We start from the raw sequence: 72,089 nt of genomic DNA, 5'->3' as shown, positions 1-72,089 counted from the left end.
TTAAATATTAGTGAATCATTTAAAGTCCAAATATTTTCTAAATTTAATTGGATTAAAATCAAGACGTTTAGCATGCATCATATTATGTATTTGAATAAAATGAAAACCCTAATTATGAATGATTAAAAAATTGAGTGGGAGCGGGGATTTTTATACATTGCCCCATGGCCTTCGTTATTAATATCATTGTAATTAGATCTTCAAAAATAAGGCCCCACGCATGATTTGAAGAGTCTTAATATTATAAGAATGGTTGTCTCATGAAAATAAAAATATTAAATGTTCATTGTAATTAGATCTTTAAAAATAAGGCCCTACGCATGATTTAAAGAGTTTAGATTTTAATAACAAGATATTTAATGTTTTATTTTTCATTAGAGATTTAATAACGTTATACACTCAATCCAAAATCAATAGTGTTAGCTCCCCAACGGAGTAGTCTATACTAGGTGATTTTAGAAAGACTAAACATAATCGGGAATCATTTCATATAGATAAACAAGGCATTGTCTTAAGAAATATGGAGATGATGGGATTTGCCCGCCAATAGCAATAATGAACTTCGCCAACCGAATAAGTTATTGGCGTATTGGTTATCCGATTTTTCATGCATTGGTTAAATGACCCACATACTATTTTAATGGAAGTGCTCGCCTAATAGTAAATGAATCTTAACAATAGTAATAATGAACTCCTCCAACAGGATAAGTTGTTGACATATTGATTGGTTGATTTATTATGCTAAAGAGTTGAGGGACCCGTATTAATTAAAAAGGATTGTTCACCAATAATGATAATGATCTCTTATTCAATTGAGATTTATTATATGTGGTTAACAAACTCATTTTAATTTTAAATATGCATGATAATATTAATAATTCACATTACATATTGTATGAATACATTTATATTCAGATTAATTATGTCTAATCCATTTTATCTGCTTGCTAACATATTCAATGTAACTGGACCTCATTAATATTGACTGAGAAAGGAACTTAGATATTTTATTCACAACGTAAGGGTACAAATGTATTCACTACTCCTAAACCTAATTCTTTTACTTTAAGATACCCAAGAGAACATTAATACTTTGAATAAGTGAAATAAGGCAAATGAGATGACTTGGTGTAATATTCTAGAGTCTACCTCGAATACGCTCCAAAGCTAACACTTACATTATTTTATTTTCTTCAAACACCATGTTAAATTTCAATAAGATGTTTTGGTGAGATTAGATAGAGAGTATGCCAAAGTACTATGTCAGACTTGAATACCATCAAGATAGCCTGAAGAACTCCAGTATGAAATTGTATTTTGAAAATGATTGTTTATTATTTAAAAATTAGCTGGAGATCAATAGGGCCGACTTGGGTGGTAAGTTTCAAGTTGACAATATTATTGCCTTGTTACCAAACTCGTTCGATTCTTTTAGAGTGAACTAAATAAGGAATCAGTTTGAGTTCATACTTGCTGATATTCTTATAGAATTGGTAACAAATGAAAGAATAATCAAATAGTATAAGTATTCCTATCAATCTAATCTAGTCTATACCATCTTCTTCTAGGCCCAAGTGGAAGGGCAAAGTAAAGAAGAAGGATGATAATAGGACTAGGCTAGCACAAAACATGGGTATCGAAAAGGTTAAAGGGAATAAGGCAGTGTATGTTGAGGGCAAAGAAAACTGTTTCTTTTGTCGCTAACTAAGACACTAAAGGACAAACTGTCTAAGCAATGACGTGGCATAGGAAAATATATATTTAATCATTGAGCCATGTTATGTGGTTGTATCTATTAATTCCTGATGAATAGATTCTGGTGCCACTAAACATGTTTGCAATTCATTGCAAGGATTTCAGGAATCCAGAAGCCTCGATGATATGGAATATATTTGTACTTGACCTGATGTCAAGGTTGTAGCTAAATCAGTGGGAGTATTACATCTGAAATTAGAGAGTATGAGGATATTAGTATTAGAGAATTATCTTTATGCACAGAGGTTAGACGCTATCTAATTTTTGTTTCACTTGTGGTTTATAAAAACTGGATCGTTATTTTGTAAAACTGGTTTTATAAAATTGAATAGATATGCGGTTGCTTCTGGTACATTGAAAGATGGTTAATATACTATAATCACAAACTCTTAAGATTTGCAGGATGTAGAAACTAATGTTGCATCTCTAGATTGAATGTTAAGAGAAAATTTGTTATTCCTGACTCATTGTATTTTTTTGGTGTCTATTTTTGGGTTGTAATCAATCAAAATGAGATTCAAAGATTACTCAAAGAAGGTTTATTACCTAGTGAGGCAGAGGAGCCTAAACCAAACTTATGAATCCTGTTTTGAAGGATAGATAACTCTAAGGGCTTAATCAGCCAAATGAAATAAACATAAAGAACAATTGGAGTCAGTACACACGGACACGTGTGGTCTTATGAACATCCAATCAAGATTACTCACGTTTTGGATAAATTTACCTGTTGCGACACAAGTCTTATACTTTTGGTATATTCCGAGAGGGTCAAGACTGATGTGGAACACAGATTAGGTAAACTTATCAAGACACTTCGATCTGATCGAGGATATGAGTATTTCTTGGGATAGTGCAAAGACTATATAGTCAATGAGGGTGTTGTGTACCAGTTTTCCGTAATTGACGCTAAATTAATTTAGGTGTCAAATAAGAATAACAGAATTCCACTTAACATGATTAGATCTATGATCAGTTATGCCACATTATCTTTTTCATTTAAGAGTTTAGCGTTAATGACATCGATGCGCATTATGAACTGCATTCCATCTTAGTCTGTCTCAAGGATACCGTTGAGCTGTGTTTTTGACTAAATCTTAGTTTGAATCACATGCACACATGGGGTAGTCTTGCACATGTGCGCTTGATATGGACAAGTAAGTTGAAAAAAAATCATACGCATGATAGATTTGATAGCTACTCTAAAATGTCACTAGGAAGGATTATTTTATGATCTCAATGATAAAAGTTGATTGTTTACACTCACTGTTTATCCATAGGAGAATCATATTATGAATCACATACTTAGTAGCATAGTGTTAGAGAATATGGTAAGAGTACCAGATGTACCACATATGAACACACTTATTATAGAGATTGAGAATAATATATGAATTCCCTATTGATGCGTTAGCATTATCTAGTACACAGATTCCTGCATCGGTACATTGAGGTAGTGGGAGGATTATCATCCAATCCGACAGAATCATGTTTTTAGGTGAGACCATTATGGACATCCCTGTTAAACATGAGTTGGACCCAGTAAGCTACACGGAAGCGTGAACCGATATGGATACAGATCGTTTTGGCGAGTTACTATGAAATCAGAGTTGGAATCTATGTATTCTAATTAAATCTGGGATCTTGTAGAACTTTCTAGTAGGGTGATACCTATGGAAGGCAAGTTAATCTACAAAAGGATATCAGAAGATTTCTTAGTGAATAAATCACAAGTGTACAAGGGAATGTCATTATTTTTCTAATTCTGTATATATATTGTTGACATCCTACTCATTTAGAATGATGTGGAAGTTTTGTCATCAATAAAGATGTAGTTATTCAATTACTTTTAAATGAAGGATTTTCAAGATGTAAGCTATATTCCTAGGATCAAGCTTTTGCAAGATCAGGTTAAAAGGAAATTAGGCTTATCTTAATAATCCTACATTGATAAAGTTTTGACCAGGTTTGGTATGCATTACTCAAAGAATGAGTTCTTACTTTATTGATATGGATGGCTCTCTCTAGTAAATAGTTTTTCAAGACTATCAAAGGAGATTGAGCAAATGAGACTGGAACAATATGCTTCGGCATATGAGAGTCTCATATATGCCATAGTCTATACCAAACAGGACATCCACTACATAGTAGGGATAGTCAGTAGAGATCAGTCCAATACTGGACTTGATAACTGGTCTGTTGTGAAAAATATCATTAAGTACCTAAGGAGGACCAAGGATATCATACTCATTTATGGATGTGATGATATGGTCCTAGTCAGGTATGCTAGTTCTGATTTTCAATCAGAAGTAGATACTATGAGGTTCATGACTTAGTGTATGTTCACTTAATGGAATGGAAATCAGTTGGTAGATTGTTAAGCAAATTTCAACTGCTGACTCAAACCTGCAGGTGGAATACATTGCAGCCTTAAAGGCGGCAAAGGAAGCCTATTGGTTTGATATCACTGATTTAGAGGTTGTGGAGTATACTAGCCTGCCTATTGAGCTATGTTGCGACAATAGTGCAGAAGTAGTCCAAAATAATGACCCAAAGTTCTATAGAGGAACAAGATACACTGAGAGGAAGTATCATGTTCTACATGATATTGTCCGGCAAGAAAATGTACTTGTAGCTAGAACATTGCATTGGAATACAACTTTGTTGATTCATTATCAAAGGTGTCATTGATCAATAATTTTGATGAACATCTGGATAACATTGGAGTTAGGTGCAATTTGAATTGGCTATGAGGGCAAGTGGGAGCTGTTAGGATTTATATGCCCTGGCATAGCAAATTCCTGTTTGGATTAAAGTGACATATGTTCCTTACGTTTCTGAAATATTTATGTTTTATACAATTGGTGAATTCAATGTATTATATTTCGATTCATTATAGAATTGATAGTGTCCACTTGATTACAAGAGATATTTACATATATATGTGATGGCGATCAATACATGAATATAAATAGTAATCATAAATGGTTCATAGTCGGTAATTATGGATGGACTCATAATTAATTAAGACTTGAACTGGATCCGCGTTAGGTTGAGATATATTGCGAAAGCCGTCGTATGCAATTGCTCCTTATCATCGTCATGGCATTTGACTCTTAAACATGAGAAAATTATAGACTCTTTTATTAATTAATAATTACTTTGATTTGTTCGGCGAATTTTTCGGGATCCTTAGACCGACACTTTGGGTAGTTATGTGATTAATAGTTAGAGGGTTATATTTTCAATATTTATATCATTGCTACTTGTATTTATTTTGTATTGATTATGGTTGATCACAAAGTAAATTCGAAGGTTTTCGTGTGGTTTTAGACAAAATGATTTATTATATATTTATTTATTAAATTATTATTTTTGTTAAACAAATATTTTATTGTGATCGAGCCAGAAATAATTAATGGTACCAAAATAAATTTATTAATTAAGTAGTCGGATTGATGGCTTTATTTATCTAAAAACTAATTATGCATAGAGGAGTCAAAGTGCAATATTGACTTAGAGGTTATTTATTATTTAATTGGAGTTCAATTAATTTCTTTTAGTGGAGTATAGATTAATTTATGAATTAATTGAATTGGGTCCATGGACCGGGCCAATTATTAATTCATTGTAGCCAATAAAATAATAGGCCCAATGGATTCTCACTCATAGCCCAACTTGATATTGGAATCATATTAGATTTGAGACATATGAATTAGAGATTGAGAAGGATTTGTTGCTTCCTTTTCTTATTTTTATGTTGCCTATTGTAATACCCCGATAATTTAAAGGATTTATTAATTGGGATTAATGAATTTTATTTTATTTTTAAATGATTTATTTTATTTAATTGAATGTTTAGATTAATTGTCTCATTTTAGTTAGATTTTATTTTGTGATTATACATTTATTGAATTGATATGATGATTGATGTGTGTGTATTTAATTATTGATTGAATTGTGGCGTATTGAGATGATGTGACTTAGTTGTAAATTCTTATTTGTTTATGTAATTAGTATTTTAGTTTAAGTATTTATTTAATTATTTTATTTATTTAGATTAATTGGTTTGGGCTTAAGGAATGTTGGACCAAAGGATATGGTCTTGGGCTTGGATGAAGCCTTGATGGGTTAATTAATAAAGGCCAATGGGTATTTGATTATTTAAATAATCATTTTTATTGATTTAATTATATATAAATATAATTAATTGATAAGGTTTACAGAAGGATATAGGTTTATGGATATATATATATAGGATTTAGGATTTAATTAACCGATGGTTAATTATGGGAGATATATATATGCATAAGTAATATAATATATGTTTATATATATATATATATTATATTATTTAAATAAGATTAGTTTATTATTTTATTTTGTAATCCTACTAGGAATAGGATTTAGGGTTTAATGTGTATAAATATACACATAAGGTTTAGGGTTAAGAAGTTTTCACGTTAGAAAAATAAAAGAGACAAAGAGGGAAGAAGAAAAGAGAACGGACAAGGAATAGGCTGGATCTGAGAAAGCGGATACCGAAATTGGAAGAGACAATCAAAGGTTAAAGCTTCGATTTCGTTTCGAAATCTTCAGGCAAGTTGTCTTCGTTTCGAAATCTTCAGGCAAGTTGTCTCTAACTCTCCTCTTAGGACCCATAAATTTATCACCTTGGGTGCCAAAATTTAGTTTAAAATCATTAATTAAATCATGTTAGATCGAAAAAATATATATATATAAATTATTATATTTAATTTGTGTATTCATTGGATTTTAATTATGTATATAGTTGTGGTATATATGTTTTTAAAATCAATGTATAGGTAAATTTATGACCCAAAAGGGTTAATTATTTTTCTGGAATTTTTCTAGAATTTTCGGAATTTTTCTATATTTTTCTGGATTTGTTTTATATTTTTATGATATTTTTAGAATTATTTATGTGTATAAAAAAAATAATATATATGCATACTGGGTACACGAATTAGAGGTCTCTGTGCATAAAAACAATTCTGATTCGGTGCGGTCAGGTACATTACACTACGGTGCGCCTCAAATCAAGACCATGGGATGGTCCTGATGACCAGCGAAGGTTCTGGTGTGATACGGTGCATAGGAATTTGGTACACAAGCTGATCTTGGCCATTGGATTATTTAAAGTTAACTAGATTGATTCAGTGTAATGCGGGTGCATGGAGGTTCAATGTACCATAAATTTGAACCTTAGATGTGGCTGATTGAAAGGAGAGTTGATGTGATGTGGTGCTAGTGCATGGAGGTGTATAGAGATGCGGTGAACTGATCCTATGTGACACGCGCATAAGGACCAGTTTACATCCAGCAAATGAGAGAGCGCCACGTCAGCCAGAGGAAGAATCAGGTGCATGGGCGGCGCGTGAGAGCGCGTGGGGGCGCGTGAAGCCACGTGGCTTCTTGTGGAGGCGCGTTCCAAAGTTTTAGGCGCGTTTGGCGGCGCGTGGGGGCGCGTGAGGAGGTGTTCGGAGTCCCGGAAAGGTCCTGTGGGGTCCGGTGAATTTTTAGAATTGATTTTAAGCCTGTGAGGGTTGAAAATAACCACTTGAGGAGGTGTTCTTGGTATTCTAAGAACCATAGAGTGTTACTACGAGGATTAGTAGTAATTGTTTGGAGTAAATATAATAATATATTATATTGTTATGGAGGGTGGTGTATATATGTGTATATATATTTATATATATGTATATATGTGTACACATGGAGTTTTGATTTAATTATGATTAGTATGGAAGAAAGTATTTATATATATATATATATATATATATATATATATATATATATAAATGGAAGGTATTATACATATATATTATATAATATATGTGTATAGGTATATATTATTTAAGATAATTAATATTAGTTATTCTTATATATTTGGATAGACTGATTATTAAATGGTAATATGCTTATAATGTGCATGAGATGTTTATGTATGAATTAGACATGGTTTAATTGTCAAAGGTATAAATAAATATACTTAGAGGGGCATGGTTGATTTGCCAAAGTTATACATGAATATACTTAAAGGAGGCATGGTTGAGTTGCCAGTATATAAATAAATATATTTATAAGGGCATGCTTGATTTGCCAAAGTGTATTATTGTTATGTGTTAGATGATTAAAGTATATCATCTATAAGTATTGCATGTATAGGTTGGATTAGGATTAATTAGATATTCTTAAATTAGAATAGTCTAATACTTTCAGGATAGTGTATTACTTTATACATATTAACAAAATAATACTAGTGGTGACATGGATGATTTGTCAAAGCCTAACGGTGTGATGTAAATACTTATAATCATTATTGGTTTTGGAAAATAAATATAAATGATGGATTTGGTCTAGGTATGATTGATAATTAATCGTTGGTGATTGGTTTCAACAAATTTAGTGAACCTATTAATGGGTAGGATTATTGTATTTATATATAATTATTTATATAAATTTGTATCATCTTATATTAAAGGTTAAAATTTTAATTAGGATGATTTTGGTTAGAGATGCTTTATTTATTGGTTTTCAGAGGCTTGGTAGAGGGAACTTGCTCGTGGGTCTAACCCACGATTTATTTTTCAGGTTGTTAGAAGTTCCAGTCTCGAGGTTGAGGATCCGCAGCTGGGAGACTGTCATTCATCTACTCATCTTGTTTACCTTTAATTAGTATAGTTAATTATTGTTAAATGTTTTGTATAAACTGGTGGTTTATAAGATTTTGGTTTAGGGGTCCTTAACTTATGGGATTCCCGAGTTGTATAATATTTTCATAATTTGAAACTCATGGAAATATTTTTGTAAAAGAGATTTAATTTTATTAATAGAATTCCATTCAGCGATTTAATCATTTTTTATATTCTGTGTTCGTTTAAGTACTATATTGTTTTGATATTCCCATGTTTTCGGGTGTGGGCCTAGCCAGCCTACACGTGGAAATGTGGGGTATTACAGTTGGTATCAGAGCACTCCAGATTCAAGTGTCCCTAGGGTGTCTTTCGTTGTGTGACTTCCGCGTTGTGTACTCTTTTACGTAGAGCTTAAGTTTAGGATTCATTGTATTCTATATTCGGTCCGTTAGTGAATCCTAAAGATAAATCGTTTAGTCTTGTCAATAAATGGTAGGACATCGATTTGGAAGGTATTTGAGGAGGCAAGAGCGTAGGTGCCCGGATTGTATGCTAAATTAGTACGTAGGGAGACAATCGTTTATTGTAAAAACTGAGCAATGACATAGACTACGAATGTCGATAGTTTACGTTCACATAGTAAACATAAATGTGAGATGGAGTAGATAATTGAATATTGTGGGAAGTTATTACTTTTACAATCAGGATTGTTCAGGGAGGATGCATGTCATTGCACAATTGGTTTTTAAGTTCTGTTTTGAGGATTGGAGTGTTCCAAGGTTATTTAAATCAAATTAGGTAATTTAAATGGTTGAAATAGACTGATTAAAATCTCAGAATGCATAATATACATTAATATGCTAAGGACTTGAACAATATGGAATTTTAATTAACTTACATGTTGTGAATGAATGATTTAGTTGCTTAATATTATTCTAGCAATTTCATTGTATATTTATGTGATTTTAATCATGTATTAGCAGATAATATAATTATATATTTATCGGATTGTTATTATAATTACTTCTGGATTATTTGAAGTATAAATATATATATTGCATGAATTATGGGTTTTATGTATTATGCACCATTAAAATAATATGAAGGTATTTTAGGGATGGATTAACGGAAAAGTTAAGTCCTACCTATTTATTTATGGATTGTATGGTTTAATGCACCGGTATGGGACGGTGGCATTCTAGGGACGGATTAACCAAAGAAGTTAAGTCCTACCTATATATTTATAAGGGAACGGATTAACCATAGAGTTAATTCCTACTTATTCGTGTCAGGTCAACGGAATAGTTGGATGGCACTAGGGACGGATTAACCAAAGAAGTTAAGACCTACCTATATATTTATAAGGGAACGGATTAACCATAGAGTTAAGTCCTACTTATTCGTGTCAGGTCAACGGAATAGTTGGATGGCATGCCATTGAAATAATATGGTTGGATAGTTTACTTTTATACTTGGATATAATAGATTTTATATATGTATAGATATGTGTCACGATATGAGTTTGAGACTCAGGATCAGTGGATAGGATGGAGGCATATATTGCCGATTGAGACAGGTAGCTGGATTTATGGATGTGTGGGCCCTGGTAGGAGGAGGACTCGTGACCACCTTTGGGTGCGTTTTGAATGAGATACCCACTATCCAGATGAGACTGTTTTGGTCCAGTGAGAGTCTCTAGTGTGTACTTATATTTATCAATTATATAAATATATATGGAATCAACTAATTAGAGATATACAAATATTAAGGTATGTAGAATACAAGGTAAGGCGTATCATAATATAGAATGTTCAGATCGAAGACAAGAATGATAGTGGCAATAGCCATCATTACTTCTAAAGTATCTGGTATGTTCGTTATTAGGTGTGATCAATAGAGATCATTAGTGTTGTGCAGTCACTTTCCATATTAATGTGGCGGAGGGGAGATATTTCTGCAAATAATATTGTGGGAATATCCATGTTGTGAGGGAAGTTTAATTCCATTGGGGTCGTCACTAGTTAGATGACAAGGTGGTCTATTCGTTGTAGCAAGTACATGCAAAAAAAAAAAGAAAAAAGAAAAAGAAAAAAGGGGAGTCCTAGATAATATGGACACTTGGGTCTTTACTCAAATTGTATCCCATAGGGGAAGCAATGTTGATTAGAAAGGAAAGGAGATTATCACATCACTATGTAACGAGTTATGTTTTAAATTGTTAGGCAATAGCCTATAGTTAGCAAAGATATAACTATGTAATTTGCACCATCTGTGTAAAGGAGTTTTTATGTATTTTACTGCAAGAAAATACAGTAATAGGGATAATTCCAGTGCATGTCAGTTGGTGAGGTCACGTTGCACATACATGCAACAAGTATGGATTAGTTTAGCATAGTCTTGATAAATTACAGGATATGTCTGCTAAGTATGAGTGGGTATGGATGGATAAATTTCACACGAATAAAGGAAGAATGAAAATTTGGATTTAATAACTAGAGTTTCATGTCATGGGTTCGTGAATTCCGAGGACGGAATTCCTTTTATTAGGGGGGAAGAATGTAATACCCCGATAATTTAAAGGATTTATTAATTGGGATTAATGAATTTTATTTTATTTTTAAATGATTTATTTTATTTAATTGAATGTTTAGATTAATTGTCTCATTTTAGTTAGATTTTATTTTGTGATTATACATTTATTGAATTGATATGATGATTGATGTGTGTGTATTTAATTATTGATTGAATTGTGGCGTATTGAGATGATGTGACTTAGTTGTAAATTCTTATTTGTTTATGTAATTAGTATTTTAGTTTAAGTATTTATTTAATTATTTTATTTATTTAGATTAATTGGTTTGGGCTTAAGGAATGTTGGACCAAAGGATATAGTCTTGGGCTTGGATGAAGCCTTGATGGGTTAATTAATAAAGGCCAATGGGTATTTGATTATTTAAATAATCATTTTTATTGATTTAATTATATATAAATATAATTAATTGATAAGGTTTACAGAAGGATATAGGTTTATGGATATATATATATATAGGATTTAGGATTTAATTAACCGATGGTTAATTATGGGAGATATATAGATGCATAAGTAATATAATATATGTTTATATATATATATTATATTATTTAAATAAGATTAGTTTATTATTTTATTTTGTAATCCTACTAGGAATAGGATTTAGGGTTTAATGTGTATAAATATACACATAAGGTTTAGGGTTAAGAAGTTTTCACGTTAGAAAAATAAAAGAGACAAAGAGGGAAGAAGAAAAGAGAACGGACAAGGAATAGGCTGGATCTGAGAAAGCGGATACCGAAATTGGAAGAGACAATCAAAGGTTAAAGCTTCGATTTCGTTTCGAAATCTTCAGGCAAGTTGTCTCTAACTCTCCTCTTAGGACCCATAAATTTATCACCTTGGGTGCCAAAATTTAGTTTAAAATCATTAATTAAATCATGTTAGATCGAAAATATATATATATATATATAAATTATTATATTTAATTTGTGTATTCATTGGATTTTAATTATGTATATAGTTGTGGTATATATGTTTTTAAAATCAATGTATAGGTAAATTTGTGACCCAAAAGGGTTAATTATTTTTCTGGAATTTTTCTAGAATTTTCGGAATTTTTCTACATTTTTCTGAATTTGTTTTATATTTTTATGATATTTTTAGAATTATTTATGTGTATAAAAAAAATAATATATATGCATACTGGGTACACGAATTAGAGGTCTCTGTGCATAAAAACAATTCTGATTCGGTGCGGTCAGGTACATTACACTACGGTGCGCCTCAAATCAAGACCATGGGATGGTCCTGATGACCAGCGAAGGTTCTGGTGTGATACGGTGCATAGGAATTTGGTACACAAGCTGATCTTGGCCATTGGATTATTTAAAGTTAACTAGATTGATTCAGTGTAATGCGGGTGCATGGAGGTTCAATGTACCATAAATTTGAACCTTAGATGTGGCTGATTGAAAGGAGAGTTGATGTGATGTGGTGCTAGTGCATGGAGGTGTATAGAGATGCGGTGAACTGATCCTATGTGACACGCGCATAAGGACCAGTTTACATCCAGCAAATGAGAGAGCGCCACGTCAGCCAGAGGAAGAATCAGGTGCATGGGCGGCGCGTGAGAGCGCGTGGGGGCGCGTGAAGCCACGTGGCTTCTTGTGGAGGCGCGTTCCAAAGTTTTAGGCGCGTTTGGCGGCGCGTGGGGGCGCGTGAGGAGGTGTTCGGAGTCCCGGAAAGGTCCTGTGGGGTCCGGTGAATTTTTAGAATTGATTTTAAGCCTGTGAGGGTTGAAAATAACCACTTGAGGAGGTGTTCTTGGTATTCTAAGAACCATAGAGTGTTACTACGAGGATTAGTAGTAATTGTTTGGAGTAAATATAATAATATATTATATTGTTATGGAGGGTGGTGTATATATGTGTATATATATTTATATATATGTATATATGTGTACACATGGAGTTTTGATTTAATTATGATTAGTATGGAAGAAAGTATTTATATATATATATATATATATATATATATATATATAAATGGAAGGTATTATACATATATATTATATAATATATGTGTATAGGTATATATTATTTAAGATAATTAATATTAGTTATTCTTATATATTTGGATAGACTGATTATTAAATGGTAATATGCTTATAATGTGCATGAGATGTTTATGTATGAATTAGACATGGTTTAATTGTCAAAGGTATAAATAAATATACTTAGAGGGGCATGGTTGATTTGCCAAAGTTATACATGAATATACTTAAAGGAGGCATGGTTGAGTTGCCAGTATATAAATAAATATATTTATAAGGGCATGCTTGATTTGCCAAAGTGTATTATTGTTATGTGTTAGATGATTAAAGTATATCATCTATAAGTATTGCATGTATAGGTTGGATTAGGATTAATTAGATATTCTTAAATTAGAATAGTCTAATACTTTCAGGATAGTGTATTACTTTATACATATTAACAAAATAATACTAGTGGTGACATGGATGATTTGTCAAAGCCTAACGGTGTGATGTAAATACTTATAATCATTATTGGTTTTGGAAAATAAATATAAATGATGGATTTGGTCTAGGTATGATTGATAATTAATCGTTGGTGATTGGTTTCAACAAATTTAGTGAACCTATTAATGGGTAGGATTATTGTATTTATATATAATTATTTATATAAATTTGTATCATCTTATATTAAAGGTTAAAATTTTAATTAGGATGATTTTGGTTAGAGATGCTTTATTTATTGGTTTTCAGAGGCTTGGTAGAGGGAACTTGCTCGTGGGTCTAACCCACGATTTATTTTTCAGGTTGTTAGAAGTTCCAGTCTCGAGGTTGAGGATCCGCAGCTGGGAGACTGTCATTCATCTACTCATCTTGTTTACCTTTAATTAGTATAGTTAATTATTGTTAAATGTTTTGTATAAACTGGTGGTTTATAAGATTTTGGTTTAGGGGTCCTTAACTTATGGGATTCCCGAGTTGTATAATATTTTCAGAATTTGAAACTCATGGAAATATTTTTGTAAAAGAGATTTAATTTTATTAATAGAATTCCATTCAGCGATTTAATCACTTTTTATATTCTGTGTTCGTTTAAGTACTATATTGTTTTGATATTCCCATGTTTTCGGGTGTGGGCCTGGCCAGCCTACACGTGGAAATGTGGGGTATTACACCTATAAATATACATGGCCTATGTATATTTTAGGGGTGATTTTTATGAGAAAGAAAAATGAATAAATTTTCTCTCTCTAGAAAATTAGGGTTAGCGTTCTCATCTAATGGAGGCTCCCACAAGCCTAGTTTTTCAAGGTCATTCATGGAGGCTTATGAGTGATTCCTAAAGGCAAGACCATTACCAAGAAGATGGAGATCCATGGAAAAGGTGTCTAGCAAAAGGGATCTATAATAAGTGAGAACATTCACTTTAGAGGAGAGATTTAAGGTTTACTCAAATCATGATGTAAGTATTCAATCTTTTAATTGGATGATACATCATATTTTATTTTTGCATAAAACTTGTCTCTATGTATTGAATCAAGATTTATGAATTAAAATCTCTCGAAAAGTTTTTAAAACTAGCACGTTTCCCAACACTTATAACATTTGACTCATATCTTTATAACATTATATAAAAGGGTTGTGATAATAATTTAGGTGTTATCATTTTTTTTCTTTTCTCTCCTCCATCTTTTCCAAACAATAATACTATCATTTTTTTTTCTTTTTTTCCTTCATAATTTATCCAAACATTAAAAAAAGGGTATATTTCTATCATTTTATTTCTTTGCTTTTATAACTAATGTTATTATTTCATTTTTTTCTATTATGTTTACCAGTAGATAAAGGATCTCTTGGAGTCTCGTCTCTCAAACCAGCAAAAAACAAAAAAAAAAAAAAAGTAGTCCATTCCATTTTTCTGATACTAAATTTCATGTCTTCATGCTTTTTTTCATTTATTTTTTATTTTTTTCTGTACCTTATCTTTTTCTAAACTTGACAAAACCTTCTCTTCTTCCTTTTTTCTTCTAGAATTATATCTTCATTTTTCAATCACAAATCATTATTCATCTTTATCCAGTAACTATTTTCTTAGCTATTTCAAAAGCTCCTAACTTCAGCTTGACATACATATTTTAGCTCTGAAACAACCCCAAACTGCCCATTAACGATCAATTGGCCCATGTTTTTGTTATACTTTATATTCATCAATCAGCTTATGAAATTATTTCTTTTTGGAAAGTCAATCAACCTCTAAAATTGTTGTGTTCATGTACTACTTAAAAACCCTGTTTCATGAAAAGTTTTATGATAGACCCACCAGCATTTTTCGACCAAAATGTTGGGCTAACTACATTCCATGGCCGGGATGCATTTAGCCCAACATTTCGGTTGACATGTTAGACTAATAATTATTTTTCTTATCGAGTTATGATCGACAGGCCAGGCCTACATTTCAAGTTGATAACATCCAAGCTATGGGATGCTCAATACCGTCAAGTGAGACTCATATTTCAGCCCAGTATTTCAAATGAATGTTGAACCTAACAATCATTTTTCTCACCCGGTTATGATAGATATACCCAACATTTCAACCGAAATGCTAGGTCAATAGCATCCCAACTATCAAATATGACTCATGTGAGTCCCACTTGACAAGCATCCCGTGCTGGGGATACCGTCGGCACAACAGTTTGATTGAGATGCTGGGCGTAATAATCATTTTCCTCATCGATATGACCTATTTTGAAGGAGGATGCTTGTAGTTGTTACGGTGTAAACTTAGTCTTTTTTTAGCGACTCTCATATTTGAGCTTACTTTTTCATATTTAGAGAGTTCAAATTTTATCACTGCACTGCCATCAAAATTGCCTATGCCTCATAAGTCGTAATTAGGTGTGTGAAACTTTGCGAATCAATCATAACTTGTTCAATCGAAGAAAGAAAAAAAAAATCCAAGCTTAGATTAAGCTAATCAATAATTGAGATTGGATTAATTTGAGCCATAGACTTGTTATTCTGATTATGTAAGAAAAAAATGAAATTTATTTAGCCTTGCTAAAGTTAGGAGGAAAAAAACACACATTTTCCTTCCCTCCAAGGCGTTAAATGAAATCGACCTAAGTCACAGTTTTTTTAAACGCGGACTCTCACTCTTACTCATTGTGACTTAGGTTTTGTCTTTTTTTGCGCTCCCTCACTCCTCCCACTCCGACGTTGTGTGAATGGACCCTAATTCCACTTTTCATGGGTTTCAAAGATCAAACATTTTTATCGTTATAGGCTTTTTATCAATATGGGCTTCCTTGTGGGTATGGAGTCCATCAGAACCTAACCTCTGGGGTTCTTGGGCCTGTGATGTAATTTGAGAGTAAGTAGGTTGTTGATCAGTTCTAGGCCCACAAGGAATAAGATGTTGGGCTAAAACTAAAACACGTAGTACCAATTTCAGAGTCTAATTCGTCAATAAAACTTGCTTTTTGTCATATTATTTCACATATGTGATAAAAGTGAAATGTTGAACTCCAAACTATGGTGTATGCTCCACAAATGTAATACTTGTACTTTACTTTTGTATACTTGATTTTAGTCATTTTAATAAAGAAAATGACATAATACTTGTACTTCATTTTTGTATACATTCAAATCCACCATTTTAATAAAGAAAATGACATCATTAATGTTCAAAAAAGTGACTACAATATAAGAGTATTTTTACAAAAAAAAAAAAAAAACAATCATGTCAATGTAAAATTACAAAAAATAGAGTACTTATCTATGCCTCATTAGTTTTGAAACATAAGAAAATACTCTCTCCCTCCCAAAATATTGTTTTTTTTTTTTTCTTCCCATAATTAGTGCTCATACACACATGGCATCTACTGAAATTTGAACCATTGACCTCCCTTTAGGAAGTAAAGGTCTGATACCGCTAGGCCACCAATTCTTTGGTTTCCTCCCAAAATCTTGTTCATTTTTTTAATTTAGAATGTTCCAAAACATATATCCTATTCCAAAAAATGAATGTACTGTTTTTTATAACAATTTCAAATTATTTTTTTAACTACACAAGTTCACTAATTACGAAATATTATTTTGTTTTTTAATAAAAATAAATTTAAAATTTCACTCTTATCAATATAATAAAAAAAATATTAAGATCTCACAATTATAAAAAGTTGGATTCCCAAACAATCATGAAAATTTTATTTCGCTCATAGTATACTTTAAGATTACATTGAAAAGAAAAATATTTACAAAATTACCCAACAGTGTACTACAAATATTTTAGAGGTATTTTTGTCTTGAAAGGCATTTGGCAGAAGTGGGGGACCCATGTGGTGAAAATGAAGGACATGAGACACTCCAAAGATGGAAAGATTGTCCCTTCTTAATTGGCGCATTCATTTTAGATAGCATCAACCCCTTTCACTGTGGGACTGGTTCCACTGCGGTCATGATCATCTAACTAATCTAAACTTCTTGACGGTTGACACTAGACAAACAAATATCTCCACTTTTATCGACCAATTAAAGTGTAAACTCTATCCCAGTAACGTACTTGAATGATAGGACGAGTTTCGATGCCTAAACGAATTGTATTTAGTCAATTGAGTGTCGGTTTGATTTCTTTCGTACACAAATTTGAATGATAGGACGAGTTTTCAATGCCTAAATAAATAGTATTCGGTCAATTAAGTGTGGGTTTGATTCATTCTACTGTGTATATATCTAACTTACATTCCGCTAGTGATCATGGAATCGATCGAGTATGCGGTCCTAAGATTAGTCGGAGGTTAATCCAAAAAAGTACAATAAATTCTTGTTAACCCCTTTTCTTGGTAAATACAGTAATTGTCAAAATGTCCAAATTGGAAATCTCCAATAATGTTTCTTTACAAACATTTTCAAATTTCAAGCTTATGTATCTAATGATTAGAAATAACCACATCACCAACTTTGTTGAAATTAAATTGTATTTGAAACCAAAACATAATTTGTAATTAGAGAAATGATGGTACCACATGTTTTTATTGTTAAATCTTTATTTCGGAATGTATGGAGAGAAAAACTATTTGAGAATAATTCGATCAAACTTTTAATATTCCAAACCATTCAGTTTTATCCGAATTCATCCAAATCTGAGCACCCCAAAACGTTCAATTGCATTTGATCCTCCTATCAACGTTAGAACTCTTCATCATAGTTAATTTTCCAATGGAAATAAAATTAACCCTCCTCAATTAATGAATTTCAAAAGTAGACAATCTTACTACTATTACTTTTTTTATAATTTCGGTCAGACAATTTTAATTTTTTTTTAGAAATATAATTTAAAAATAAAAAATAAAAAATTCAACACCCCCAAGAAATTATTAAACTTATTGGGTGATAAATCAAAATTTACAATAAGTCCCAAAATGTATTTTCTAAGGACAATTCAATGAAAGAAGTTTACCGAAAAAGACAACTCAGTGAACGGAAAGTCCTAAAAAATTCTTTACCATGATTAATTGTTAAAAACATTAGTACAAGAATCGACAAACAATTTTCATATTTAAAGAGTCGTACACTCTTCTCTCTCCTCCCATTTCTCTCTCTAGACTTCGTCGAGGCAGCCCCTTGACCACAATTCCCTCACCTATACAGAAAAACCATCAATCATATAGAGAGAGAGAGAGAGAGAAAATGACAGAGTCTTGAAGAGAGAGTGAGAATGAGAATTTGATTGCCTTTCATACATCACTTTAGCCAAGAACGTTGATGAGCTAATCTGACAGTTGACGAGACCGTTTCGGGGAGGACAGGTTAACAATCGTGCGCACTCTAGCTGTAAATTAGCATCGGTCCACTCCGTGAGCAGCCGCCATGGCCGAGCTTGCCCAAGCTGAAGCGTACGCGCCGAGGACTCTGCAAGTGTGGAGGACACTGATGAACTGGTTCGCCTTCTTCTTTGGGATCTTCGTTCAGATCATCCGAGGGACGCCTTCCGTGGCTCAAGTCCTATCTTACATCGGCCTCAGACAGCATTCTTTGCTCTCTTCTTCTTCTTCTTCTTCTTCTTCTTCTTCGCCGTCGTTCAAGCCTTTGTCCGCCGTTGAATCGCCGGAATTGCATGAGTCAGACCCGCCGGCGGTCCAACTTACCGGCGGAAGAGTCGCCAATGTCGACGGTGATCGGTGCATAGAGAAGCTTACGGTAATTATTGAAAATATTCGTTGATGATTATCATGTGTATTTTATTGTTGAATTAATTTTGTCATGTGGTTATGCTTTACATTTGTTTGTATTTGGAGATGAGTATTGTAAATTTATTAGGTAGAGTAGAAACAAACTGATACATATGTTTTATGGGGTAGAGATTCCAGAGAAAACTTCATACTTGTTTGATGTTTGAAATTTTGAGGTTAGATATTGACCTTTTGTTCTATTTGTTAGGGCAAAATTTTAGCTTTTTTTTTTTTTTAGAAATTAGCTGAGTGCTTGACTTGATTTTAGGTGTAGCAAGTGTAAAATCAAGAATCAGCTGGAAATTCAGTAATGAGTGTTTTTTGAGTTCCATATTTGTGAGCAAACTTTTTTTTTCTATTGAGACTAGACTTAGATGACAACTGACTGCAAGTGCCGTGCTACCCGAGTGGTTGGGTTGCTCCCCAGTGTCCGAGAGCGCATGTTTGAGCCTTGCACCGTCCCCTCTAACCACTAACCCAAGTTATGTGCTTTGGAACTACTGGAGAAATGGATACATACCCAAGGGCAAATGATCACTACAAATAAATTAGCGGGGCATATTGGGGCAAATGATCACTGCGGATATGTTTGGCAACAACTTGTCATTTGGTTTTTCTTTGTTTTGCCTTTATATATGATTTAGCTTATTGGCAGTGAATATTGGGGGAACTTTACCACAAAAGAAATACACTTTTCCATACTACTTTCCAACTGGTTCTAAGCATTGAAACTTGAATTAGTATTCTCCAATTTGTCATTTGATATATTCATTTGCTTTTGATTTATTTAATTGGTTAAGGGCAAATTACAATGACTGCGGATTGTACCGTTTCATGTTAAAAGAAGAAAATGAAAACAATAAAAAGCTGAATGGATAGGAAAATACTTAACAGACAACCACTGGGCACTGCACTGACCTTTTTTTGTTTTAAATTTATTGCATCAGCTGAGTGGCCATACTAGATTATATTGTGAAACTACTTCTGGCACTTGCAAGTGAATTTTATGTTTGACTTGTGCATATCTGCATGCAGGTGGTTCTTGATTTGGATGAAACACTAGTATGTTCATATGAAACATCTAGTTTGCCCGCTATTATTCGTAACCAAGCTTCAGAAGCTGGGTTGAAGTGGTTTGAGCTGGAATGTGTTTCTTTGGATAAGGTGTCTTATTTATTTTTTATCCATAATTTATAGGGTAATTGGTTTTTATTTTTTTTTTATTTTTAAATGAATCTATTTTAGTATTCAAATGTTGGGTTTGAAGGAATGTGAAGGCAAGCCTAAGGTCAACTATGTTACAGTGTTCGAACGTCCAGGATTACAAGAATTTTTAAAACAACTCAGTGAATTTGCAGAGCTTGTGTTATTTACTGCTGGTCTTGAAGGTTTGCCCTTTACTTTGCCACTATCTTGGTTCTTTTCTTTTGATTCCTCTTTTTGCTTTTACATTTTTTAAAATTTGCCATATTGGTATGCGCACAGGTTATGCTAGACCACTTGTTGATAAAATCGATGTTGAAAATCGATTTAGTCTTAGACTGTATCGGCCTTCAACAATTAGCACGTAAGCACTGTTGCTTTTCTACTGTATCCTTCCAGGCTTTGCTTTACTATTTTTTCATTTTATTTTTTCCTCAATCAAGGCCTGTGGTAATGGCACCTCTTCTCCAGCATCTTTTATGTGTTGGAAGCCAATCTGTGTTTGACACCAACCAGGTTTATATCTTTTATACATTGCCTTTTCTTCCCATTTAGGTTGCCATGTCAGACACTAAGTGGTTACTTTATACGTTATATCACTGTCTGACACTGAGTTTTGTTTGTGTTATTGTTGCTTAATGTGTTATCAATTTTCATAAGAAACTTTTGAAGAGCTATTGCCCATGAAATTTGGATAATACTATCCCCTTATAAATTATGAAGCATGTGAATTACTTGGAGGGTTTCGAATGTTTGAATCATCCTAGTTGTCACAGGGGCCAATTTTTCGCACCAAATTCTCGCCCTGTGATGGCAGTTAGCCAAAAATAGTCTCAATCGTCTAACACTAGTCCTGTAAAAGTTAAAATTCTACCTTGGAAACCTATAGTTCAAATTCCTTGCTTTTTATTTTTTCCATTATCTAGATGGAAAAATCTTTCATGATCTTATTCTTTGTAAATAATGTAATGCACATTTATCACAATGGATGTCTTGTGGTGTGTTGGGAATATTTACTTTTCTATTGACTTTTTCTTTTAAGGAAAGTTTTCCCTGAAAGTAATTTTGATTATAGCAAACAAGGCTTTAATTTCTAATGAACGTGACTTCTTGGAGATATATCCTAAGTAGTTCTGACTAAAAATCCTTTTGAAATGCAATGAACCCGAGGGTGAAGGTTACCATTAATTGCAGGTCAAGACATGTTAACTAATAATTCACGTTTGTCTGAAATATATGTAGAAAAAGGCACTGCCTTCTTGATTCAGGATCCACAATCGCCTTCAGTGTCTGTCTATTCTTATGAGTTTTGTGCATCAAAATAATCTACTTCCTGAAGTACCTGAGCTAAGATTTAGTAGAAAATTCCTTCCTATTTTTTTCAGTTTTGATATTTCTGGTGATGTCCTCATAATAAATCCTGTTTGAAACATTATGGACCCATTTCAAACCTTATGAAAACACGTTGGACGAATTCAATTTCTGTGGGATGTCCAACCAGCCAGTTGATAATATGTTATGTTATTTTGTGCAAGTCCATCTGCTATGTCTTAGGTTGAATATAAAGTAGTTATTCAGAAGTACAGCCTGGTGCGCGAGATTCCTGCCAGGGTCAGATGTACGCAGCCTTACCTTCGCATGCAAAGAGGTGGTTTTGCGTTTCAAATCCGGAGCAACCTTATCATTGTGCTTTTAACCAAAAAAAAAACCTTATCATTGTGTCAATGCCCGCTCTCTATATATGGTTTCTCAAAAGTTAAGGTTACAACTTGTTGCCGGTATTTCAAATTATATATATTTTCTATGCTTTCTGGATTTCAGTATTGCTTATTAAGGCCCCAGTGTCATATATTAGAGTTACATCTCAAGTTATGCATATAAAAAATAAAAAAATAAAAAATAAAAAAAAAAGACAAATGTCAAGTGATTCATGTAGTTGTAGATGTGAAGAAATGTTGTATTTTCAGTTTCATTCTTGTACTAATTATGCTGTTTATTTTTTTTTTCGCTATCATATGATCCTCATTTTCATTTTTATTACTAGGTGGATGAGCTTTATGTTCATTCTGTTTGCTGCATATTCTCTATATGTAGATTTGAGTGTGTAAACACATGTTCACACAACTTAGGTACATATGTATAACCTGAACATATTGTAATTGGTTATACTAACAGTTAAGTTGTACCCAAGTTTTCATGCTTGACAGCTTGTGCTCTTGTCACTGCACAGTTTTTTTTTTTTTTTTGGGTCTTAATGTTATTATCATTAAAGGAATCGAACTGTTGAACCTGCATTTGGTTGCGTAAGGTTTTTATATGTTAAAATAACTCCTCCTGGCATAAATTACAGGGAATATCGGGAACATGTCAAGGATCTATCCTGCCTATCAAAGGATCTCTGCCGAACTGTTATTGTTGATAACAACCCGTTCAGTTTCTTATTGCAACCACTGAACGGAATTCCATGTGTTCCATTTTCTGCAGGACAACCGCATGATGAACAGGTAACAAGAGTTATTACATCAATAAATATTTTTTGGGATCTGGCCCAACAATTCTTGGCCCTTTACTCACCATTTACTGATCCGTCTTTTTTGAGTTGATCAGCTTCTGGACGTCCTCCTTCCACTCCTCAAGCACCTCTATCAACAGAAGGATGTGAGACCGATGCTTTATGAAAGGTTCCGCATGCCGGAGTGGTTTGAAAAGCAAGGAATCCCTGCTTCTTGTTGGACGAAGTAGAAGAGATATTGTACAAATTGAAAGTAGCATTCGTCTTGGGGGCACTCAAATGGCTCTTTTTGTTCAAAGGCATCATCTTTTTGTTGACTTCATAAGTTTTTGTATAGTATCATCTTGAGCACGGGAGCCATTGATGAAGCCCAACCTCTGCAGCATCACTCGTATAGAATTTGTGAAATGTAAATTTGTCAAAGCTCTGATTCGTTTGTAATTGTTTATATGCTGGCATCCTGGTGATTGCTCATGCATGTTTCTAGTGTTGTGGACTCACGCTTGACAAATAGTTATTTGCAGTTTATACACTTCTCAGCAGCGCTTCATTATTACTGTCTGGAATTATTATCTACATTATTTTCTGAACCAGGAAATGCATAAAGGTTCTTGGATTGTGGTTCGTTGTCTGACTGTAACTGGGAGTTGAGAAATCCGTGGTGGTTTGCAGAAGAAAATAAGTCGTCGGAGTACCTTCTGCATGAATGTCAAATACCTTACTCTCTGCAATCTGTCTTGGCAAGAATAATTGTTCGTTGAAGGAAATATTGGCAAGAAAAGGACCACAAAGGAGCCGAGCTCCCTGAAGATGCATTAGTATGATTAGAAGAATACAACCAAAAACCAAATAATAATGTCTGTTTTGCAAGGATGGCCATAAGCTTTCCTCACCATAAATCCAACAAACAGAACAATATGAGTACAAGACAATGTTCTCATCCATTACCAAATTAAAATCACCATACAATTTACATGGATTGTGCAGATCCTACTAAAGACAGAAACCAGATACAGTGAAGTGTGTGTGGCAAATTTCTTCGCCCATGGTGCTTGACGTGGGATCCTCCCGTTTCCACCGGTTACTAATTGAATGTTTGGAAGGCAGGGCCTTCTTGGGAGACAAGCATGTATTGTAGAATGAACAAAAGCCATGCAGTTCATACAAACTGAAACCGCATAAGAAGCTTTACAGATTTAAGTTGTACTCCCTTTTTGTCATAAAGTGGGACTGTCCGAATCCCAGATCTCAGCTCTGAGATAGGCAAACATGTCTGCCCGCCAAAGTCATCCTTCTCCGACCTGTCATACTCTCGGACTTCAATCCGAAGCAAAGCCAACTCTGGAACTGTCAAAGGGAATGTGAATTCTTCATCCCAAACAGGTGCCCAGTCATCATCAATTACCTTTGTTTTCTTCTTTGCTGCATCTGCAGGCACTCCTACTATATGAACCTGCCAGACAAATTCACCAGTAGGTTGTTAAAGACTTCTTTATCCAGTTGAGACTGATACTACAAATGATCAGAGTAGTTCAATTTGAATCCCATATAATTCTTTCTGACAAAATTGTACAATAATAACTAAAGCTTCTTTTGTTCTAACATTGATTCTTTTCCCATTCAGATTTATTATTGATATTTCTCAAGTGTGCCCATAACCTTGAATTTTTCAGCATAGATTTTTTCATTTCTACCATATTCTCTCCTCAGTCACAAAATTTTAAGCAAGGACTGACACCAGATCATTTACTGTGTCTATTTATAGTCATTATAAAGGCAAGAATAATGAAGATGACGGGGTCTCCCCGAGCGAGTTCGAATCTCTCAGGTAATAAAGCAATATTTTTCATGCGGCCAATCCCGTTTGTACGGGGGCACAGGCAAGGATGATGATTATGATAATTTATGGTCCTTACCCATTACACAGTTTTATATCCAGTCAGAATTAGTTATGCTCCGGTGAGAAGAGAGAGACATTTGCGTAGATGGTAGGAGGCAAAGAGGGCGCCCGACGTGAACATAGGATGAAAATAATGGAAAAAGAAAATTATGTGGCCAACCCCACTAATCTGGGAATAAGGCAAGGACAATGATGAAGTAATTATGTGTCACAGGGGTGAAGAGTCTCCCCTTGTAACATTATGCAACTAAAATTTACATGTAATGATGTTCATTCAACACCACCCTCATTAAATGCTATGCTCCTCATTCTGATGAAGACCGATATATTCATTCAATGAATCAAACTAAATGACGTCAAAATATGTCCACCTAAATCTATTTTGCATAGATCACAAGAAGTATAGCATCATGTGAGGTAATTGACAGCAATTATGAAGTTCAATAGTAAAAGATCATCACATCCTTTGATCAAAACACTAGTTTTAAGGCAAAAGAGTGAAAGAAAAAAGAAAGATAAAAATCAATTGACTCTTACCGACCTTTGTGTAGAAGTCTGGTGGTGAGTATTTATCGAAGTGTGTGTGGCTAAAATCCAGACGCCATCCGTCCCCCATGTATACTCTCACCTGTCAAGTAAAATGTATGTTCTAAAACTGTCATTAGGAAAATGAAATTCAATATGAAGCCATGTTGCTTCACATACCTTTAAATGTTTCTGTACTGGAAGTGTTACTTTAGGATCAAATACATCATTATTTCGATCTTTCTTCATGAGAAAATCAGGTTTCTTCACATAACCACAACCTCCATTGGATCTAAACATCCCCTGCATCATCCAGAGTGACTTGCCATAACCCTGTTGCAAAACAATTCATATATATACAAATAAACAAAAAGCTAACCTCGTAGCAAGATCCTTTAAAAAAAAATTGAAAGGGGACAGCCGAGAGGGGATATTAAAAAGTTAGACATAAATGCCTATAATTTCAAGGATTTATTAAGTTAGTGGGCAGAGGGGCAGACCACAAGCTAACATGACATTTGGAATTTAAACAAAAGCAAACCTTTTAACAAGTTCTAATAATAGTAGACTGGTGGTTTTAACTCTCGTCTAACAAAATGAAACATCAAACACCTTCCTTGGAAAAGCTTAAGAATCGAAATGATCCCTTTTTATCTTGACATCTAGGCTCCGTTTGTTTCGATATAAAATATTTTCCTCGAAAAATATTTTCCTCTTTCAGGGAAAATATTTTTTTATTTTTGTTTTTCAGTGTTTGGCAAGGGTATAGGTCGTGGTTGAGGTCGAGTCCATCGGGCGGGGCATTTAAAATGACTTGCCAAAAATTGATGGTTAAGTTATTTTTGTTAGGTTTTAATAATTTTTTTCTATCGAAAATATTTTACAATAACCAATCACCAGAAAATAAAAATATATATATTTCTGAAAAATATTTTACATCCAAACAAATGGAGCCCCATAGTGTGAAAAGGTGACATAATGATTCAATGGATTAAAAGTTTTCTTTCCAGGGACTAGGAGGCTCAGGTAAGGGCATCCCATGTCCCCTTACCTTTTTGTGCTGGTGATGGATGTATTTTCCATGATTACAAAGAATTTTATCCATAAGTAACCCAAGTTTAAACTACACTGGAGCTGCAGGAGTTCTTCTCTATCTGATCTTTGTTTTGCAGATGGTATCATGCTCTTCAAACCATGGGATTCCATATCTGCTGCATCTGTCAAATAGGCTATTCATTTCTGCTTCGGTGGTCTCCAAGAAACAAGGTATTATTGATTGCCTTGGTTTCCTATTTATGACCTCCCAATTGCATACCTCGGCATAACTCTCACGTCCTCAAAATTGAGAGCTGTTGATTGTAAGGAATTAGTTGACAGAATGCTGTCCAGAGTGAAGTCGCAAATCAGAGTCCTATTCCGTATTCAAATCTACTAGACAAGTTTCTTCATCCTCCTAAAAAGTTTATTAGCCAACCTAATCAAACCATGAGATCCTCTAGAAGGTGGTTAGCATGAAATCCAGTGGAGCAAAGGTAGCTTGGTCTATTTTAAGCTTACCTAAAGGAAGAGAGTTGGTATAAGAAAGCCAGACTTAACAGGGAAATTACGAATAAAAATATTTTGGAACCTTCGCCGACCTCCTGCTTCTTCCATTAGGGTTCATTCAATGTGGCAGATGTAATCTTCCTACAGGAAAGGAACTTCCAGAAATTGAAGTTTCTCAAAATTGCTTTTGGTGCTTGACTACCAACTTCCAAACAGTCCCATTTCCTAGAGCATAAGTAACAAAATTATACTATCATTCTAAACTTCAAAGGGAGGTCCAATTAGCCTCAGTATTAAAGGCAATATACCCCCAAACCTATATATTGTTGGGCGTGGGCCTATTCTCTAACAGCTTAAGCTTTTGAAGCAATTAGTGTTTTAACACAACCATTATGCTAGGCTTCTAATACTGAATTAAATTTTTCTTCTTATGTTGGCAAAATAATAATTTCTCTATCATTCTGTGTGTGCATATCATATGTGAATAAATAGCTGATATTGATCCTAACACTGAATCTTGATTTCTCTATCATTCTGTGTATGCATATAATATGTCAATTGATAACCAATATTTGACTCAGTTATGATAGAATTATAATAAAAAGTTTATACCTCCAAAAAGGAGTGTGAAAACAGGTTTAAAAAAATGTGAAATCCATAGAAGGCTTTCTTCACCTGCATCTATAGATTGTTCTGGGTAAAGAAAAGGGCCGTTTTCCTGGCAGTCAAAGAAACTCTAATTTGAAATGAACCAACAATAACCAATGAAAAAGCAAAGCCTACTTACAATGAAAAAGATAATCATAACCTTCCATATCTAAACTCAGATGCATCCAGACAAGAACAGAATTTTATCAAGATACATTTAATCATTGTTGTGGGTGCTATTGTCACTTATCCAACCACATATAGATGCTGAGCTGTGTGCATGGATAGATTCCAACATAAGTACACGTCTGGTGTATTAATTTGGTTCAAAAGAAAACGCAACTTAACTTGTGTCAAACTTGAAAAGATTAAAGCCTGTAAACATGCTTCACTTAATAATCAAACAACACAAAGATAAAATAAAAAGAAAAAGAAAAAGAAATATATAAAACATAATTGAAATTGAAACTAACCAATAGCACGAAAAGTATGATTCTAAGTAGACAACATAACTTTGAAACTACTTATCAAAAAAAAAAAAACATAACTTTGAAACTAACCTGCATATTAAATGCGACCATCTGAGCTCCATGCATCCACCCAATAACAGGCTTGAAATTTGAGGAGGTAACTCGCATTCCTTTTGGGTATATCCTCATAATATTCTTTTGTGTGAACCTAGAAAAAGAAACAGAGAATTTAAGACACAGTCAGCCGACATAAAATAAATAACTGTTAAAATAGTTAACACTTCTTGCAGATATTTAGCACATACCTCACAACGTCAGTTCCATAAGATGCTGCAGCCTTTTCAAGTGCCTTTTCACTCAAACTAAGACGTTTTACTTTATCAATTCCAACCTTTAGAGCCGCTCTCAACCCATCCTTTGGTTTCCCAGCATGAATTGCAATCAGATGCTTGTATACAGGTGCTCCTGGCTGACACAACTTTTTATCACAGCTGTCACCGTCTTCGTCCTGATGATCTTTATTTTGCTATGACACAACCAAAGCACCTTAAATGTTATAAATGGTGAAGTAAATTAAATTTTTTTTTAATTTGATGAAATAAATTTTAGCACTCAGCTCACCCTGTTATCAGATTCGATTTCAGCTGTCTCCTCCTCCCATTCTTCTTCTTCAGATGAATCCCTCTCATTACTTGAGGCATTTCCCTTGTCCTTGGATTGTTTAGATTCAAGGTATTCTTTTGGTGGTTTGGTTGAAAGAATAATTCGGTGCTTTAAGGCTTCTGGAGAAGGGAATTCTTCTGAGGATTGTGAATCAGGGTAATACAACATTGCTCCAAACGTTTGAGTGACCATCTAGAGACAGATTTAATTTCAATTACAAGAAAAAGATTGAAATAAACTTTATTTGAATCTAAATCATGAAGGACAAGGAAAGCTAACCTGTGCAACCTTAGCCTGAAGATCTGGTGTAAGGTGGTCTTCTAAAGTTATTATGACAGGGTATGGAGACGTGACAAAAGCATGCTCTTTAATAGACTTCAAGCAATTGAGGAGACATATGGGAGTTGTCAGGGTCCTGCAGAAGAAGTTGAGAGAGTTTCTAAACAAAAACAAGAACTAACTTAAGAAAAGTAAAATGTTCCAATTTTCGAGTACATTCATGTTTAAAAAATCAGGTTAATGCACTATATTGCCAAAACAATGAGATCGTGTATTTAAAAAAGAAATAAGGAAAAAATAAAAGAAAAGAAGACGAGAGGCAGAAAGCACTGCCATGGTGGACTAGCGAACTGATCTTAGTATGAAAGTAACACAAATATTACACACACCAATCAAAACTGTTGTGGATTTAGCTGCGTATTCTGCAATAGAATGTTGATAGAAAAATGAGTTTTGTTCTACAATTCTGAGATTATTTATTATTGCTAAATGCTATAACATATATCTTCTGTATAAACAAAGCACAATTGATTGAAGACATTTGACAAAGAAGCCAATTTCTAAAAGGCTTCCCCTTTCCCAAATAATATCCATGAACTGCTTGCTAAAGCTGACCTTTCAATTAGAGATAATGTTCATTTTTCTCATTGTCATTCCCATCCATGACAAAGGTACACCAACAAACTCCTTAAGATACAACCAACATGCATGTGGATGGACAAGGCTTCCCCCCTCTCTCCTCTCCCTTACACACACACACACAAATAATAATAACAATTGAGGTGATTATGGAATAAGTTCATACCTTCCATGGAAAACACGAACGTCATCTTTTGCAGAATTTGGCCATATATCTAGTTCTATAACTCTCACACCCCTTTCTAAAGCTCTTATGATAGGTACTTCACTGCAATCACTGCTCAGTTGGTTCCCAGTTAGGTAGGAATTGTGACCTGTATATATGAAATAATGTTGCAATGGAGCAGTCATGTCATGGTGTACCTGGAATGACATAATCTGTAAGAGCAAATCTACAATTGCATTTCCATATTGAACACATGCACGCACATACACACACAGAGATCAAAGGAAACTAATAGAACTGAAATTAGAGGGTACCAAAATGCATAAAGTACGATGTATGAACCCTAATCACCAAGTTGTATGCCAGAAAAGGCATGATTGCAAACATTCAACAGCAAGAAATGCAAAAGATAAATTCGTTTTGCAGAAACCCAACTATCCTAGTTCCTAATCAGTCAGTATCTAAGCAAATATAACAGCAAATGAGTTTTATCAAGGGAAATCATACTTGCGATAATAAAAACAATGTTGCTGCTGCTGCTGATGATGAGTCAGCAAATGAGTTTTATCAAGGGAAATCATATTTAACAATGTTGACTATAAACTAAACATTTCAGTTCTATAAGAGCCGGTGTAAATTAGCTGTTTTTTTTGGTTTTTTTTTTCCCCCCTTCTTGTTAAAACCACCCGTCATCAGCAAAGTATACTTTCGACTCTTAGAAAATAAAAATTGTAAACTATGAGGCTAACAATCTATGCCAGAGGTGCAGAAGCATTTACAGATTACCCAGTCAAATGCTCCACCCTCTTCTCTAGGATTATGGGGAACTTTGTCCACAGAAAAATTATTGTTGCAAAACTATATGAAGAAAACAGCAAGAAAGATATGATGTCTTTGCCATCACTTTTCTGTTAGCCTAAGTACCATAATTGTAAACAATTTATAGTTCAGATTGTTTGAATTAGATGAAACAGTCTATACTACTTCACCATGAACAAAATAAATTGTACTTTAGCATACTTTTTCGCTTATAAAACTCAAAATTATGTGAAAAAGTATTTGTTTAGTTGAATGAACCATCTCAACTAAAACTCTAAAATTTCATGTCACTCTTTCTTACCAAACTAGCTGTATTTGTTACATTGAACGAACCATCTCAACTGACCTTCTCTCATATTAATTCCCCCAGCTTGTGCCGCTTCTAGCTTCTCCCCAGTGTTCCATTTTTTCCTACCCTTACGAAAAAGGATGCCTTTTTTTCATAACAAATGTGCTCTTCAAAATTCAATATATATACATTTTCACCTTAGTTCTTCTTTTTTTTTGGCAGATACATTCTCACCTTAATTTGGCCAAATAGTTGTATGAGGTTCAGTTAAGTAATTTACTCTATTGATATAAACTTATTATATATACCCACAAACACAAACACACACAGTATCAATAAATATACATTTTCACCTTAATTTAGCCATTTAGCCAAATAGTTGTATGAGGTTGAATTAAGTAACTCTTTGTTTCCTCAAAACCCCAAATAACAAAAAAAAATCTAAAGTTCAAAGTTTCAATCACCATTTGATCTACAATTACATATACCCACACATAAATACACAGTGTGTGATATAGATATATATGTGTGGGGGGGAAAAACATGCCTTTTTTTAAAAAAACAACGTTCTCTTGAAAATTCAATATACATTTTCACATGAATTTAGCCAAACATGCCCTTTTTTTTCAAAATCAACGTGCTCGTTCAATTAAGTAACTCACTGTTTCGTCAAGACCCCAAATAACAAAAAACAAAGTAAAACTTCAAGGTTTCCATCATCATTTCCAACTTTCTTGATAAACACTTATATATACCCACAAACATATATATATATATAGTGTGTGAAATACATATATATAGAGAGAGAGTACCTGAGACTTAATAGGGGGATTGAGATCGTCGAAGAATAGGTAGTGAAAGAAATCGTCAAGGGTGAGACCGCGGCGAGTGAACTGGGTCAAGTGGTGTCGCCGATGGAGAACCTGCCCAATGATTCGCTCCGCATCAGAGACGGTGCACCCTCTCTCTCCCTGAAACTCGATCAGAAAAAGGCGCAGACCGCCTGCTGACATGTGGGTCCGACCGCCCGAGTAAGTCGCGAACGCCTCTTTGACCTCCGGCGGTGGCTCCGCCTCGCTGATCTTGAACTTCCGGTTGAAGTACCCAAACATCTTGTAATTGTAGCTCCCCATTTCTTCAACTCTCTCTCTCTCCTCTTTCCCTCTCTGCATATTTTTATATAGACACTAATTATATACAAACACAAACACTGACTTTACTCGGATTCAGTTGAATTTCCTAAATTATAAACTAAAGAGAAATGGGTTGACTAATTCTTGAAGTAATCGTCAACGTTAATTGTGTTTGGGTTTTTGAGGGTTTCAAGGAAACATTAAATTATAGAAACTTCCATTAAAACACGAAGTTTAATCGTTGAACAAGTATTTTCATTAAACAAGAACTCCTCAAATCTCAGGTTAGTCTATTTATTTTAGGATAATTATTACTCCGTATTTTTTTGCTTCAACAACACTTGCCCTTCTTCTGGTTTTTCCTATGATCGTGTTTTTATTTTGTTCCTGGTGGTTTCCTTTCTTTCCCGCCGTATTTTTTTCTGGGAAAATGCCCTGTCTTTTCTTTTTAAAATGTTAACAAAATTTCTTTTTTCATTCAACACTTTTGTTGGTGCCTCAGCGCGTGAATTTTATCATTGGTTTAAAAAATAAAAAAAATCAAGGATGATTTTAAAATATCTCATAATTTATTACGGGATACACATATGTAATTATTGCAAAAAAAATGAAAATTTATAAAGTAATATGATATGGATATAGACATTTGAAAGTAAAAACATTTATTATAATCTTTTTGGCATTTATTTTCTTTTACCGACCATTAGTATTTGATACTACATATGAACTATTTGATGCTACGCATAAACGGTCATAATAAATTTTGATGGGATATCACAATTAAACAAGTATGAAAATGGAATGCATCTAAGTAAATTAAAGTGTATATCCATACATAAAACCGATTCTTAAACATTTTTCTATCCAGTTACATATGATAGAGTGTAGTGGTGTGTTTATTTTTTATTATTTTCAAATTTTGGGAAAAAAAATTTAAATGGGGTTCTATTCACTTATCTTAGTGATGGAGAAGCAAGAGAAATCATTCGATAAGACATGAGGGTCTTCTCTACCCTTATCTTTTTCTTGTTTGGTGGCAATGGTTATCAACTTTACTTCTTCAACTGGCTCAGGATATGCTATGTGCAAATTATGTGAACAGTGGGAGGTATCTACGGTCCATTTTATTTTCAACAATGCTGTCATGAGGCCTACGAAAAATTTTATTACGGCCGTTGCGGACAGTTCATCTAATACATATATCTATGCGTACATATTGGTTGAATGTACTCGTTGCACGATGTAACGGGGGTAATATAATTTTTTTCCTAATTTATAATTTTTTTCTAGTAACGCCGTGAACCTAAGCGTTTGAAAAGATAGTACACGAGAATTATAATAAAGAAAAATTTTCATATTAAAATTCATTTAGTACAGAGAATACGAATCAATCAAAGTTTTACACTGTCTTTCTTAGATAGACGACAAACTTAGTCCCGCTTAAAAAGATATTTAAAGTTTGAAAAATAAGTGTTTCATGTCTAACTATAGACTCAATTAATTTGTTTTTATTATTATTTTTAATGCAAAATCCTGCTGACCTCATTAAATCGAATCGATTGCTCCATCTCTTCTTGATAGGTTCAAGCTTAACATAAATCCGGCTTATCATGGTTAGTCTACACATTGTGAAACTCATACAAAAAGTAAACTATAACACAACTTATAATAAAAAAAAAAAAGAATAAATATCACACACGTTAAAGAGTTTGAACAAAATGGAGAGTCGAATACTTCCGTTCAATTCGATCTTACATCACTCTTAATTGAGTGTATCTAAATGAATATAGAGTCTTCGACTTTCTATTTCTTATCGCTAACAAATTTCAACTGGCCAGGAGCAACATGCAAAATTTGAACTAAGTAATTTTTGCAATCATCTGTATATTTGTGTGAAAGATAGAGAGTAAAATACCTGCAGTAATTGATGGAGTTTTCATGAACATTGTATATTAGGAATTAGAAAATTCCTTTGAATGGAACATCGATATATATATCATATAAAATGTTAAATGTTAGTGAGCTATGTTTATAGAGCAAAAACTTACTCTAACATAACCTAATTTCAAAGAGTAAAAAGCCTATCCTTTTTACAGCATTTGTGTTCATGGAATGGTGCATTATGAGAGTAAAAGTAACTTCTCTATTCATTTTTTATTAGACAGATGAAAAGAGCCTTTTGGGAGAATTAAAGAACCTCCATTAAAAAAGGAGCTTTTGAAGTTCAATCTTTTGACCTGTAAATTTCATGTTAGTCTTTTTATTTAGCATAATTATTTTACTTAATTCAACCACACTTGATCTTCTTTTAGAATTTTTATTTTTATTTTTCCCTTTAATAATAATTTTTTTTTTCAAGGCAAGAATGTAGAATTTAATAGGTGCGAAAGTTTGAAGTCGGGCTTTCTAGAACAACAGGGAGCAACCAATCGTTGAGTTACGAAAGTATTCGCTTTTTACCAGATTGTTGTCATGCTTTCTTTCCCACAATTTTATTTTTTTGGAAAAATGCCTTGCATTTTTTTGCCTTTTCTTTTGCATGAGAAAATCTCTTTTTCATTCAATACTTTGATTGGTGACATAATGACATTTATCATTGGTTTTTTCTTTCTTTTTTTCTTTTATGACTTTACCATAGAATTAGAAAAATATTACATTACTATTCTTTCAAATTATTCTCAAACCAATTTTATTTGCTTGGAAATGTATTTAGACAAAATTGCTTTAAACCCGAAACTATCACTTGTGGCAAAATAAAAATACCTTCATATATACTACTTAAAAAGTTGCAAATTACATCTAACCTAACTTTCCTCGATAAATCTTTTAATATAATATAAAATGACTATAATGTCCCTTAAAATTAAAGGTCTTGAGTCATTTATCAATGGAGAAAACCAAAACAATCTCATAATTTGCACCGGAGCTGCCCTCCCCTCAAATTCCAAAACACAATCCCCTTTAAACGACAAATGAGTGGTTGAGTTTCTTGTCAAGAAAAAAATATATTTATATTTTAGATTTGTCAAACTAATAATAATACTACATCCGTCCTAAAAAAAGGGGAACCATGTCAGTTCAATTTGTGAGAATCACGATTTTTTAAAAATGACACTTTTTATGAGACGGAAGAAGTATTATATATGAATGGAAGAATCGATAGGGAAATAATATAAAAGAGAAGGGGTGGATGAGCATTCTCGTGTTTAGTTGGAAGCAATATCCCTCCTTACTTTAAATTTTATTCGCTTGTATTACATATGTCGTGTACGAACGGTTGGATGTGCCTGTTGTACGGTGCAACGGACGCAATAAAATTTTTCTTATTAGATAAATGAGAATAAGGATAAAGTAAATAACTATGAAAATATATAATACTAATTTTAAACTTAAAAAAAAAATACATATTTGTTTTTTATAAATTTATATAATGAAGAGTCTATTGGTAAAATGATATCATTAAAAATTATCACCCTATCCATCGTTTTCACTGTCCGCTTCAATTCAATCAAACTGATAAAAGTTACACAACACATACCCTTTCTTAAAAATGCTTCTTTCATCCCTCTTCCTTTCCTTTTGGAATCCCTTAAGCTATCGTTCCAACCAAACAAAATATCTAATAATATGGTCTAGAAGCTAACCTCGAGACAATCACTGTGGGTCCCACCCGCATAAATAGCGATATAAGGGGACATCCGCTTCAACATGCTAGTTAAAAGGCTTGGGATCTTTTTCCGAAGTGTCACTTCGACGGTTGGTATTTGAAGTTACAAAAGTTTGACTTACTTGGTTAGGAAACTAGGTATCTAATTTGAATGGTTAGCTTATATGAAAATTAGGGTGGTTCAATTTGAATGACAAAAATTATCTTTCAAAAAAAAAGAAAAAAAAAATTGGTGTAGTGGTAGTTTGTCTTGAGAAGGATTTCAATTTATTTTATTGTTTGGTTGAAAGAAAAGGTTGAGAGAGAGAAAACAATGAAGGATGAAACATTTTTACTTATTCACATTTTTTCATCTTTTAAAATTGAACGGAATAAAAAAGGAAAATAAAAAAAATTGTTCCATAAGTATTATTACTTTTTAGTGATGAAGTTTAGTAGATATATATATATATATATATATATTCATGGTTCGCAGTATCGGGTATGATCGCGGTGTAAACGAATTTATACAAAGTCGGTATAAACTAATCGATACAAATTGCGTATCGAACTTAAAAAAAAGTACGTGTGTGAACTGATACGTCGTGTATCAAACGATACAACGAACCATGATATATATATATTGGTATGTCGTTTTGATTTGTTGCTTTAATAAATGTGGGATAAATTGTTAGATACTTTTGCAAACTTGATTAAATAATAACTAATAATCCAAAATATATTGCTACATTAAAAGTTATATGTAAATATTATTTATAAAACTTTAAGATATCTTTAACTCTTTTATTGTGAGTACGTTGTAAAAATTGTGTCAAATAAAATAAATAAACACAATAGGAATAAGGATTGGGTCTGGCTCTAATATCAATTGTAACGGGTGGACATTTACTCATTTACTCAAAAGTTTAAGCTGTTGGGGAGTGTTACATGCCCACCCATTTATATCCAATTACTCTTCCATCCAGATCCGATATGGGACAAATTCCCCTGTTACAATAAGTATATGAGAAAAAATGATTGTATGAGTTAAAAGAAAAGGAGATAAGTTTATTGCCATCAAACTAGTGTTAAACACTGGTTTTAAATATAGTGTTTACACATCACAAGAATGTTAAACGAAATACAAAGAAGACATTTTGAGACTTTTTAGATGAAACAATATAAAATATATCACGACATAGTATATTAATAGGAGTCCTCGACCCCTTGCATATGGAATAAAGACAATGATTGTTATGATGATAAATTAAGGTATGCTAGTAAAAAGAAAAATATACGATAAATCTCTCGTTTTTTTCCATTTAACTAAACAAAGAATGTGTTAAATCATTCATTATATTTATTATCCTTTCCATTCAATTACACAAAAAATGAAGACATTATCACTTTTTTTCAAAACACGCTTCGTCTATTTCTCTCCCAATCGTGTCTATTTCTCTCCCAATCCTTTTCATCCACTTTTTTCATCCATCCTACCAAATAAGGTATGTAAAAAAGTTAAAAAAAGCCAAGACATTATCATTTTTTGTTTTATAAATGCTTTGTCTATTCCTCTCCCAATCCTTTCCATCCATTTTTTTCATCCATCCATCCTATCAAATAGGGTATGTAAGAAAGTAAAAGAAGCAAAGACATTATCACTTTTTTTTTTATAAATGCTTCGTCTATTTTTCTCTTAATCCTTTCCAATCACTTTTTTCATCCATCCTACCAAATAGGGTATGTAAGAAAGTAAAAGAGTCAGCAAAAACAATAAATTATTGGATTCCTTACTAATTCCTTTCCTCTTGAGCACAAGAATCACACTTCAGCATAGAAAAAAGAAGAGAGCATGAAAGCATAAATAGTGCAAAAGATATATCCACTAGGTGTCACCTTTAACATTAAGGAATTAAAGCTATAATAATCAAACCTCACATCCCAAAAATAATAATATTAAAAAAAAATTCATAAGGGTATTTTTCAGTTGAGTTTATATATAGTTCACATAGTTCTGGGATTTTAATGTAACGTAGCCTTTTTTTTAATTAGAAAGATAAATATTGAATTGTAATATATCTTATAAAAGAGAGAGGTGAAGGATATAAATATAATAAGGATTCCAAAATTTGTATTGGTTGAGAGAATTTGAAAGAACTCATAACTAATTTTATAAATCAATCAAATTGTTTGTGCTACAAAATTTAAAATGTAACTAAATGATTTTTAATAATATTCAGATGAAAAAGTGTAATAAAGAACAAAGATTTGTATTGATATTTATATATTAGTATAATATAATATAGATGATTGAATGTTGGATATTTGTTTTACTCTTTTTCGTTTTTTTTTTTTTTTCCCTTACCAAAAAATTATTATTATTATTTTTAGTCAACAAAGTATTTGACACACATTATTTTTGTTCCCCTCCTTGGCCTCTTTGTACATTTCATAATCAATCACGGCCCATATACAATTTTTCAACTTGTAAAAGATGTCCAATAAGTAATCCCAACAATTCTTAACTAAAAAGATCAAAATACACATATTCCTTAGCTTATACTAAAAATCAATTCTTATAATCTACTTACAATTTTTTTTTTATTGGCTTTAAATAAGTAAATTATAAGAATTGATTTTTAATAATAACATAATTAATATAGTATCATATAAAAAACAATCCAAAAAGAAAAATAAATAAACAAAGAAAGATCAAAGTACACATATTTATCGTCAGCTTATACTATCATCCGCATAGTGCTTCGGATCCACTATTCGGTCTATTTACAATTTTACAGACATAAACACACACTCTCTCACACATACAAACACGCACAAAGTCAAAAACTTGAAAGCTGGTGAAAAGAGATGGCGACTAGAACCAGGTTGCTTGTGGTCGTACTTCTCTGGATTCTGGTTCTATTCGGAACCCTAGCTCTCATTGTGGTAATCAAATTTTCGATTCAACCCGCCTCTTTTCCATTTTATTACTGTCTTTTTTCATTTTTTGCCCAATCAAATCCATCGATTGCCTGTTTGTTAATTGCAAAAATCCTATGCTGTTCCATGAACTTTCAGAGCTTAGATTCACAAAGTATATAAAATCTCTTATCATTGTTGACATTTCTATTCATTCACAACTTTTTTATTGAAATTTATTTAATTATTATTATTATTTTCTTCTGAGTTAGATTGATAAAGTCACTCACTTATTCTAGATTTTTTTTTTTTTTTTTTAATTTCTATTTCCCTATTGTGTTGTTTAAATTCTTAAGATTGATTGATTTTTGTTTTCAGAGTCGATTAGGCGATACCGGAGTCTCAACGGAGAAGAAGGTCTTCAGTGGCGAGCTCAAGGATGAGGTAAGAATAAGATGTAACGCAACATGACCTTTAATTTGACTCCTTGTGCACTCCATTGTTACTTGTAGTTACCATGGACTCCATTGTTTTTCATTGATTTCTCATTGTTTTGGTAGTATGGGTCATTGTTTGTAGTATTGTTCTCTTTAGTTCTCATTGTATAAATTGTATTCATTGTTGTGTTTTTCCCATTGTCATATATTCTCTACACTACTTATTGTTATTCGTTTCAAACGCATCCCTCATTGTTGTTTTTCTTTCTTGTAACTAATAATTGTAACATGGCAAGCGGATTTTGAAACTATTCTATTGAATTTCTGCCGTGACTACGATTAAATGCCAAATTGACCAAGCCGGTTATGCACAGTATGGCTTATTATATGTATTTGTCTCTTGTAGGCGAAGGCATTGGAGGAGGGTTTAGAAGAAGTGACGCACAAAGTTTACTTTGATGTCGAGATTGGTGGAAAATCTACTGGTATGTTTTGTTTATCTGACAGTTATGATCTTGCAGCTGATCAGTTAAAATCGCAAAATATATTTAAGCAAAAATATGTAGTAAGTTGACCTTTGAATTTGATCTGGATTTAATAGTCTTACATGATGTTTCACGGATAAAAGGCCATCACCCAGCATTTGTACCTCATATTGTGTGATGCATACATTATAGAACATATTTGTGATCAAATTTCTTTGTTTGAGAAAGTGAGAACAGTCTACATCATCGGAAAAATGAGCTCTTGAGTTCGTAGTTTAGTCTGGTAGTCATTTATAAAACAAATATCTCTTTTACATTTGACAGCATATCATTTTTTCCCCCTCTTGAATAGAGCACGTCCTGAAACTATCACCTATGGGAACTGGCTCCTCCGTCCCATCGTCTCATCCTGAAGCTCTCTCTCTCTCTATCTCTCCAAAAAGAAAAAAAAAGGTCCTTGCTGAACAGGCACTCCTCTGCAGTTCGTATTGCTACATGCAATGAATTCACAAATGAGCATGGTGAGTTATAGGCAAATGATTGTGAATGCTGGTAGTCTTGGCATAGTAATGTTTCTTTTTACACACGTATTTAGGGCATTACTTAGCGTATGTCTTGCCTATGAGGGATGTTGGAAGGGGAATACTGAAGACAAATCTAACTTTTGGCATTATTTGGCGCAAAGTGTCTTCTATGATAATCATGTCCTCATGCTTGTTAGCTTGACTTTTTTTAATTGCACCCCTTTATATACTAGTGTCTATGTGATTTGTTGTTACTTGAAAAGGAAGTCACAATATGCAGAAGTTATTCTAAACCTAAAAGAAGGTAACACTTTGTGAGAGATTGAGCACAAGTCTCTTTAAGATCCTGTCATGAAAATGTGATAGCTTGTAATACTACCTGAATTGCATGTAGAAAAATGCTACTAGATTAATATTCTGCTGATACTAGCTGTCATTATTGTCTTGACAACATATTTTCCATTGAGTAATTAGATTACAAGGAGTTGAAAATTTCAAGTGTAAATGTTCTGATTTATGTGATAGTTTACTTCAGTTAATTTCTCCTCGTACTTTTAACCTATGTTAAAATTTTCTTTCTTTCTTTATTTCTTTTTTAAATCCTTTATTTTGGTGATGGTATTTTGTATTGATGTCCTGATAGTAGTTCATCTTTGCTGTTTACTGTTGGGTGTTAGAACAGAGTCATTCCTGTAGCATTTGATGGCATGCACATCTTCTGTAGCATTTGATGGCATGCACATCTTCTGTAGCTTACGCATTGCAAATCAAGCATGTATTCATTGTCCTTGCAAATCTATTTTGGACATTCTTGGGTATATTTTAAATTTTCATGTATTCACTATGAAAAATGTTTTCCCTCTATATATATATGCACGTATTTGGATTAAAAGCATAATTACCAATAACCTAAAATATATTTAAGATATACTATACTTATTACCTTTTTGCTCTCAGGTCGCATTGTCATGGGACTCTTTGGAAAAACAGTTCCAAAGACAGCAGGTGCATTTCCTGAGTACTTCGGAGAAAATTGCCTTATATATTTATGCCCATTCAGATTCATTACCATGGAAGAACATAATTATTGATCTTATATGTTTTTTGTGCAGAAAACTTTCGAGCTCTTTGCACGGGTAGCCAAGTAACTTTTGCTCCCTGCTTACCTACATGTTTATTCATTTATAGAAATACGTCAAATTATTTAAGTTTTTACTCGTTTCAGTCGTTTGTAATGTGATTGCTACCACAAAAAAGGAGTCAGACAAATTCTTCAAACAGAATAATGATGGAGGAAAAACATAATTTTTTCATGATGCGATGTTTCAAAGCAACTTGTTTGGCATGTTATAGGACAATTATAAAATGTGAGTTATATGTGGAATACTGGTTTAATCACGGCATCGTCTGGGCAATGCTTATCTTCTGGGAAAAACTTTTTTGAGGTCTGCATTGGGTCCTGGGCAAACTGTACAAGTTATGTACACCATCTTGTTTCACCTCGGGGTGCTCTGGCCACCTAAATACAAATCTGTTTTTGTTATAGGCTTATAGCTGTTTCCCTAGAAAAGAAGTGTCGTTCGAGATGATGAGAAACAAAGGAAGTTACAGTAGAAAGTGAAAGTAAATTAAATGCTAATCAAGTAACATAATTTTGGGTTTAACAGTAGTACAAATATTTTTTCCTCTTCTTTTTTTCTGGGAAGGTGATGCTGGGGGTGGGGTGGATAACCCATTCTGAGGTTCGGACTTATTTATTTTAGCAGCAGTGGAAGGACAGTCATGTATCCTACAAAAAAATTAGTGGTATTGGAAATTCTTATAGGTTACGATGGGAATGTAGGTTTGGGGGTCAGATGTGAAAATAATACACTCAATTCCATTCAGGCATTTGGGAGGCCTTCTGAAATTGAAATCATAATTATGCATCAATTCCGTGGGATTGCAAATTCCTTGCGAGGCGCCCATTTCGGTCTTTAAGGGATGGGTCAAATTAGAATTCCAAGCTGCTGGAACTCTAAAGATCACAGTATCACACCCACCAGCCATGAAAAATGACCCTCCATCATCATTATTGGTTAATTTTCTACATCAGCAACAAAAAGGTATATCTTCTTGTGACATTTTTAATCAGTTGTGGGTTTTCAGTGACTTAATTTTCTTCATCTTATCATCTCTCTCTCTAGAGTCTGTTCTTCAATGATGTTTCAGGAATGACTCGGAGAGAGAAGATTACAGTCACAATATTTATTTTGTTATGTTCAATGGTGAAGTTTTTAGCTTGTCATAGTTTTGTTGGTTAGAGATGGGATCTTGCTGACAATGTCTCACAGAATTCTGATTCTAAATTCTAATGTTTAAGTTATCCAAACAACCAAATTATGATTTTGGCTTAATTGGGATTCTGTCAAAATTGGAATTAGAAATTAATTCATGACCTTAACATGTGAATCAGACCATTAATTTTGGAATTTCTTTTCCTTTTTCTTTTTTTAAATGTGTAAGATGGATAAGCACATACATTGCTTTCTTGCTTTAATGAAAAACGACAATGAGATAGAAGGGAAATTAGTTTGCCACATCCAAGGATTCCAATTTTGCTTGAAGCCTTGACTGCATCTAGGATGATATCTGTGCCAGAGGAATGAAACCTTAACCTGTTTTATGCATCATGCCATCTAAACTAGGCTTTGCTATTAGTTGTAGTATAATCCCTTTTATTGCAGGGGAGAAAGGAGTTGGAAAGAGTGGGAAGGCCCTCCACTACAAAGGGAGCACATTCCATAGGATCATACCCAGCTTTATGATCCAGGGAGGTGATTTTACTCGCGGAGATGGGCGCGGTGGAGAGTCAATCTATGGTGATAAGTTTGCCGATGAGAACTTTGAACTGAAGCACACTGATCCAGGTAAGTTTCAATCCTATTTAAGTATATGAAATAGTTGCTTCCTTGCAAGTTCATTCCACAGAAGGTGCCAGTAATTAGATCAAAAGTGAACCTCAAGACCAGCATGATGTGCAAAGATAATTACTTGTTTAATTTCTTTTTTGAGTATAGGAGTTCTCTCGATGGCAAATAGCGGGCCAGACACCAACGGGTCACAATTCTTCATCACAACCGTAACAACTAGCTGGTAGGTATCATGTTCTGCGATTCATTAAAACCAATTCGACATATTATTAGCAAATTATCATTCTACATGGGTTCTGCTGTCCTCTAGAGTAGGACAAAGGGCTCGTGTTTGGTTTTGGTTAGCAGTTGACGCAGGCAATTGGATCCGATAGCATGTTCATGAATTACATTACTATTTTAATTTATGAGCTTTCCAGGGGACCACTTGAAATGGAAGGTGCCTCTGTCGTATGAGTTTAGCTGATGATGCATATTATTTTTGGGATAAACAACTCTGTTGCCTTCCAAGCCGTGCTTCGGCTTTTCTTTAAGCCTACGTGCTCAGTCTCAGATTTTTTGAACTTGTCTCCCTCTAATTGTTTCTTCTTTAAAGGTTGGATGGGCGTCATGTTGTGTTCGGCAAAGTGCTGCATGGGATGGATGTCATCCACAAGATTGAAGCTGAAGGGAAACAGAGTGGGGATCCGAAAAGCAAAGTTGTCATTTTAGACAGTGGTGAACTACCTTTGTGATCACCCTCTTTATATTCAAAGATATACAAATATGTAATCACGGACAAATGGGGAGAGATTGTTTTATACCATTCTATTTTTGTATCTTAGTTTAAAAGCAGTCTTATTCACTGAATTATAAGTTGCTTAATATAGGGTTTGCTATGTTTATTTTATTTGTGACAGATTAGCAGCTAGATTGTGTTACATTATATGTGTACAAACAGGTTAAGATGTGTGTGAAGCAGAGGACTGATTATTAAAACCTTTCATTATCAAGCCTGTGATAACATCAGTTTTCTCAAAATAATTGTTATATAAGATGCAACAGTTCTGAATTGGACGAGGAAGAGGGAATAACTTCAGAAAAAGTGCAAATACGTACCCTGTGCAAGGAGTTTCCTGTTAGTGTTTACAGTAGTTTTATTTATAACATGCATCAAACCCAGTTTGCAGATCCTAGATACCACCATCCAAATTTCAATTTCAGTAGAATTACCGTAAGACTCCAAAGTATAATTGAAACTGAATCTCTATAAAATTCAAATGTTTTACATATTTGAAAGTGAACAATGATCAAATAAAAAAGCACTCAAATATATATCATGTTTTGTCACATGATATGTACTAATATCAACATCTACTTCAGAGATGCATTTTGGTCATGATAAGCAGCTGCACGGAAATTTTGTCAATTCTGTTCCGTGGCATTGAACATTTTCCTTAATTTCTGAAGGGCAACTCCGGTATGGGAGTGGGGAACGCATGGCAAAATTTTCGAAACCAATCTAGTCCCATTTGATTTCCCGATGATAGGTCCACTCGGATGGATTTATAGTGGTTTTTCCATCAGCAGCAACTAGATCATATGGCGAGTCCTCAGCAAATTCAGTGGGCATGGACTTCCAGTGTAGACAAGGTGTCCATTCGGCTTCCTTGAGTGCCTTCAATATCTCCTCCACAACTACCTTGCTTCCCTCAGCAGATAAATGAACCCCGTCCCTGAAGAATTAAAAAAATTAAAAATTATACATATATAAAAAATAAAAATAAAAACAAAACTGGCAATAAGCTGCTTCATTTTACAATGTCACCAGCTTTATTGTTCTCTTCGTTTGACTCCATAAAGAAAAAGATAAGGGGAGCGAAAGTGGTGTGAAGATTGGTGGAACGAATGTCTTGTCCGAAGAAGCCAACCTTGCACCTAAGAATAAGGTATCCTACCACAAATTCAGAAGGAATCAACTCTGAAAAGGCGTTATCAGTAAACTAAGATTATCCCTTGCAGATTCAAAGCCAGAGGAACCTCCTTGAACCAAAACAGAGCACATTTTTATAGCCAAGATATTCCGAGTGACAGCTAGTCCGCACTGCGTTGGAGAAGTTGGGAAACAGTGAAATCATATTTGAAGCTTCAGACTTAGAAGTTCTAACGTGTATACTTCATGACTCTTTCACCAGGCATTTTTTAAGAGCATTTTCCAACCTCAAGTAGGCCATGGAACATAAAATGGCACAAATCAAGAAATCAGTTCGATTATTTCACAGATGGGAATTCTTTCTTGTTGGATCTCAGCCTTCATCTGCAGGCCATGTATGCAAAACTGTATACTGCTTAATAGGTGTAGATCCTCGTATTCAAGATATTCCGGAGCCCTTCTAACAAATGTGTATCTTTAAATCAGCATATGAATTAACTAAGTTGTAGAATTTCTCTCTCTCTCTCTCTGACATTTTTTTGAGTGATGGTCCACAATATATGCCAACAGTGCCATCTGTAATTTTATAGCTAGATTGTTTATAGATCCTAATTAACAGCTCACATTGTCTTCTGATATGTACTGCTAATTTGATGGTCTAACAGATACAAGGGAAAGAAAAGTGGTTAAAAAAACTCACGTAAAGCAGGAAGTCAACCAATCATCTCGTTTCTGAAATGCAGTCCAAAGATCAACCACCGTCACACCTATCTCCTTGCACAACTCTATACAAGCTTCTGAATAGCTTCGGCACAACTCATTTGTTCGAACTAGCTCACTAAAGTATTTACTGTAAAAATAAAAATAAAAAACAGTACTTTTAGGAGTTGATTCTGAAATAGAAAATCAAGGAACAAGAAATATGCATCACAGCACCTTGCGTTTTCACGAAGTTGGTCCTCGTTGACAGGTGGACAACTAAGGAAAATTATTCGTATTGTCTCTGAAAGGCTCTGATATATAGATACAATGTCAGAATGTGCATTAAACATTACCCTCAAACCTGACAAGCTAGATTAAATGGTGGTGCTCCCATGGTAATACATACAGAAGAAAATAAAAATCAACCAAATTTTTCAACCATCAGGGACTTTAAAACCCAAATAAATGAAACTATAATTTCTTTTAAATGTCTTTCAATAGCTATTGATGAGTTTATTTTAAATCCTATTCCCCTGGAATGGCTGCACTTTCCTTGACATCAAATAAGGTCACTGCAGGGGTTAAAGAATCATCACTTTTCATTCATTTATTTATCCCATGACTCAAGCAAAGTGGGAATACAATTGATAAAGCTTGATGACCATGCAGCTACAAAATTCCCAATTATTTGTTCACGGTGCTCATAAGAATAAAAAATAAAAAAGTAAAGGAAAAGAAAATATGCAGAACTTGAATTTTCTAATAGATGGTCTGACCATCCATTTAGGTGCAAGTGCTCACTGTTGCCACAGTCCCCTCCAGCAAGTCAACGGTCCATTTTTTTTTTTTAGTCTATTATGCAGAAACATTAACTTAAGTACCTAACTTGTGTTGGTAAGCCAGCTTTTATAGATGTTCGAAGGTACCTTGAGGTGAATTGCAATTTTCCTCATATTGTCAATATATTCAGGAAGTGGTACATGAGGACCTAGTCCAGATGAGTGAGGCCCCATAGAATCATTACCACCGAAGTAAACGATCACCAAAGAAGGCTGAACAGGAGCATCCTACAAAAACAACATGCTGGTATTAGAGCACAGCACTGGAAGTAATGTTTTTTGTAACTTATCAATGAAAGCCGTATTTCAATACTAAGATATGGGAATTCTCATATCACAGAAAGTAATTCTTTTCAGTTTCCAGTATCATTAATATTGGAGATGTGTTCACAACTTGCTAGGAGAATCAAGTTACCAAGTTTACTATAAGCAACAAAACCACTGAACATCAGTTACCAAATCAAACCCACTTTCTGCTATCTCAAGCTCTCAAGGAATTCTACAAGATCTAAAGAAATATAGATGGAGGTGCATAATATAATAAACCCACGGTAAACATTGATGCCTAAAAAACTATTCCTATAGGCCTTGCAAATGAACAATTTACTAAGAATACCCCACCACAAAGTTCCACCATTTTAGACCCCTTTGAAAGACTGTGTGACATTTTCAACAGGAAGAAGTAACCAACACCGTCAGTATGGGTCTATATAACATGTTAGATATTTAGAAGCATGGTTGCTAAATTACTTCTTAGAGAAGATCTTTATTGGCAGCCAAAAATATAATACCTTCGGAAAAACTTGATCAAGAACCTTGAGAGCACGTCTTGAGTTCCAACCATAGTATCCTCGCAAAACTATGTCTGCCTACAAGGTATCGTGGAAAAGATATTATTGCATAAGACTCGGAGAAATGAAGGAGAAGTCAACATCGAGTTAACATGGATATAAGATGGAACTCAAATGCATCAACCAGTGAAAGAATGAGCATCGTCTAGCACAATTGAAAAATGGATTGTGAACATGTTTCACCCAACCATCAAACAAAAGCAAGTCTCATTGGACAAAAGGATAACATATCTATTCGACTAGATTTCTAGGATTCAAGAATACTTTTAAAAAATCTAACTACAAGGTACATAGGAAAAAAATTTATTGTGTAAGACTGGAGACAGGAGTATGGCTTTTTATTGATTTTGTTTGTAAAACTACTTCCAAATAAAATTTTTAAGAAATTCATGTAAAAAGACCATTTCAGTATATAACATGGTAGGCTTTCAATAACATTTTTATTAAAAAAACAAATGACAATTTCTTATATATCCAAAAAAAATTAAAAAAAAATAAAAGATTTTTATGGGCTTCACTCCTGACTTAACACACTCTATGTGTTAGATCCTTACTTGGGCTAGAAAAGTTGGAAATAGTTAGAGAATACAACTGATACCTAGAACAACCTCAATATTATAGAAATCTGCTCAATTTTTGGACTAATTGGCTTTTTACTTTGTTATAGCACAGGATAACAAGGAATTTGGTTTTTTATAGTGAATGTGCTAGGGCAAGAAACACAGAATGCCTTCGATTAAAAGATTGTAAATGTACTGAAAGATCACCAACCGATTAGGGAAATTTTTTGCTTTCAATATCTACGATTTCATCAATTAGCCTTGGTGTTAAATACAATTCGCCCCTAATTTACTAAGCCTTAAGCAAAACTACTTTACTAACATTAACCTACGTTGATTCCCATCGGCAACGAAGCCACAATTGAGTGAAATTCAAACCAAAATGGTATTAATTTGCATAGAATCAAATGTAAAATTAAATTACATTGCAATACACCATCGTTAACTCCAAAGATCATAGAGCATACGAAATTAGATATATATATATATGCATACATATAGAGAGAGAGCGTGTTCGTACTTTACGAGCGTAGATGTCAGCGAGTATGGCACCCCAACCGCCATTGCTGAAACCGAGCTGCACTATTGATGATCCAAAGAGAACGAACTGAGGCCTCTGTGGTCCGACCATCCCTCTCTTTCTCTACTCTTTCTCTAAAACGAAGGATGATTATGAAGAGTATGAAGAATCAGAACAAACTTCATTCGCTCTCTATAAACATGTTACATGTATGTGGGAACCAACTTTACTCGCTGTCGCCGTGCTATAAAGTCGGTTGACCAATTTTTTACCTTTTGTTCTGACACCAAAATAAATACGTACCTTGTGTTTTTCCATTTTTTACTGCTTCCAAAGGCTTGTTTTTTCATTTCACCCAAATAGCAAGGACAAAAAAAATAAATGAAAATATTTAAGTTTTTGTAGGAAAGTAATTTTTTATAATCACTTAATATTTTCATAAAATTTTAAAAAATATAAGAAAAGTTTGCTTTGTTAAGAAACTAACGGTGAAGTTACAAGTATGCCCCCTTTTTTAACCTCTCAAAGTTCTACGAAATTATTTATTTAAATTCTTATTAGAATATTTATTCAATACCATTTTATTTAGACTTTTTACCTTATTTAATCATGATAAGTCATTAAGTAAATCATTTTTGTACATTAATTTTTATCTGACCAAACCAACCCCAAAGACACCGATTATGTTTACCCATAGATTATTAGTAGATAAAAAAGTATTTGTAACTAGGGAGGTGATATTTACACTCTACTTTTTTTTCTAATTGTATTATAATTTTAAATTAAATGATAATTATAACCCTAAATAAGTAAATGATTATTATCTTTAATATTTTAAATCTCTTTTGACAATGAATTTTTTTTCCTGAAGAACAAAAAATAATAATAATAATAATAATAATATATGTTGAATAAATTGCCTCTTTTGACCGAACTAAAAAAAAAAAAAAAGAAAAAGAAGAAAGTAACCATTAAAAAAATTATCTCTTTTGATATGAAAAAAACTCAAAAAAATATATTTATTGAAGGAATTATCTTTTTTGTCAAGACTCGAGATAAAAAAAAAAAAAATAAAGTATGAAAAAAAGAGGGTTCAAAAAAAAATTATCTCTATTAAATAAATTATCTCTTTTAATAAAACTCAAAAAAAAAAAATTCTATTTTTATTGAATAAATTATTTCTTTTGACGGGATCCAAAAAAAAATTACCAAAAAAAAAAAAAAAAGTTACTGATTTTGACACGACTGGAAAAATGTTAACTTTATTGAATTAATTGTTTTCACCTCTTTATTGAATAAATTATCTGAATAAAATTATTAATATGGAATAAATTATCTTCTTTGAAAGCACCTCAGGACAAGGGAAAAAAAAATTAGAAAAGGAAGTAAAGAAGGTAAAAAAAAAAAAAGTTAAAGTTGTATAATTAATAGTTATGACATTATAAAATAAGGAAAGTTGCATTAATGAATTGAAGGATTTTTTTGTCATTTTTTATAAAAGAAAAAGTTAAATGAAGTGCAAGAAAAGTGGAATACAAATATCACCTCCCTTGTAACTATTTATAAACTTGAAAAAGTTTATACGGACAATAATGGACAGTAAGTAGAAAATAATCTTAAAAAAAGTTAATTTAATGTTGATTTTTAAATAAATAAGACAATGAAATGAAGTGGGTCCGTCTTAAATCATTTTTTTCCCTTCTTTTTTAAATCCAAACAATACCCCGTATCTTAAAGACCGGATGGATAGTCAAGGGTAGATGTTGGTGGTTAATCTACAATTAAAATCTACCATGCGAGAATATTTCTTATCCAAAAAATGTGAAGTTTTTCATTAAAAACAAAAGTAAAAATTAAAAATATTTTAATAAGAACCTGGCAAAGAGTTAGATTCGTTTCCGATCCGTCACTTTTAATATAATGCATCATGCATGAACATATCACTACTGCATAAATAGCCTTGTAAAGTTTAAAATATATATATATAATAATAATAAAAAATATGCACTTCTTATAATAAGAATTATAAGATAATTTAGATTCTTTCTATTTTGTTTTTGTCTTTTTTTTTGTAATTTCTTAGAGTTCCAAATTTTATCTCTCAATTAAAATATCTTCCTTAAGTACCAATATTTACTGAACTTCACTATATATATATATATAGTCAAGTTACCATTAAAAAGTGAAATTTAAGAGTATTTTTGAGATTGTTGATGTCGATGAACAACTTTGTTATTCCATTTATAGGAAGAAAAAAAAAAGGTAGAAGTCAAAAAAATGGTTTTTCCATTGTCTACAGTCAATATCATTATTCCTTGAATATATATTACAATGACAAGTTGTAAATTATTTAAAGTAATGATATACTTAGAAAATATTAGATAGTTCTTGACCATTAATACTTAATGAACTAGTTAAATACAAATTTTTGAATTCAAAAAACAGCCTCACAAGATAGTATTTAACATATTACTAAATATTATCATCTCACGGTTTTAATTGAATTAATTCGTCAAATATTAAATAAGTCAAAATCATTTAATAATTTCTCGGTCAATTAAGTATTTCATAGAATTGTAAGTGCATTAGCGTTCAGGGAACTAGTTAGGACACCAACTAATATTTGAAAAAAAAAAATCAATACAGATACATCTTTTCAAATGATGGGTTGGTACAAGGTGGTTGATCCATAATCTGAAAAGAGAAATTGATAGTAGTATTATAAATTTAGGAATTAAAAAGGACCAGACAAAATTGGGTGATGGAGAGAGAAAATGGGAATGGTAAATAGAGTCACACACCCACATCTAATAAAAGCTCCCACCATTAATGGCTCTCTCTACTCCCTCCCCCCATTACCACGCTTTGTTGGAACCACTCAGCACCACCACCACCACCACCACTACCACTACCACTGCCCTCCCTCCATTCAAATTTAAAGTTGCTCCCTGTTGAATTCTGACCGTTGGATCATGCATTGCCCTGATTATCATGATTTCAAACCAGTCAGCTTGTACAGCCTGCATTTTGTCCCTCTTGCAAAGGAGTTGGCCAACCAACTTACAAAAGTCAATTTATGAATTATTTTCTGAGTCAGTGATACAGAATCTGAAAGTCAACTTCTGCATTATGTTTTGAGTCCGAGTCCGTGATACGGATTCTGAGTCGAAAGTTTTCGGATTCGGAGACAAAAATCAGAAGATGTCTCTTTTCGAAAGTAAAAAGAAGAGGAGTGCCAGTCGTATTTGCGACTGTGGATCCACAGTCACACTTCTTATTGGATAGCTTTAAATGAATTTAACTTTTTATCTTTTTACAGTTGGGTTTTAAATGGATTTGACTTTTTCATTTTTTACGGTTGTGTTTTAAATGGAAGTGATTGTGAATTGGTTAAAAAATAAGTTGTAATTAATGTGTCGTTCCTATTTTTTTTTTGAATTATAAAACTTTAACTTTATGACCAAATTACTTTTTAAAATTATTTTCTCTTTCTTTCTACCTAATAACCTTTCTTCTTTCCTTTGTTACATATATTTAACTTTATTTATTTTTTATTTTTTAACAATTGTCTTCTTTTTTTTCGTCTTTCTTTCTTGGATATATATGGCTATACTTTATTCTTTACTTTCTTTCTTTCTTTTTTGTTCACTTGTCTTTTATATATATATATATATATATATATATATATATGTTCCACTTTGATGGATTTTTTATTGGATTTTTTGTAATTTAATTGAAATAACTGTATGATATTTAGGAGATTGAGTTTTAATTGAAGTAATATTATAAAATTTGAGTTTTAGTTAATATGAGATAAGAGAAGTATCGTTTTCTAATCTATTCACAGTGGTTAACTACTACATATATATATATGTATATATAAAATAAAAGAATTGAAAATAAAAAATAAAAAAATAAAAGCAATCAATTCACAAAAATTTATAATTTTTTTTTTTTTTCTCTCTCTTTATCTAAAGAAGATGAAACAGTGAGAAACCATTCACACAGTGAACATATATATATAGTTTAAAAACAATTGAAAAAGAGAGAGAAAAAAATAAGATAGGTAAACAAAGAAGAATGAAGGTTATATATATACACACACACATATATACGTACAAGTAGGACAGAAAAAAATAAAAATAAAATAAAATAAAAAAGGATAATTTGGTTTTAAAAGTTAAAGTTTTATAGTTTCAAAAAATAAAAATGAGGAATTAATTACAATTTCTATGATTGGGTTTTTCAACCAATTAGCGGTTGCTTCCATTTAAAACACAATTGTAAAAAACAAAGAAGTCAAATCCATTTAAAACCCAACTGTAAGAAGATAGAAAATTGAATTCATTTAAAGCTATCCAATAGGAAGTGCGACTGTGAATTTGCAACTGTATTTAGCAGTCCTCTAAAAAAAAATATTAGAATTCTTGTATTAACGTTGAATCTGAATGAAAAGAATTATAAATAAAAATAAATTAAAAAAACAAAAACAAAAACAAAAGCTTTGAAGATTAATGAATGGTTGCTTGTTATATGACATGTTTTGTATTTTTTTTTGGGGTGAAATTGTTATAAAGAATCTTGTCCTAAAATGTTCTTGGAAAATGATATTTACACTTTTTTTTTTTTTGACACAATCTACTCCATTTATTAGATGCAACAAATGGGTCCCACTTGGATTAGGGGACGACTAGGGAAGCTAACCTCACCAACTATTTGCTTTTTGGACCACTCTCTACTTTTTAATTTTAATAATTAAAATTACAAGTTTACTTTTTATCTCTTATATAGGATTTATTTGAAAAGACCCTAAAAAAGATAAGGGCAAAATAGTCTTTTATTTGATAAATTTAAGAAGTGAATGGATCAAATGTGAAGTTAGTAACAATTCTCTTTTAATATTTCCTCTGTCCCATATTAGTTGTTCACGTCGAAAACTAATTATTTTTTATTTTTAAGTTATTTTATATTATTTTTAATCGTATTTCTTTTATATGTTTATATACGTATCATATTAGATGTTCAATTTATAAATCTTGACTTACAAAAATTATGAGTCAAATTTTTTGAGATGAATAATATGAGACGAATGTAGTGTCACTAAAATAAATTTCTTCTTTTTGACTAGCATAGTACCTAGGATTTTTTCCCTGATAAAGAAAGCACACACCTGCATTGAATAACAATTAATTTAAGACGTATTATTTTGATTAATAAGACCTTTCCGGTGCAAACTGAATATTGGTGGCCCCACCTCCTACCCATTACTCACCAAACTCCTATGCGATAGGATTTGAAATTAAAAGCAAATGGTTGTAACATCAGAGGATAGTTTGGAAATTGAAAATCATAGTTGCTCGAAAATTGTTCATTCAATCAAAAATAAATTATTGGTTACCTCCAATTGTTTTTTCGATTACCGCAAATTTATGTACCATTAACAACTTTATTATTATTATTTTTTTTTAATATATATTTTTTTATGAAGCACTGTTAACAACAACTTTTTCACCTAATTTTAAGTGCATTAAATGCTATTACTAATCAAATATATACTGTATATATTTTTTGCATATGTCATACCCGAGGTACCCTTGGAATCTCTCAATTGGATCATCTATCAAATGGGCTCCACAGCACTACATGTCATTGTACATTCCTCTCATTCTGAGAAATTACTAAATGGTCCGATTAATTCCTAAGTCAATCGTCCATCTGATTCAAGCGTCTTTCATTTTTAATACAGTCCTATCACAATTCACAGAGAGTGACACTCTTTCAGCAACGAAAGAAAAAATGTCTCTCCCACTAGGCGGAGGAGAGAGGTAGTAGAACTCGGTTCAATAAAATGTTTTATGGTTCAAAATTATCTAATAATAAATATTGTATTATCTAATGAAAATTCAAAATGAAAAATGATACTTGCATTAATTTGTTGCAGGAAATTGATAGACCTAATTCTTTTAATTGGTAGTCATTTATGTAACAAATAAAGAAATAGGATCCTCTACTTATTTGTATTGTGCATAAATTACCAATTAAAATCATTCGGTTTGATAATTCACTACAATAAATCGGAGTATCACTGCTCATCGCTTCACTTCAATGCACATCTTCTTTGCTACCATCAATAAACCCTCATCCTCCTTTGACGCATGTGGTAGTTGGTTTCTTGAATTGGGTTGGTTCTAAATAGTGGGACTGAATTTATTAAAGAAAAGATGTACAATATCACAAACTTGTGACACAATTGCCATGAAACTGCCTCCAAACACCCTCTTAAAGGCAGAATCTGCACTAGATAAGGACGTGTGATAATCGAATGGATGCAATTCATTCATAACTGTACCTGAAAAGCATACAAAATTGATGCACCTGTTTGTTTGGAAACAGAGAAAAAAATAAAAAACACAGAAGGGTATCAAAATTCCAGATAGTGTTTGCTAGTTATTGGGACTTGACTTTAGTTCGAAGACCAACATCAAGCTACATGAACATGTCTGTAGTTGATAAAGTTGTTTTATTGTGACATGGAAGTCACAGCTTCGAAACCAAAAAAAAAAAACATCATCTCTATATGCAAAGGTAAAGTTGCAAACCCCGCATGACGGGTGGGAGCCTCGTGCACTAGCCTAACCCTTAGTTGGAGAGGGTATGCACAGGCAGTGCACTGTGTCAACTAAAAATAAAAAAGTTATAGCCTGTAAACAACGGACCCAGTTCTGCTGATAGAAATTCACATCCAAATTTTAAGTAAAACACAATAGTGACCAAGAATGAATACATTTTGTTCCCTCGTTACAAAGTGTAGTATCTTTCAACCTTGGAAGAAAGTTTGAAACAATAAATCGAAGTCCAAAATGTTATTTCGACATTACAATAATTGACTTTGTTATACATCATCTATCACTTGCCCACTCATGGGGTTAACAACGCAATCACACAACAATGAACATGACGGTGTTTATATGTATCCGGCAAAAGAATATCTTTCTCAAAAATGAATGCACCTTTTTGTTTGAAAAGAATCATTTTCTCAATTTAATGCTCATATCTTTATTCAGGTAAGGTTGAAATGAGCTGCCGCGACAAAGAATGCAAGTTTCTAACTAAAACAGAAAGGGTTTCTTGCAAATGAGCGTCTTCAATGTGATTTATGGCTTTCACAAGGACAATGCTTTCCTGAATTGTAAAACCCACAAGGCCATCTGCATTCCCAAAAATCGCACTTCTAACAATATTTCCTCCAACCAAACACTAAACCGACGTAAAAACGACTTATTCTGTAATTTCTTCGCCTCAATGACTGCTTCAGAAGAAACTTTACCGATTATAAGAAACGTCTCAAGAGAAGATTCCTGCAACTGTACAAGAGGCATGGTCAGAATGTAAAAGAGTGAATCACCAATATTTTACTAGCCCCATTATTCAGAACAGTTTCTGATAAAAGATAATTCAAGTTATGTACACAATTATTGCTTCCCAACTAAAGAAGTAATCACAAAAACAGATGATGCCTTAAATTGTAATAGCATAAAACAGATGAGCATGCTTAAGATAGGAGGAGGAGGAAAATAATAGTAGCCTATAAATCTCCTCAACGAAAATGAAGCTTTTCTCAATGATGAGAGCGAGAAAGAGGGAGTTTTAATAAATAAATGGAAGAGTAAAAAGGAGAATAATAAAGCATGGTACAAGCTTCTCAGGATGGACTTACACTGGTAGTGAACTCATGACTAACTTATCATAACCGTCCTCTCGACTCCAAGACCTATTAATGGGCCCGTAAAAAACTCCTAAAACATGAGAATTTAAAACTTCACCTAGCCCAATATGGAGAAAATAGTAGTGGGAAGAAAACAAAATTTAAAATTATGGGAGAAAAGATGGGCACTATAAGGGAAGTGGAGCCAACAGGGTATTTGGGATTCTTCTTAGGAGTCATCAGGTTGCTTAAGTTAGGAATTTCTTTAAATCACCATCGAACTCTCTCTCTCTCTCTCTCTCTCTCTCTATATATATATATATATATCTTTATCTACATCCATCCATCATCTACTTATCTCTCTCTTCGTACCAATAAAAGTCACAGACCAAACGAAAAATGAAACTAGAACATTCTTCTCGAACTCCATCCCCTTCTCCAAACGCAATCCCATTTTTACGCAATTAGCACCCCATGCCTCAATATCAGGCTTCATGGCAATTATTAGAAATTTCTAAGATTTTGGTATGGAAAAATACCCATTGTAAACTTGAACAATGGACATCATGCAAATTATAACAGAATGTTATGGCAACAAATATAAATAGTGAACCATACCAGCGAATTATTAACTGCCCGCAAGCAGTCATTTGTCTTTAGCATTAACAGAATAACTCGAGGCAGCCTCCTTAGAAGCTCTGAGATTTGAGGGAAATATTGAGAAGCATACATCTGTCATTAAGAACATATCATTAACCAACAGAAACAATTGTTCAAAAATTGCTAATCCAATTTATCAACATAAACACAAACTGGATCGTGTGCAGCTCAAAACTTCATATGGAGTGATGCTTGTAAGAGGAAAGTTACTAAAGATAAGATACAACTATTCTTTAATGCAAATGCCCAAAGAAAGCAAAATCAGTCATGTAATCTGGAACAGTATTAACTCCATATTGCATTAAATCTTGAGGAAATCTTTAGGATCCCCCTGAATTTGAATGCCCGCAATGAAAAATTATCATATCATTTCAATTTTCAAAATTAAATCCATTATTTGGAGGCAGCAATCTAGGAAAATGGTAGCCACATCCATTTCAAAGAAGTGGGAAGTTTCCATTTCTTTAATGGCCCAACTTTAAGGGATTAATATCCAATTTAAATGCCAGGGAAGTTCAAATCAAAGAAGACATCCGAACATATTTGTGAAGAATTCCATATGATGAAAAAGCTTTATCCTTTAATAGACGGTCACCTGGAGTTCAGAGCGATCACCGTCATTGCCTTGTAGGACCAGATGATCAACAGATGGGTCAATGACCCTATTCCAAGGTCTCATTGTAAGAATCCCTGCAAACAATGCATACAGATCCTCCCCGGCACCCAATTTTACACTGTTCTCCTTTATTGCATTGGCATCAGCAAATATCAATGCCTGTAAGACAAGTCAAGACATTATGTCAACAAGAAGAACAGCAAGCATGGGATTGGGATACAAAATTTTCAAGGGAAAGAAATGAAACACCTTCCAGAGTGCTGCATAGTTGGTTCTAGTGGGGAGGTCAAGCTCCTTGTACAGACCATGGTCAAGCAGTATCAACTGTGGTTTTCTCTTGCCTGCATGAGGGAAGAGAAATATATTGACATCAGATGTAAAAGACCATCCACAATGTGCTTGTCGAAGTAAGCAAAATTATATACTTCAATTTTAGGACATGAAAAGATTTGAATAGAATAAGGGACATGGATTTGAGGGTCTTGTAACGAGCACGACGCCAAGGATCATTTAGACTTGCTTGATGATGATGGTGATGATCACAAGCATATGAGGATGATGATAAAATGAACATGTTTTCTGTAGAGTATCAGGTGCATGAGACTACAGACATTGAATGGAATATAGGAAACCTATGTGATAAGCTTGCTATAGCTCAGGCTTATCTTTGAAGTTGTTCCTTTATGTTTGTTCAAATTTGGTAATCTTTATAGTAACTTCACTGAACTATTGAGAACAGCGAAGATCATCATGAAACACTCAGGCTTATCTTTGAAGCTGTTCCTTTATTTTTGTTCAAATTTGGCAATCTTTATAGTAACTTCACTGAAGATCATCATGAAACTACTACTATAAAATCCAGTACCTGTTAGTTTCCCAAAATCGGAGAGTTTTATAGAATTCTCCAAATTTTTGAGCAAACTGCGATTGGGAGAGGAGTTCCATGTTAATAACCCACATTTTTAAATAAACACAATACTAACTGTTTCTTTAATGATAAAAAAAGGCAATACACTAAAAAGCGCCAAAAGAGGATCGTCATCATGCACACGCTGACCAAGAACACGTTTATCACTATAAACTATAAAGCAACTAAGAATCCATAATTTCTACAAAATCCAAAAATCTACCCTTCCAGAAACCAAACTCCTAAAAAATGCTTTTCGATTTATGGAAACGCTCCTCTATGCATTCCAAAAAGCCTGGTTCCTCCCTTCCCAAACACACTACATCAAGCATAATAGTCCAGGATGCCAGGCCACCTTCATTTGCTAAACTCCAGCACCTCTCTAATTACTAACTAAAATAGGCACTAATCTGGATAGACCAACATCATGCATACAAGGGCCAAACTTCCGTAGCCACTATACAATGAATGATACACCGACTACACACCTACTTAGATATGTAACACAATTAGTGAGAACTTTTCCTTTTCTTTTCATCAAATTGTCAATTATCTTCCACACCTGCGTATAAAGCAAGAGATTCCACCTTGGGAGGCATCTTAGAGAACCGAATCCCCTTCCATGGGAAATTCCTATTTGAAGTCCCCATCAAAATCTTGCAATACAACTTACCTCAATTCTACACGTCTTCAACACACCCCATCCCACGGTTCCCACCTCATCACCATCTGCACGAACTATCCATTCTATACAAGGCATCACAATTCCACCAATTCCTCAATTTCCAATTCACTTTCCCTTCTTGAATCGGGCCTCCTAGAATCCACCAACTCTCAATCTTCTTCGATAACATGCCAACATAGTGTCCAGATTGACAGCAATCCCCAAAACGATTAGGTACAGATTCTTTCGAGACAAATTCTCTACACCAATTATCGTGGTGTTGTAGTATTAATTGTATAATAAAGATCTCAATATTCTTCTTGATTTTTTTTTTTTCCCTTCTTGATCTTTCTTTCTGTATTCTTTAAAACCTTCTGGAGTTACATTCACAATTATGATAGAAACTTGTTCAACATGAGAAGACATGAAAATCCAAACCTCACTAAAAGATTCATAATTCGTCATACTACAATTTAGCCGTCTAATATTTATCCACAATTTTACTAAAACCAAGTAAAATGGTATACCAAATAATAAAAATGAAAGCAAGATGGCATGCATGCTAGGAATGATAATAAGGTGCGTTTGATACGAGAAAACCCCTACTTCATTCCTACCCCATAAAGATAAGCCCGAAGCAAATCCAAGTTTTATAACCTAACCAACTTTATATATATCCCAACTCTATCCCAATATGAGTGGCCAGGATGCTATAGATGAAACCATGTGAATGTGTTTATTAATGCTCATCATGAATATATAAATATCAGATACTAAGGATAGACACAAATCACTACATAGTTTAATGACTATTGACCACTCCACTGTATAGTGGTGGAGTGATGTCAAACAAAGGAGAAATGCAAAAACAATCCACTACCAGGGACAAAACCATAAAACATCTATCTGAAGAATGTAAGAGATATTCATCTTCTCAAGAGACACTATCAAAGCAAAAGCTTTAACATTGGGAGGAGCTTTATAGGACCACATTAATATGGATAAAATGGAATACGAGTCTTGGTATAAAAAGATTTGAAAGGAAACAAACAAATAGATTTGAGGAGCGGTGGATCAATAAAAATTCTTAGAAACATACACCTCACTGAGGAGGATTTGCAAAGAGCAAGGATATTATTGTAGGTTTGTAATTATATTAATGAACTTTTGGCTGGCTTGCCAGCCTTATCAGATCAATTATGTACTCAAAGTTGAAAAGCAACAACTCCGATAACAACTTTAAGTTATTTCAAATTTTAGGCCCAGCATTGATAAAGACTTCTATCAAACTGTAGAAGCAAACTTAATAACAACATAGCTGACACCAACTGACATGAATTAATATAATTGACAGACAAGGGATATAACATTTTGTTACCGTTTCTTTATGATTATTGTTATTATATTCTGCTGCATGTGGCAGTAAAATCCAAAGACAATTAACTTGGAAGGTGGGAAGAGACCTCCTATATAGAGGATAAATGCTCTGCTGGTATAATTTCAATGTGCAAGAACTAAACAAGCCTTTTTTTTTTTTTGGCAGAAAATACAAAATGATGGTTGAGTATTTAAATAAAAAAAAATAAAAACAAGGCCTTTATCAATATATAAAAAGTACTTTTCTTTTTTCTTTTTGGCTAATAACACCATCATTCTGCACCAAACTTGGCACCATTCTCTTATCCCACACCAGAACTTCACATGAAGGTGATGTAAATCTCTCTATAGATAAGAGTGGTTATTATTAGGTCAAAAGGGCGTAGAATAACAAATTTCATACGAAACAGTGCCTATATTATTGTATTTTTTTTCTTTTTCTTTTTATGTTTCTAAAAGTTAAATTAGTCGAGCTACCTCTATCCAGAGGCATATTGGAGATTTCAAGCTTCATGCAAGGGTATAATGGTAATTCAACTCTCAAACTTCTGCACTCACCCAATTATGGTTCATGTGCATGCTTTCATAACAATATAGCATATTAGGGATTTTCAATTTAAATGATTTGATCTTTATTATTAGGTTTAAAAGTGCTTTAAAATGTTCTAAAAACAGAAAATCTAATTGAACTATGACAGAGGAGTTCCATCATTCGAATTGGACTAGGTTCGATTGATCAGCCTATGTCGATCGATCAACATCTGCGAAAAGCTAGTTTCCAAAACTGATTCAGACTCTTAAACACTAATTCGTATTAGCCTCAGAGCACTATAAAAAGACCATGAATTTTCTGAAAAACAGGGGAAGTATACATCAACTATATCCTAGCATAGAGAGGCTAATTTGAGGCTTCCCATGTAAAAATATGGTGTCAGTATGGATGTCTTCATACTTTTTATGCTCCCCATTATGCACCATGACTATTTTACATACTAATTGTGCTAGTTGAAATTTGGAATTCAGTGAAAGTTCAATTTTGAATTCTGTTATAAGTAGTTAATTTGATTTTGAGAACTATTCGCCTCCCTCTAGGTCCTAGTTCAAGCCTTGGCATACTCTTACCATCAAAGCAACCCTCAGTCGTCTCCACTTGCACTTCTCCATTTGCATAGGGATTCTCGTGAACTTTTAGTTATAAGAAGATGCCCATTAATTGGGAACACGATTCAGTAAATGCTGTAACAATACCATATTTAAATAAATACCATACATAACAAGGTACGCCAGCATTGGGAACTGCAAGCCATACAAAACCCTGTCCAATCCCAAACTTGAAGCAGATCACAGTTGAAGTGATCGCAGCCCGACTCTAATTATTGTATACCTTTCCGGCCACAAAAAGGTGGGGCACGGCATGGGAGAATTACCCGACTACAAATCCTTGCCAATTCTTGACTTCTGATACAGAAATATTTAAGCCCAGTATAAAGTTAGTGCTTGTGAAGACATCACCTCATGCATGGGGCTGGTCAACGTTGCAACCACTCACCAAATATAAACATATATATATATATATATATATATATAATATTTTTTCCTGTATGAATGACAAATATTGGCAAGAGTCCTATAATAACTTCAATCTGCCAAAAGTTATTTATTTAGTGTAAAAATAATATTAAAATCTAATTTGTAGAATGATCAATATACAACAGAACACAAAAAGCATTAAAAAAAAAGAAAAAGATTTCAACGTCTTCCCCTACTTAAATGACTTATAAGCATGGTTTTTACTTATGCAACCCACGAAAGGAAATTAATTGGTAATATAACATAACTTACAAATATATATACTTATCAAAAAGATGCTCCAACTAATGATGTCAAATAAACAAATTTCTCACCAAGAAAGTTCCTCTTGCAAGAAGGCAAAGGGCGAACCAGTAAGTTGGCAGCATGTGGATCACAATGTACAAACCCATGTTTGAACATCATTTCAGCAAAAGTTTGACTAACCTGCAGAAATTAAAATCAACCTCCTCTCAGTTAACAACAAAAACAGCATTGAATTTTCTTGAGGAATCAAACTTATTTAATTTATTCAACTAAATGCTTTCCCATGCTTGAAACATAGTCAAAAGCATACAATGTCGAGACACAGAGCAGTGGAAACCATCACAAAACAAGCCTTAAAAGGATTTTGAGTCAATAATTGACTCAACAGCATGCTCCAAGCATGCAATCATTGATAATTGAAATAAATAAATTGTTGATACTAACTTGACTATGAGATTTTTATTATAATCAGCATGTAAAGATGTAACACGAAGCTCATGCACAGTATGCACTTACTAGTTTTGCAACGTCGTTTGGCTTTATTCCAAATCTTTGAATGGTCTTCACATCATTTACGAATGCACCATCCATAAATTCCATGGTCAATATCTTTGAGGTACTTAAATTCCAATGCACCCTTGGGGCATAAATATAATCTGCAATATCAGGTGATAACTTCCTGAAGTTATCCATACATTTTACGCTGTTCTTGGCCTCAACCAAGAAATCTAGTTCCTGAACAAAATGACAATCCGTAATTATCATGAACAAAATGACAATCCGTAATTATCATGTTCAATCACTACTGTACAACCACCACCCAAAATAATATATATACATGACTGCATATAAATAATATGAAGAGCGTTCTTTGATGCAAGATCAAATTTAGAAATAGTCAAAAGCAGTGTGCTCTAGTACAAAAGAGGCATATTGAGCAGAAAGCTTAACCACGAATGTCACACTGTACATATTAAACAGGATTTGAGAAGCCAATTAAATGGTAAGAGTAAGGCTTAGTTTAATACATGAATGCATATAAATAATATGAAGAGTGTGCTTTTGCAAGGTCAAATTTAGGAAGAGTCAAGAGCATTGTTCTCTAATACAAAAAAGGCATATTGAGCAGAAAGCTTAACCACGAATGTCAGAGTGTACATGTTAAACAGGATTTGAGAAGCCAATTAAAAGGTAAGGGTAAGGCTTAGTTTAATAGGGTGTATAAGAGAAAAATAAAATAAAATATAAAAGGCATCCTTCTATAAGCCATCTTACCAAAACTATATACATATCATGCCTGATCAGCATGCTACATTCCTATTTCCAGAATGGCTTCGTGTGTTGCATGTTTTTACTATTCTTATTAAAGGTTGCAATTATTGAATGCATATTTTAGCTTCTTTCCTCTTCTACTTTAGAATGTTAACAAAAAAACCCTCCTTTTCTTGAGAGAGTCTCTCATTTGTCTATGATTTAAATGCACTGGAAAAATTCTACCAAATTAGATAGGAAGACCAGTTCCAATCATCATTTTACATGTTTCAGTACTGGTATTCTTGACATGCTCTCTAATCAGAATTTTTTTCTTTTGTTTCATATATATACCTTCAGACACTAGGAAACAACAATTCAACTATATTACTATGTCACATGTGCATCAAAAGATCTTTATCAGTTCTCATGAGTGCCCTTGATGGAACCCAAATATAGAAGGTTTAAGAAAAAGTTGCAAATCATAAACGAAGGTTGCAAAAATGTACCCATAGACTGAACACAGTTGATTTAGTTACGAATTTGGTTGCTCGCAGATTTTGTCCATTAGGAATATATTTAAGAAAATTCATGGAGGTTGCAGAAGTCCAGAGCAAATATCAGAAATCAAATTTAGATAATTCTGGAGCTTCATGATGTAGGACAATTGTGGAGGAATGTTCTACAAGCTACAAGACTAATATTGATGTATGGCAGCAGTAAAGAGTCTATAGACCCTTTTTTGGGGTTAATTATCATTGGCTCTTATGGCTAAAAGGTTAGTTGGAAGATTGATTTTTTGAGTTTATAAAAACTGGGGGAAAATTCTGAGGCTTCTCTGAGTGCCATGAACAGTAACTTTTGCTGTTTGGGTTTCTTAGACTTGCTATGGTTGAATGACTGAAAATGGAACAATTACCCTTGCAAAATGTAAAACATGATCTGATTATGGCATTCAAATGCTAATAGACACAGAAAACACGAAGGGAAAAAAGAAGTATAAAGTGCTGTCCATCACACCTAGAATTCCCTAGTCATTATCAACTGGAGCTAGAATTGCATCATCCAAAAAACAAAAAGCTTCAAAACTTTGGAAGACAATCTTAAACCTGATCTCTATTAAGTCAAAAAATTACTACCTCTGTCCCATATTAGTAGTCCATTATCTCATTTTTAGACGTCCCAAATTAGTCGTCCACTTTGAAAAGTCAAGCAAATTAGCTTTATCTTTCCATCATTGTCCTTTATATTTTCAAAAAATTTCAAACTTGGTAACTATACATATCTAAACTAAAAAGGACAAGTTGGTAATTTTAAAAGGGGACAATGCATTAATTGCATGTCCCCTTAAAAACTCCAATATCTAAACACGGACATCTAATATGGGACAGAGGGAGTACATAGCAATATATGAACTTTTACAAATCCCAATTCTAATAGGACTTTGGCCACATAATTAAAAATTCAATGACTTCGACTAGTAAAACCTACATGGACCTATTAAAACCATAAATAAAGGCCAATATCATAATCTGACCAAATATGACCCATAGGGCCTGCTGTAGTCCCTGTTCAGCAAAGTTTAAAATTACCAGGACACTGTTAAATCCAAAAACTTAATAATAAGAAAATTAAACTAGAAGCAAACTCAATAAAAGGAAAAATAAAATAAAACCAAAGACAACCTACAACTGAATCTAATAGGTTTCAAGTGGGTATGGCATGAAATTGAGTCATTTCCTTAAGTTACTCCTATCTTTCAATTTGCTTTTCCTGGAGCTTCTTATGGACTGCATCACTTCAAAAGATAGAGCTAATTTGAAGAGTTGTGTAAAAAGTCGAATTTCAGAATGATGTAAAGATCAAAAGCAGAAGTATTCTGTCATGTGTGGACCTAATTTACACAATTAAAAACATATGAAAGTTAATAAAAAAGAACTAGAAAAATAGAAAAGTGGAAGCCTCGTGTAATAAAATGTAACATTGAGAGAATACCATTCAAAAAGAGCAACTTATAAAGACTCAAGATGCAGTTCATTATAAATGAGCCAAAAAGGGTTTAAACTTTACAAAGTTGTAAAGTTTAAGCAGCTAACCTTAGGTAAACTTTCACGCACTTCGTCAACCAACCACCTGCATTTCAATTTCAAGTACACTTCAGGTTAACAGTATGTTGAAAATAAGTACACATGGGAGTACGCACACACAGATATGTAACAACTGCACATGTGCATGTCGTATAAGTATCCATGCTTGTGTGTCGTATAAGTATCCATGCAAAGTTCAAATGTTCAAAATTCCCATGACACCACATAAATATTCAATAAAAAAATCTAAGAAATAGTAGAATGTTCGAAGGGAAAGAATCGTCCACGGCGATTCTGAAACTCCATATCATACACTCTCTTTTTAGTTATGTGAAAAGGAAGTCCTGTTCCTCTTCTGAAGATTTAATTATTTTTTCGGCTTCTTTGGGGCCTTAAACCCCGGTTCCACTTTTGTATAAGGGATGTGTTCCCCTATTGAACGCCTTTTTAATTCAATTATTACTTATCAAAAAAAAAAAAAAAAAAGAGCTAAGAAAAATAAGGAGCAGGAAAGAAACCATCTATTAACCTGTAATCAAAAGTAGGAAAAAAAGAATGCAAGGTGTTGACAATTAACTCCACAGTGGCATAATCTGCGGCCGCAGTGTCAGTCATGTGAGTGTGCTGAACCTGAATATTGAGGAAATTGTCGGACAAAAGAAAGAAATCCTCATAAGAAAATTATTATCTCATAATTGTATACGTTTGAAGAAATAAGACAACATTTCAAAATAAATGTTCTTATTAGGAGTAATTGTGGAACAGTTGTAACCTTCACAGCAACTTTTTGCCCATCATGGGTGCGAGCAACATGAACTTGTGCTAGGGAAGCGCTTGCCATTGGTACAGGATTGAACTCGTCAAAAATCTGTTCATGAGAAGCTTGACTAAGTTGTTCTACTGATCAAATGAATAAGTCAAAATAAATACAAATACAGCTATAGCATACACGACATCAGAGATCACTTTGACCTTCATGGAACTAAAGAGTCTAAGACAACCTCGATTTTTAGAGAGATAAGCATCCTATCCACTAATGGTAACATTCCTATGCAGGACAATTAGGGAAACAATTTAACAAATAACACATACTTCATCCGGTGTCCCTCCAAGCTCTTTCTTCACAACTTCATGCACTTGATCGTAAGAAGAAACTGGACATTTATTCAACATGGACTCCCTCATTGTCTGGACGTACTCTTGAGGTATTAGGTACTCCTATACAAGATATATTTCATTCAACACACAATTACATATCTACCATAATAATTCATCAATCATTAATAGTCATTTTGGATAAGAATAAGAGGATAGAAACAAAAATAATGATATTAGTTAAAAAAGACAAAATAGAAGAAAGAAAATGTATAGTGTTAACACCTCCTCTATTTATTACTTATCAAAAAACAAAAAAAAACAAAAAACCCCCTCCTCTGTTTGGATAACTACGAAAAATACAGGTAGAGATAGATGGAACCCTTAATCTTAGTTGGGCAAGATAGTGGAGAGGAATGAAAGGAAATGATATTTTATTAAGTAGAAAGGAGAAAATAGGGAATTACTTGTTTCAAAAATATTAGTCACTAAATTTTTTGTCTTTCCTTCCAAATCATCCCACTTCTAAAAGGATAAGATAATTTCAATTCAGGGGTAACAAATTCTCCTCCTTTCCTTTTCCTCGTTTTCAAACAAAACAAGCTCTCCCTCCTTTCTTTTCCTTTTCTTTCCATTCATTCCAATGACTTCAATCCAAATGCAGAGTTACATGAGAGACAAAGTATTCCAGTTTATCAAAGATACCTCAAAAAGTATGGTGAAAGCATACCAGCTGACTAATATGTTGACCAAGCTTAATATAGATGCCACCATTCTGAAAACATAATTCTTGAAGCCTGCGGGCACCCCTGATGTGAACTTCATGTTTAACTCTTGACCTCTCAATGCTACCTTCTGGTAGTCCCCACAATGAATATTCATAATCTAACAACATGACAAAAATAAAATACTTCAAAATCAAATGCATAGTTTCCAAAGTCTTAGATCTACTAGAACAACCCTACAACTTAAATATTAATAAAGGAACAAAAGCCTGAGAAAACATCAAAGAGATTTTTTTTCTCTCCCCAAAGTACTAATTCTGTCAAAGAAATAAATTAAAAAGAAATGGAGTCAGCCAGGTCTATAAGAGCCCGCATGTCACAAGAATGGTTGACATCCTTACCAACTATTGTTCCAGAATAAAACTCTGAAACCTAGAATACCTGCAGTCAGTATCTAAACACTAAATCCAGTTATTTGTTCATGATTTACCTCCTTTTTTATATGGGCTGAGTTTGCTGACAATTCAAAGTTTCATCTATTAAAAGAAAATGTAAATTCAGTCTCAAAATTTATCAAAATACCAGATGCATTACAAAAAATTACCAACTAAACTTATAAATTTCCCCATTTTAAAAATAATAATATTAAAAAGTATGGGATGTTAGTTATTTTTTAATTATTTATTCCAGATATTGAACTAGATAAAAGGGGAGAAACAAGCAGATAGCAGTATATCTGGTCAATTTACCACAAGCTGAAATCTTATTAGCCTACATCAACTGGAAAATCAGCAAGATTCTTAATCCATAATTTTAGTGTGAAAACTTGAAAACTATGTATTCAACGAAGAGCGCGAAATTATGTTTCTGTTTGAGCTATCTCTTCTCTTGAGTCATCTTTCCGTAACTTCAACATGGACCAACTCACAAACGGGCCTGACAAATGTCATGATATCACCATATCCGATTATCAATTTTAATTCACATATACATTTGTAAAATCTAATAACAATCCGTCACGGTTTGGTTATATAAAGATACGTCGATTATATTGCATATTCATTCTATGTTTATATATTTAAATATTTCAAGGGGGAGGGGAAGTAAGAAAATGCTGGTTATTTCTTCTTTAGGAATACAAAAATCTGAATACAATCCCCACTAAGGATCAAAATTTTGTTTCAATGCGTTGTCAACGTTCGCTAAAATGAAAACATTTCAGGAAAAAAAAATAAATAAATAAAATAAAATAAAATAAAATGTAATAGTTAAAAATTTGGAATTGCACGTAAACTTTTAGAAACATAAACTAAATCTATTTTTTCGTGCTGATAAGCCTGATAACTAATAACTGAACTGTTTGAGGTCCTAGTATTCATTTGGACAAGCAGAACTAGTATAGATCGAAAAAGAAAGCTTGGAGAGGATAGTTTAAAATAATGTTAACCAACCACGTTGATGGTTAATAATGTAATATTGTTTGATGAGAAACAATTTTATATTTGAATATCATAACCAAGGATCACCAGGTACAATAGATTTTATATCTTTACCTAGAAAGCCTCAATATGGCATAATTTTCTTTATTAAAATTCAAAAAATTTATTTTCTTTTTCTTTTCGGGAAACTACCAATCTGGAGTATGGTAGGGGCAGATTGAATTTCTGGTAGAGACTGAATTGTGGAATTTGTAGAGATTAGAAACAACACTCTACTAGATTGACACTGACACAGAAAGACAAAAGCTAGGGGAGCGAATGGGATTAGATGCCCAGTAGTACTAGCCCTAAATAGATTCAGATCACTGTAATTGCTTTTATTCTCTTATTCGAGTAAAAACATGCATTTATTTGACACTTCCACTACTTAAAGTAAATGCCTCTCATGATCTAAATTTTCAATGGCTTATCACAATCAAAATGCTAAAGTTATTTTAATGATTTATTTATCTACTCAACAAACCAAATGAAAACGCAGATTTATGTACACATACACAATCACATCCCACAATCAAGTGTAAGCCATAAATGAAACGAATAGAAATAGGTTTGGAACAAAAAAAAAAAAAAAAAAAAAAACAAAAACAAAAAACCCTAAACCTAATACTTAGGATAAATCAATGAGAAGAAGACGGCAATATATAGTGAATTGTACCGAAAGCAGTGGTGGCGGCAGTGACGGAGACACGCATGAGGCGGAGAGGGACGGTGGTGCATAGCTTCAGGGCCGTCGCCGGGTCGTCGGAGTTAGCAATCGTCGCCGCCATCGCGCCGCCACCCAGGGCGGTGCCAGTTAAGGCCAGCTTGCCTTTGGCGCGCCACAGATACCGCAGGACCATTTTCGTTGAGAACTTCAAGAAAGCGTATTGTCCGCTGTTTTTTTTATACTTTTCTAAACATAGTAATACTAACAATTTAGGCTAAGAAAACAAAGACCGATGCCCCAATTTACAAGTAAACTCCTTTTGACAAAACTATCCATGCTTGGATTATTTTTTATTTTTTATTAAATAATCGTAATGCTCTTTTTCATTAAATTATACTTAATTTTTTTTATAAATAAATTATAAAAAATTTCATATAATTTTATGACATATTCACCTTTAATTATTGAAACAATTTATGTAATTTCTTAATTTTTCATGAATACATATTATTAAAAATAAGGTTTTTTATTAAGTAAATTTTTATGAATATATTCTATGAAAATAATATTTTTTTTTACTATAAAAAAGTTTAAACTGAGTCTAATAAATTTCATTATAAATAGTGAAGTTTTAATAATAAGTTAATAATTTTGAAAAAATAGTTGTTATAACTATATCTTCTTTTTTTATGATAAATTAATTCTAAAACTAAAATTAAGATAAATGGTATAATTAATATTTAAATCATAAGAAAAGATAAGAGAAATAATTTAACAAAAAATGACAAATTTAATGATAAATGGTAAAATAGTCTATGATGTGTTTGAATTGTAACAAATCATTAACTTTAGGGGACAGTTGGTAGTTGAAAATAGTTACTTGCAAAGGATTAATAATTCAAAAAGGGTTTTTTTTGTTTTATTTTTGGTCACTTTACCTAATAATTTATTATTATCATATATATATACACCTTTTGGGGGTAGTTGGGATGGGGTCCATACCTTATTCTCAATGTTATCGATGTGAAAGTCCAGTATGTGATTGTTTCTAAGGTTGCGTGAATTGTGAACAAGAAATGAGTGAAAATAAGAGTGGGGTATTAGTAAAAATAGTGTGTATATATATACACGTGTGTGTGTGTGTGTGTGTGTGTGTGTGTGAGAGAGAGAGAGAGAGAGAGAGAGAGAGATGCATTGAGTTTAGACGCACCAATAAAAGAAGAAATAATAGAGATTTTTTTTTTTTCTCCTTACCCTAATTGTTTTCTAAAAAGAAAAAATAATGGAGAATTTTATTTTTCTCCTTACTCTATATCTTTTCTAAATTTATAACAAAAATTAATTATTATGTATATCGAAACTATTATTCCTGGAGAAAGTAACTGTTAATAAGTCTGAAATGATTTCAACTGCAAGTATTTGCTATAAAGTCCTATTTGAATTGGGCAAGTTGGACCGATGAATGATCATCTTAGCTAGTTCAACTGCGCTTTGGAACAAATTGGACCAGTGAATTGTTTTACCCAAAAAAAAAAAAAAAAAAACACTTAAATATAGATTGAATATATGAAATTGTCAAGTGTCAAAGTGAAGTGCGAAACTCTTATACGAGTCCAATACCATTTAGAACTAAATATTTGTCAAATTGTTTATGAAAAAAAATAATAATAATAAAAATAAAATAAATTGCTAATGACAATTTATATAACATTTGCACTATAATCTTAAATATTACCTCTTTTGACAAACTAAAAATAAAAAAAATAAGTCAATTTTGTTGCATAAATATATCTTTCGATTGTAAAAATAAAAAATAAAAAAAAATTGTCACTATGGAATAAATTATCCCTTTTTACTGCCAAAAATAATTATTAGTATAGAAAATTATTTTCTTTGAGAGGACCTCTGCAAAAAACAAAAAGAAAGAAAAAAAATTAGTAAAGAAAGTAAATAAGGGAAAAAAAAAAAAAATTTAAAGTTGTATAAAGGTCGTTACGAGATTATAAATTAATAAATTGTGCATTAATAGATTCAAGGACTTTCTTGTTATTTAAAAAAATATATAAATGTAATGCAATTGGAGAAAAATGGAGTGCGAATATCATCTCCCTTTATATATTGATTGATACATAAAATGTCAAAGTTGTTTAGTGGAACCGTTTGCACGAGATAATAACACTCAAAATTAAATATAAGTTCTAATGGGTGGCCACAAAATGGACAAATAAATAGTCTGACTTGTACAAGATATATAATCATCCTAAAAAAAAAAAAATCAATAATAATAATAATAATAGAGATTTTGAATAAGTTCAGTTATTTATTACTTAGTAATTTAGTTGGCTGAACGTGCAGCTCATTCATGTGTCCAAGTTCGAGCCCCCTCCCCCAATTAATATATGATGATCTATTGCTTACTATAAAGTATAGAACGTTAAATTTTATGAACATGACCATCAGATATAATCCTACAGTGATATTACAAACATACCATTATCATTTCTTAATCCAACAAAAGTTACAAAACCGCTATTCTACCTTTTAAAATTTTCTAAATTACCTTTATCCTCGTTTAAAAGTTTCCTAAACTAACATTACCCAAATATATATTATTAATCAACATTTTGTGGGTTTGTGTGCTTGATGGAAGAAAAATAAACGAGAGTATTATCTAATTCCCTAAGAAGGTGTGTTTATGTTCGAATCCCCCTTTTACT

General features: G+C 32.9%; 5 protein-coding genes across 7 annotated transcripts; 2 read left to right on the top strand and 3 right to left on the bottom strand.

The window, feature by feature from the left end:
- The first annotated feature begins 18,540 nt into the window (after positions 1-18,540).
- On the top strand, positions 18,541-23,477 carry LOC132312413 (uncharacterized). The gene is made up of 6 exons (XM_059810781.1): positions 18,541-19,174; positions 20,242-20,370; positions 20,474-20,594; positions 20,692-20,773; positions 22,760-22,913; positions 23,017-23,477. The coding sequence occupies exons 1-6, from the start codon at positions 18,845-18,847 to the stop codon at positions 23,149-23,151; spliced, it is 951 nt and encodes a 316-aa protein (XP_059666764.1). The 5' UTR covers positions 18,541-18,844; the 3' UTR covers positions 23,152-23,477.
- Positions 23,478-23,703: 226 nt separating this feature from the next.
- LOC132312412 (phosphoinositide phospholipase C 6) lies at positions 23,704-32,453 on the bottom strand. Its single transcript, XM_059810779.1, has 9 exons — positions 31,677-32,453; positions 29,757-29,953; positions 28,952-29,087; positions 28,631-28,864; positions 28,315-28,535; positions 28,100-28,217; positions 25,527-25,679; positions 25,363-25,449; positions 23,704-24,374 (listed from the first exon to the last, which is right to left on the bottom strand). The coding sequence occupies exons 1-9, from the start codon at positions 32,034-32,036 to the stop codon at positions 24,081-24,083; spliced, it is 1,800 nt and encodes a 599-aa protein (XP_059666762.1). The 5' UTR covers positions 32,037-32,453; the 3' UTR covers positions 23,704-24,080.
- A 5,950-nt stretch (positions 32,454-38,403) lies between these two features.
- LOC132312415 (peptidyl-prolyl cis-trans isomerase CYP20-1-like) lies at positions 38,404-43,809 on the top strand. Its single transcript, XM_059810784.1, has 8 exons — positions 38,404-38,589; positions 38,941-39,006; positions 39,406-39,484; positions 40,966-41,013; positions 41,121-41,144; positions 42,735-42,917; positions 43,068-43,143; positions 43,516-43,809. Exons 1-8 carry the CDS (start codon positions 38,512-38,514, stop codon positions 43,652-43,654), a joined length of 693 nt encoding a protein of 230 aa, XP_059666767.1. The 5' UTR covers positions 38,404-38,511; the 3' UTR covers positions 43,655-43,809.
- Positions 43,810-44,149: 340 nt separating this feature from the next.
- On the bottom strand, positions 44,150-48,531 carry LOC132312414 (GDSL esterase/lipase WDL1). 2 transcript variants are annotated; one of them, XM_059810782.1, is made up of 6 exons: positions 48,305-48,530; positions 47,165-47,242; positions 46,461-46,601; positions 45,769-45,845; positions 45,533-45,682; positions 44,150-44,635 (listed from the first exon to the last, which is right to left on the bottom strand). In XM_059810782.1, the coding sequence occupies exons 1-6, from the start codon at positions 48,413-48,415 to the stop codon at positions 44,422-44,424; spliced, it is 771 nt and encodes a 256-aa protein (XP_059666765.1). In that variant the 5' UTR covers positions 48,416-48,530; the 3' UTR covers positions 44,150-44,421. The 2 variants fall into 2 exon arrangements, with proteins under 2 accessions (XP_059666765.1, XP_059666766.1); XM_059810783.1 differs by lacking the exon at positions 47,165-47,242 and having other exon boundaries at positions 48,305-48,531.
- Positions 48,532-55,051: 6,520 nt separating this feature from the next.
- LOC132312411 (putative ABC1 protein At2g40090) lies at positions 55,052-69,618 on the bottom strand. 2 transcript variants are annotated; one of them, XM_059810777.1, is made up of 12 exons: positions 69,382-69,618; positions 67,233-67,387; positions 66,500-66,625; positions 66,180-66,275; positions 65,937-66,037; positions 65,417-65,453; positions 62,586-62,804; positions 62,138-62,249; positions 57,535-57,626; positions 57,265-57,444; positions 56,628-56,741; positions 55,052-55,668 (listed from the first exon to the last, which is right to left on the bottom strand). In XM_059810777.1, the coding sequence occupies exons 1-12, from the start codon at positions 69,563-69,565 to the stop codon at positions 55,468-55,470; spliced, it is 1,617 nt and encodes a 538-aa protein (XP_059666760.1). In that variant the 5' UTR covers positions 69,566-69,618; the 3' UTR covers positions 55,052-55,467. The 2 variants fall into 2 exon arrangements, with proteins under 2 accessions (XP_059666760.1, XP_059666761.1); XM_059810778.1 differs by having other exon boundaries at positions 67,208-67,387; positions 69,382-69,518.
- Between the last annotated feature and the right edge of the window lie 2,471 nt (positions 69,619-72,089).

Source organism: Cornus florida, unplaced genomic scaffold, assembly GCF_030987335.1.
Source record: "Cornus florida cultivar Cherokee Brave unplaced genomic scaffold, ASM3098733v1 CherokeeBrave_3.0.0_Hap2_Chr06, whole genome shotgun sequence".
In the NCBI taxonomy this organism is placed as follows: domain Eukaryota; kingdom Viridiplantae; phylum Streptophyta; class Magnoliopsida; order Cornales; family Cornaceae; genus Cornus; species Cornus florida.
Note: the sequence above shows the minus strand (reverse complement) of the source record. Positions and strands in the feature narration are given on the sequence as shown.

Coding starts and splice junctions, on each gene's coding strand:
- LOC132312413 (XM_059810781.1), top strand. CDS start 18,845: ATGGCCGAGCTTGCCCAAGCTGAAGCGTACGCGCCGAGGACTCTGCAA. Junction 20,774..22,759: donor CGGCCTTCAACAATTAGCAC/GTAAGCACTGTT, acceptor CATAAATTACAG/GGAATATCGGGAACATGTCA. Junction 22,914..23,016: donor GACAACCGCATGATGAACAG/GTAACAAGAGTT, acceptor TGAGTTGATCAG/CTTCTGGACGTCCTCCTTCC.
- LOC132312412 (XM_059810779.1), bottom strand. CDS start 32,036: ATGCAGAGAGGGAAAGAGGAGAGAGAGAGAGTTGAAGAAATGGGGAGC. Junction 29,954..31,676: donor ATCCCCCTATTAAGTCTCAG/GTACTCTCTCTC, acceptor ATGTCATTCCAG/GTACACCATGACATGACTGC. Junction 28,218..28,314: donor TATGGAACTGACGTTGTGAG/GTATGTGCTAAA, acceptor TTCTTTTTCTAG/GTTCACACAAAAGAATATTA.
- LOC132312415 (XM_059810784.1), top strand. CDS start 38,512: ATGGCGACTAGAACCAGGTTGCTTGTGGTCGTACTTCTCTGGATTCTG. Junction 39,007..39,405: donor GTGGCGAGCTCAAGGATGAG/GTAAGAATAAGA, acceptor TGTCTCTTGTAG/GCGAAGGCATTGGAGGAGGG. Junction 39,485..40,965: donor GATTGGTGGAAAATCTACTG/GTATGTTTTGTT, acceptor TTTTGCTCTCAG/GTCGCATTGTCATGGGACTC.
- LOC132312414 (XM_059810782.1), bottom strand. CDS start 48,415: ATGGTCGGACCACAGAGGCCTCAGTTCGTTCTCTTTGGATCATCAATA. Junction 46,602..47,164: donor TTGATCAAGTTTTTCCGAAG/GTATTATATTTT, acceptor TTGTTTTTGTAG/GATGCTCCTGTTCAGCCTTC. Junction 44,636..45,532: donor TGGTTGACTTCCTGCTTTAC/GTGAGTTTTTTT, acceptor TTAATTCTTCAG/GGACGGGGTTCATTTATCTG.
- LOC132312411 (XM_059810777.1), bottom strand. CDS start 69,565: ATGGTCCTGCGGTATCTGTGGCGCGCCAAAGGCAAGCTGGCCTTAACT. Junction 66,038..66,179: donor GGCAAAAAGTTGCTGTGAAG/GTTACAACTGTT, acceptor CTCAATATTCAG/GTTCAGCACACTCACATGAC. Junction 65,454..65,936: donor TTTCCTACTTTTGATTACAG/GTTAATAGATGG, acceptor ATTGAAATGCAG/GTGGTTGGTTGACGAAGTGC.